We start from the raw sequence: 70,304 nt of genomic DNA, 5'->3' as shown, positions 1-70,304 counted from the left end.
GGAACTCAACACCCTCTTATAGCACAATGGCCTCACAGCCCTTCACTGCCCTTGAAAATGATGGATGTGCTCCTACCCCAGGCCCTTTGCACTGTCTTTCCTCTACCTGGAATCTTCCTAGACTTCTGGCATGGCTTATTCCTTTACCTACTGCCAGACTTTTTTAAATGTCACTTTCTTAATGAGGCCTTCCCTGACCAGTTAAAATTATACTTCTATACCCCTCCAGCCAGCTATTCCATCCTTACTCTTCACTAATGTCTTGTGCCCTCACTGCCAGGTCCCTGCAGCTCACTCTTTATTCTGTTGCTGCTGTGACCACCCCTTGCTTTTACAGCAAGGACTTTGTAAAAGCAAGGACATTTGTTGTGCCCTAATTTCCATGAGGGAGGCATCACAGGAAACACCTGTGAATGCTGATGGACTCCTCTTCCCCTTCTCCTGGAGCTGTGCCTGAGCAGGAGACCCCATGCATACCCCCAGACAGCATATAGGAGCTGAGAGCAGAGGGGTCCTGAGTAACTTTCCCCAGTGGCACCCCAGGGAGGGAAGTCAGATCCCAGAAAGGAGAGTGATGCTGGTAGTGTCCAAGGCAATGGCTCTTGTGGCCTCCCAGGTTCCCTGAACCCAGTGTGGTGGAAGAGACTGATGAGGGGCAGCTGAGGAAGCCTGGGTCATTGATCCATTCAGGTTTCAACTGGTGTGGTCAGGTCCTGGCATTACACACAACCCTGGGGAGAGATCACAGAAGGATGAGAAAACCAGCTGAATCTCTACTACTTCAGAATCTGTGGACTGAGGTTTGTACCTGCCACATGTGGGGTTCTCCACCCTCCTTCCCAGGGCCTAATTTCAGCACAGGGGGGCAGTGCAGGCTCAGGGCATGAACAATGCTTTTCACAATTTTTCTCCAAAAAAGGCAAATGATAGAGTGCAGCCCACATATGCTTTGGAGGTTGTAATCCAAAGCCCTCAGCCTAAAGCACTGTGATGGTTAATTTTATGTGTCAACTTGGCTGGACCACAGTGCCAACTATTTGCTGAAACAGTGTTCTGGATGCTTCTGTGAGCACCATGAGGGGGCTCCCACAGAAGCTTCAGACAACACAATCACACCCACAAAGATTCCAGATATCAGATTTGTTAGCCGTGAGCTATAAAAGAGTGTCTACTATAGATAATGCAATAAAAGAGAAATTTAATAATATGAGCAAAGAACCAGAGACTATAAAAATGACCAAGCAGATTTTAGAAAGAACAAGGAAAACAGCAGTTTAGAAGCAGTTAAGGAAAATATTACTGAACTGAAAGAGACTGTTCAAGAATTCAGTAGAGAAAGACAATGAGGTGATAAATATGGAGAAGCTCAGAGACAATGGGAGGGAGTGAGAAGATTGGATACATAATCCTACCAGGGTGCAGAAGAAGATAAGAGAGACATGAAAAAGAAGAAACACTTGAAGAAAATTATCCAGAATTGTTGGAAGACACAACTTTAATCAAAAAAAAATTTAATGAAAAAACATAAAAATAAAAAACATTAAATGGGCTAAATAAAAAAGAAATACACACACATATAGTAAAGCTTCAGAATATGAAGACAAAGAGAGAACATTTAAAACAGCAAGAAGAAAAAACAGACACCCATAAAGTAAACAGCTAACTTCTCAACAGTAAGGATGGAAACTAGAAAGACAGTGGAACACTATTTTCATGGACCGAGAAAAATTAACTGTCAACACAGAAGGCTAGCAAACCTTTTCAAGAAGGAGGGCAAAATAAAGACATTTTCAGACAAACAGAAACAAGAGTCCAGTATCAGAGGTAAAAGGAAAATTATCCCAGGTAGAGGCAAACTTGAAAGGACGTGAGTTTTGCAGAAGGAAAATGAGGTCCAGTGTAGGACAGAGAGATGAAAACTGCACGGTGAGGAAATATGCAGACAGCCACATGGGGAAATCTGTGCTAACACTGAAGGTACAAAACTGACTAACATCTAATTTGAGAGGTTAAAATAAAAAGGAGACAGATGACACAAACTTGTAACCCTAGCTACTCAGGAGGCAAAGGTAGGATTATAGCCCACGCCTGGCCTGGGCTAAAGCACAAGACCCTATCTGAAAAATAGACTAAAAAGCAAAGGGCTGGGAGCATGGCTCAAGTGGTAGAGAACTTGTATAACAAATACAAGACCCTGAGTTCAATCCTCAGTACCACCAATAATATTAGTAATCAAGAGATAATTAAAATACCTGACAAGAACCCCAGCTGAGTTGGGAGAAGGTGATCAGAGCAATCTAGGCCTCTTTGATTACTTGGGAAAGTGTAAAAATACCGACATTGTTAAAGTAAGGAGGCACCTCAAAGCAGCTCGGGTGACCACTAGAGAACCAACCAAATGAGTAAGGGCTCAGCCACATTCCTACATAACAGTACATGAAGTAAGCTCCATAAACGGCAAAGGATTGGCATCTGGTCTCAAATTACAAGTCATTAGGATAGAAATGAATAATAAACATGTGCCCATGTGTTTAGAAATTAAAACAGAGCTCTAAGTACTTCAAAACTAAAAATGAAATGATGGAAATTTTCAACATACAGAAACTGAATATGACACTACACTCTATAAAAACCCGCAGACTGTAGGAAACGCAGTGTTTGAAGGCAAGTAGCCATGAGCTTACACTGGAAAAGAAAAGCTCTCAGAATCAAGGAGCTAAGGATTCAGATTAAGGATTCAGAGAAAGAACAGGAGACTAAACCTCAAGAAATTTAAGAAAGTAAGAGATTATTAACAAAATAGAGATGAAAACAAACACTTATTGTGACAAGCACAATCCTAACACACTCCTGCACCCTACTTCACAAGAGACATGGAATGCAAACTGTTACTGCCCCTATTTTCATACATGGGGAAACCGAGGCACAGAGCAGGTAAAGCAAACAACGTAGAGGAGAAGGGATGGCCAATGCCAAAAGTTGGTTGTTGGAAAAGACTTTGAAAAGAGAGAAGACTTGGGAATGATGTTGGACTAGAGAAGGAAAAAGGAAACAGAAAGAAGGTGCAAGGAAAGAAATAGCATTAATTGTAGGATAGAAGCTACGGGATGAAATAGACAAGTATCAGGAACATCTTTATGATGTTGAATTCCGAAAGAGATGGCACAGACACTTTCCTGTAAACGAACAACTTTTGGAAAGTAACTCAGAGAGACATTTTTAAAGTTTCACAGTCAGATATCTATTTAAAAAGCCAGAGGAGGAATGCAAATTTTCCATCAAGACGCTGGACCCAGATGGTTTTATACTGAGCTCTCTCAAAACTTTCAGATCAAAATAAACCTAGTCCTTCAAAAACACCTCCAGTTTATGAGGCTAGTAAAACCTTGACACCAAAGCTAGACAAAAACAATATGAGAAAGAAAGATTACAGATCAACCTCATTCAGGAAAATGACAGGGGCTGGGGCGTAGCTCGAGTGGTAGAGCACTTGCCTGGCAAGTGTGAAGCCCTGGATTCAAGCCCCAGTAACTGCCAAAAGTGGTGAAAATGGTAAAACAATATAAATGCAAATTTTTTTTTTTTTTTGTATTACTAGGGTTTGAACTTAAGGCCTTATGCTTCCTAGGCAGATGTTCTATCACTTGAGCCATGGTCTCAGCCCTAAATGCAAAAGATCTTAAGCATCGTGTTAATATACAAAATCCAGCAGTGTAAATATATCAAGACCACGCTGGGTTAGCCCAAGAATGTAAGGTTGGCTTAATATGAGAAAATTAATGAATGTGAATCATCACACTGAGAGAGTGAAATAGAAAATCACATGAATATTTCAATAGGAACAAATACCTTTTAGAACCCTTCCATGAGTAAACTCCAAATGAGGAATAAAATGGACTTTCTTAGCCAGATGAAGAGCATCTATGAAAACATCCTAGGTTATGGCACAATGCTTAAAGCTGTCCCTCTAAAAACAGGAAAAAGGTGAGAAAACCTGCTACCTCCAATTTTAAGAAGTTAGAAAGAAAAGGACTAGAAGGTAGAAGGATGAGAAAGGAAGGAATAGAGCTTTCATTATTTGTAGTTGTGATTACCTGTGTGCAATCTATGGATAAAGAGATAGAAGTAATAGAGGAGCTTTGCAAGTTTATTGGACACAAAAACCAATAGATAGATGATAGACAGATACTAAATTACATTTCTACGCACCAGTAAATGAAAACAGATACTACTTACAAAAGGCAGGAAAAGAATAAAATACTTTGCAAATAAGACGAAGGAACATTGCGTTCTCTGGAGAAAATCAGCAGACTTAACTTGCTGAATACAGACCTCCCTCAGAACTCTGTAGCCCAGGATGTGCGTGACTTTCTTTTCCCCACCCTACAGTTCAGGTGTTGGGTCTTTTCAGACTAAGGCAGGTGGAATACATCTTGTCAGATCCATTTCTGTTTCTGGAATCTCGCTGCTATGTTACTTCAAAAATGAAAGCTTAGTATTGGCTGGTGAAGTAGCTCCTGTGGTAGAGCGCCTGCCTAGCAAGCATGAGGCCCTGAGGTTAAACCCAAGTGCCACCAAAAAAAAAAGAAGAAAGAAAGAAAGAAAGGAAGAAAGAAAAGAGAGCATAGCATTTGCTAACTGCTTTTGTGTGTTCCAAACAGTATACCTTCACTACAAACAAGTTTTCCTCAGATACATAAGGAAACTGAGGCCCAAACTTGCCAAAGGGTATAAGCCATGCAGGAAGGCTCTGGACCCAGGATTGTCTTGGTCCAGAGTGGAGCTGTTTGGCCCCACCCCATGCCTGATGAATTGGGGCTCACTCCACTATAGCGAACTGGTGATGTGAACTAACCGTCACAGAGCCTAGAGTCAATTGAAGGAAACAGATCACTAAACCCTGGGGCAGAAGAGCAGGAAGGCTTCCTGGAGAAAGAGGATATAAGTCATCCTGGTGAGGAATGGGGTGAGACTAAGGTAAGTGAGGGAAAAATATTCCAAGCTAAAAGAACAGCATGTGCAAAGGCCCGGAGGAGAGAAGGCAGAAGTCTGGGGTGACTAGAACCAAAGCTGTGGTCAGGGTGTGAGGGTGACAGGCAAGGGCCAATCCCCGTAGGGCCCAGATTACAGCAGTCTAAGATGTGGGCCTGATCCTAGGAAAATGGGGAGCCATTGAGGAGTTTCAAGAAAGAGAGTGAGTGTGTCATGTTCAATTTGGGTTTCAGAAGACAAAGTGAACTGAGTACAGGAAGAGATCATAAGCCAGGAAGCTGGGTCACAGGAGGCCCTTACACCTGACCTACCTGCTTTCCGCCCCTCTGGAGCCCTCAGGAGCCTGTTCCCAAACCTGTCAGACTCTGGGCCACAGTGACCCCAATGTAGCAGCTGAAGCCCTTAGAAAGAGGCTGAGCAGCCCCAGGGCTGGGGAAGAGGTTGGGAAGCAGTGGAACAGTAAAAAGAACAGCCAGAATCAGACTATGGTGCCCCCAAGAGTTTTTTCTCTACTCTTCTTCCATCTTTGTCTTGGCTTCTTTCTGCAAAGAGGCCTCAGTTTCTCCCACTGCATCTGCACATGCCCCATGAGGCCAGAGAAGGTGACCTCCATGACTCCAGAGGCAACTACAGCTGAAAATCCCAGGTGGGGCTTGGACTGACAGCTCATGTGACTTCCTGATTGGCCAGACCTGGGACACATGTGTCCATCTGTGTTATCTAAGTATGGTAGAGTGGGACTAAAGAACTGTAACTGACTGGAGAACCAAACCACAAAGTCCTACCATTATTAGATGGAGGGGTGGGAGGCTGGACTGGCAATCAGGCTAAAAACAAACATCCAATAATCAACTAGCAAACACGTAAAGAGCAAACAGATGTTCTGAGCAGTTACGCTCATTCATCCTTTGAGCCTTAGTCCACTTCTGACGGGAACTTTACTAGACTACCCTCTCCCAGACGCTGTCAGGAGCCCCTACTACATCCTGCACTTACTTGGGTCCAAGGTCTGGTCAGGTGGTACAAGTGTGTCCCACACCAGACCTCAAGTCCTGAGGACAGTGTCCTTTCTGACCCACTGGCTGGGGACAGAGGAGGGATAGGGAATGACTGGGAGTTGTATTAGTTAGCTTTTCATCACCGTGAACAAACACCTGGCAGAAACAACTTAAGAGAACAAGGATTTATTTTTGGCTCAAGGTTTCAGTCCACAATCCTTTGCTCCACTGATTCTGGGCCCTTGGTGAGGCAGACCAATCATGGTGGCCAGAGTGTTTAGAGGAGGGGCCTGCTCACCTCATGATAGACTGGAAGCAGAGAGAAAGGAGTAGACTGGGGCCCATGTATGACCTTCAAAGTCACGCCCCAGTGACCTACTTCCTCCAGCTAGGCCCCACCTCCTAAACTTTCCACCACCTCAGCCACCAGCTGAAGACCCAGCTTTTAGCACATGAGCCTATGGGGAGCATTTCCTATTCCAACCAGAACAGCAGCTGAACAATTTATGACACCTCTTCCCCCAAACTTTCCCAGGGCTAACTAGTAGAAACAGGCTAAACACCACCAAACTAGGTGGTCAATCGAGCTCAGTCTGCCCAACCACGAGTCGGTATAAGTTGGGAGAGGGAGGGAGTCAAACGCTGGGTGGGGCTGGCCCAACAGGTAACCCTGTGGTCCTTCTGAAAAGTCTACTCAAATAGCTGCACAGCCAAGAAATGGTACCCAGACTTGGCAGGGTCACCAGGAGTGTGACCTCAAGAGCGGACCGTTAGGCTGAGGTCAGATACTCCATCATGGCCTTCAACACGCGTTCAGCTCTGGGTGTCAATACAGAAGGCAAGCTCCAGCCCCCCGTGCTCAGAGCGAGGCGGGCACGGGATGGGGTGGGGGCTACTGTAGTACTTTTTACACAGAGAAGAAACACAAAGACTCTAAACGTTTGCAATAGGGAGGAGGTTTTAAAACAAAGTGACACATCCATGTCACGGGACACGATACGTGGCCTTGTTTTCTAAAATGAGGTAATTAATTCTACACGTACCGAGGTGGAAAGGCCTCTGAGATGTTACAGGTGGGAAAGAGCGAGATGCACGCATGCATACTGCATGGTACTGTTTGTGTTTTGAACATGCACGTGCAGGTCTGTAAGGATTATATGCCACCCCGATAGCCACGGTTATTACAGGGTAGGGATTCCAATGTGGTAGTTGGGTTGTGGGGGAGGCTAGCTCAACTCAATGACAAAGAGAAGAGATGTGTGAAGCACTTGCATAATCAAAATTAGGACTTCAGAAAAGCTGGAGGGTTATGTGCATTGCAGCTTTCCGGGAATAGCAGAAAACTCAAAATAAGCAAAAGATCACCTGAAAGGAACCAGCTAAACAAATGTTGGCACCTATGACAGAAGGCTACTGGGAAGTTGCTGAGAAAAAAAAATGGGATGGATCTGAACAGGAAAATGTTCTCGAATGGAAAACACAAGCTGCAAAATGACGGGTAGAGCGTCAGTCTCCATTTGTAAAAAAGTAGGTTATTATACACCTAGGAAAAAGGACGTGCAAAACCATTGAGAACACAAAGGGGGACTGAAGTTGCACAGATCTGGATTCAGTCTCTGCTCTGAAACCAGCTGAGTGGCCTTGGGGGGGGTCACCCCCATACTCGGAGTCCCTTCTGTCTGTCTTTCAAAGTGACAACGTGCTGATGAAAGATGGAGGGGCGAGTGAACGTGGAGGGGCGTCCCGGGTAGATACGATGCAGTTAAGTCACTGTGCTTAACAGAAGTGGGGTTCACATAAAATCCTTACCCACTTCTACATGTCTTGAATTTTGACAGTGAGCTCACATCACTTTTGCATTTTAAAAGCTAAAGGGGCTGGGGACGTGACTCAGTGGTCGCGTGCTTGCCTACCATACACCAGGCTCTGCCTTCCACCCCCAGCTCCGCAAAAGCCAATGAATAAGAAAGGTTTAAAGCTGACAAAAACTAAAAGCGGAAGTGCAGCTGAGCCCACCGCCACCTGTGCTGCGTCCACCCTGCTGGGCTCTCGGCCCGGCGCCATCCCGGCATGCACCCCCGGGCGGTCACCGGTGATGTCTATGAGAAGGCACGCACACCTGGCCATCGCCAGCTCTCACCCTGAGAACTCTGCTTCCACCTCCATGACTGCTACTGTGAGGTGCTCAGAAAATGGACCGGGCTCTCAGACACCATGATCCTTCCCTGCTGAGGGCTCCGAACCGGGGGACAAGACAGAGGTGGGTGACAAGCGTTCTCCTGTCACCTGCCTGCCTCCTTCAGTTTAATATCGTTTTGACATTTCTCCAGCTGAGTGGCGGCCAGAGCTCCAGTCGCACGAAATCAGGCAAGAAAAGCTGGAACAAAGGTCGCGCAGAGACCTTGACTCCCTGTCATTTGCCATCCGCTTTCCCAGGGACAAGCCAGTGTGTTAAGCTACTGAAGTCAATAATGAAGTGGATCAGGGCTGAAGGTAGAAAGAGAGACTGGGACCCCGCAGAACTGCTTCTTCCTTGAGAGTGAGGAGTTTCTGCTGCTGTGTCTGAGGGAGAAGGGGCATCAGGGAGGCTCCGTGCAGCTGTGCAGAGGAGACCCCAGGCTGCTGGTGGAGGAACCTGGGTGCTCCAGGCCTGTGGACTGAGCACCTACCATGTGCCAGACCGTTCCCCTGCAAGCTGGGTGCTGTGTAAGATTGGAGGTGAACAGAGGACAGCCAGACCAAGTCCCTGCTCTCACGGTCACCTTCTGGAGGATTCGGGGACTTCTGGGGAAATCAGGTCATTATCCCCCAGGTAACCAAGGCAAACCAAAGGGGCTGGTGTAGCTGTCCTGCCTCTCCTAGATCCGTCAGAGTGGCCATCTACAGGGACCTTTGCTAGTTTTGCGTGTGTGTGCGTGTGTGTGTGTGTGTGTGTGTCTTTTCTTAATTTATTTTATTAATATGCATTAACTATACTTATTAATGAGTTTCAGTGTGGTATTTCAATACCTGCACATACACTCTAACCAAATCCAATCTTCCTTTTCCCACTCCCCCTTCACCCCTTCCCAACCTCTAGTAATTCACTATTCTACATTCAGGTCCACTTTTGTTCTTTTTTCTTTTTTTTTTTAATTTCCACATATGACAGCAAGCATGCATTACTTATCTTCCTATGCATATTGTCCTCTAGTTCCATCCATTTTTTTTTACCAGTGACAGGATTGCATTCTTCTTTATGGCTGTATAATACTCCATTTTTTATATGTACCATACTCTGTTTAACCCTTCATCCACTGATGGGTGTCTAGGTCCATTCCATACCTTAGCTGTTGAAAATAATTCAACAATAAGCGCAGGCATGCAGGCATCTCTTTGATTTTCTAATTTGCTTTGTCATGCCCTTCCTAGGAGAGCAAGTGGACTGCCAGCAAGATCAGGTACGAAGCCTTCTCCATCCCTGCCAGCGCTGGGCCCTCCCCCTCCCTCTTGCACTATGAAGTAACCTCACAACAGTTTACCTCTAGAAAGTTCTAGGTCTCCATGACAGACCAAACATCAGGTCGAGTGAGACTTCCCCAGGTCAGGGTTGTTGCTCTGACGTTTTGTATTTCTCTTTCCATCACCTGTATGACATCACATCAACAGGATTTGAATTCAAGGGTGTAGCTCCTCCCTCCTATCGCCCCCTCCCCTCACCCACACATGGCTGCCCAGTTAGTCCGCTGGAGCCACACAGATTACCTGCCACTTGCCTACACCTGTGTTGGACCCTGAACAGCAGCCCAGGCTCCACTCTCACCCAGCATCCTTGACAAACAAACACAGCTTAACCCCACTGCTTCTGACCTCCTCCCCTCACTCCTTCCTCCCGGAGGACCCCACTGTGCCACAATAGGCAAGCCTCTGCTCCAGTATGGACCTCAGTTCCCCTGTGGTCCAGGCAGGGGATGACCCAAACACCATATTAGGTGCCTGCTCCCTGACTCATGGAGCCTCACAGGGCAGGACAGTGCGTCCTTCATCTCTGGAGACACAGCAGAGGGCCTGCACACAATAGGGCAGCATGGTGTGGGATTCTGGGTGTGGACCAGAGTCAGACGAGCTGGGCCTCAGGTCCCAGCTTCGCTCTTTGCGCCATGTGCCAGGGCACTTTGCTACTCAAGGTCCGGTCCTGTGTCTGTACAGTGTCCATCATTGTCACCTCCTCTGAAAATTGTCATGAGGGTCATAAGGCACTGTGACAAGGAAATCCAAGACAAACCAAGGCACTGTGAAAGAGAGTGACACTTTCTAACAAAGATCTTCCTACTACGTGAGAATAGAAACAAAACGAAAGAGACCCTAACATCAGGCAGGGGCCAACTCCCTATGACAGCTGGCTGTCCCCTCTTATCCTGGTACAGTAAAGACCCTGTGGCCCCCTCTCCACCCCAGCTCATCCCCAAGCTCCTGGTGGCCTCGCAGCACCCCGCTGTACAATGCCCCTTGTGGCCCTGTGCCTGCCAGCCCCTCTCTCCACAGGGCAGCCTGACTCTCACAGCTGACCCCAGGGATGGGCCCTGAAACTGTATTGGCACCTTGTGACCACTCCCCTGCCTGTAGCTGATTGGACAAGGAGAAAGGACACCTGACCCAAGGCAGACCAATCAGACATGGGGTAGGGCCTGCGATCCAGACCCTGCCCTCATCTGCCAGGTGGACCAGACAGAGAATGCTGGACCACCCAAGAGGGGCAAAGGGAGCGGGAGTGGCACTGGGATGGTGGTCTGTCTTCCCCAGGTCCTGTGGCCCCTCATCAATCAGCTCCCAACTTTGGCTACAGCCAGCCCTGTGGGTTTCAGTCTCTGCAGAGCAGAGCCCCAATTCACTCCCCTGCTCCCACCAGCCACAGCAGGGTGACCCTGCCCTGTAAACCTGCAGTCACCTGGGCACTGGTGCCCACCACTGTCTTGTCTGGGCCTCTACCAACCATGGCAGTGTGAGAGAAAGCCAGGAGTGAGGAGAACACCAAGGTTTTAACTTGAGCCTTAGGAAGGGTGGGGTTCCATTCACAGAGATGGGCCAACCATGGTAGGAGAGAGCAGGCTTGGGGACTGCAGGGGACAGTTTGAGAAGCCTGCTTACCTGGAGGTGTGGAGGAGGCAGCTGAGGCCAGCAATCTGGAATCCAGGCTAGAGAAACACATTTGAGTGTGTCTGTTCTTTTTCCATATTCTCTACTTGGCAAACTTCTATTGATCCAACAAAACCCATATTTGAGTCCTATACCTGTAGAGTAACCTGTGATCAGTCTTTGTGTCCTCCATCTGAAGGACAGGAGGACTTAAACATTGGGAGGAGACCAATGGGTACCTTCAGGGCTTGGGTGCTCAACAAACACTGGGACTTGGTGTCTTCATCCCTGGAAAGCTGGAGGACCTGGGAGCAGCCCCACCCAGGAAACGTAGGAACTTAACTTGAGCCTCATTGTCAGCACATGAGCAGCTCAGGGACGGGGCTGGGGGGGGGGGGAAGCCACCTCCCTGGAGCATGGTCTCCCACCCCTCTGGGGCACATCCAGGGGGCACCTCCAGGCCCCTCTAGAGGCTTCCACAGTGGAAATCAGTGACAGCTAAGACAACAGTGCAGCCTCCACCCAGTCAGTGACCATAGCTGATTTGGTTTGCAAGCCCACACAAGATGTCACAAGAACCCCCAGCCGCAGACTTTATAAGGGACAGCTGCTCTGCCCAGGGCAGGATCCTTAGGACTACCAGGGTCCCACTGACCCTGTGGCCTGCTGCCTTCAGCTGGGTACAACTGGTGAGACCCTTCAGCTACAGCAGCCAGTGCCTGGTCCCCACCTCTACGAGCCCCTGCAGCTCAGAGTTGGGGTCTACAGTCAGGAAGCAAGCCTGGCCCAAGTGGGGCACCTCCAGCCTTGGGGAGCCCCCCCAACTCCAGCCCTGCAGCCAGCAGAGCCTGCGTTGTCATCATGCCACAGCGGAGGATCCGGGACTGTTAACAGAGACGGCTGTACTTCCTGCCCAGATCTGTCCCCCAGGCACAGACAGCTCTCAGCACACTTGATCTTTCTCTTCTAACAAATCCGTGTGCTTTTGCCAGAGCTGAGCAGCATGAAACGCGGAATGTGTGCCGGCATCCGAGGTCTGAAACCTGACCTCCGACTCTACGCCATTTATTGGTCTCCCTGGATTGCTCACTGCCCAGCTCGGGGTCACCCAGGCACTGACTGTTGCTCTCAGAGCCGTGGGCTTCCATCTGCAGCACAGACAATGAGTCTCTCTCTCTCTCTCTCTCTCTCTCTCCTTTCTCTCCTTTCTCTCTCATCCTCCCTGGCTGCCTGTAATCTCAGTGAACAGAGAAGCAATCTGAGAACAGTACTGGCCTCCTTTAATCAGGACCTAATTCCTTTATCACGGAGCTCAGAGACAAGGCTTCCAAGGAGAAAGAGCGGAGATACTGACCATAATTAACACTCCTCTGCTCTGCAGGACACCGGACTTAGTCCCTCCTACGGATTTCTTTTTACAAGAGCTTTAGCATGTGCCACCCTGAGGACCTGGCCCGTGGATTAGCAGAGACCCCACCAAACAAAGCAAGAATTCAGAGGAAAGGAGGGCCGCCAAGCTGAGAGACAGCAGAAGCCCTGAGGCAGGACCAGGGAGACCCCTGGTCAGAGACGAGGCCAGCCTGGATCTCTACACCACACGAATAGATGCTCTGGGCCTGCGGGGGAGGGGATCCTAGTGAGATGCCTCCAGGGAAAAGGATTCCTCAATTATCTGGAATGAAGAGTCTTTGCTGGTTTGTGTTCTGACACCATAATCCACCTCCATCAAACCAGGCCTCTGCTCTCTGCAAACACACCAGAGCCCTCTCCTGGTCCAGAGCCATGGCTGCTCAGACCCCATCACCAGTGGTGAAAGGACTTCCCAGACAGGGCAATGGCACGTACCCTGGTACAGGTCCACCAGAAAAACCTCTGAGAAAGGAGGGCTTCCTCCAGATGAGTGGCTCTGGCCCATCCTCCGGGGCCCTCCCATTGACCCCTAGGCCCTGAGTGACAAGGGGGAAGTGGAGGTGGGGCAGAACTCTGGAGTTCCAGAGAACCTGAAGGCATTTGAGAGCCTTGCAGATACCAGCACCCTTAGGTGAGGTGAGAATAAGCACATATTTTGGGGAGATGTTGTTATTGGTGGTGGTGGGTGGTTGGGTGTGTTTGTTTTAGTTTTTGCAGTACTGGGCTTTGAACTCAGGACCTCCAGCTTGCTAGGCAAGTGCTCTACCACTTAAGTCACACCCCTATCCCTTAATTACTTTTTAGTTATTTTGGGAATCGGGTCTCTCCTTTTGCCATGCCAGCCTGGATCTCTGTCCTCCTGCTTACACAGGTGTGTACCATCACACCGAGCTTTTATTGGTTAAGATGGGGGTCTCATGAACTTTTTGTCCAGTCTGACTTTGAACTGTGATCCTCCTGATCTCTGTCTCCCAAGTAGCTAGGATTATAGGCATGAGCCACAGTACTTGGCCATGTTATCTTTTTCTTTATTTTTTTTTTTGTTCTGTTAGGGTAGAGTGGAACCCAGGGCTTCACACATGCTAAGAACACTCTACCACTGAGCTGCATCCTTATCCCTGAACCACGTTTTCCAAAATCCAAGGCCTGAGTCACTTCTGGGGCCTAATCTGTCTAATCACAAACCAGAGAAAGGCTGGACAGCTGGGCTAAGCAGGTCAGAACACACAAATGAATTCATGCTTGGAGGGTGATGGAGTGAGTAAACTGTTGCCTAAATGAATGAGTGAATGAACAGAAAATGGGTAAGAGCAAGAATGAGTGAATGCACTGAGCAAGGGACAGTGTGCATTACTGGATGGGAGGAAGCAAGACTGCCCAAGTGAACAAAGCTGAAGAGCAAACAAGACATTCTCTCATGATCCCTAACTTATAGGAGAGGAAACTGAAGCACAGAGAAGTTAAGAACATGCCACAGATCACACAGCAATAAGACAGAGCTAAGGTTACCCTAGGCAGTCTGACTACAGAGCCACTTTTCTAGCACTGCCTTGGGTCAGTGCCATGACCAAAGCTCTCAGAAGATTGAGCCTTTCCACCAACCCTACCCTGCCCCCAGATGACATTTTAAGCACCCATTCTTCCCTCCAGTGAAAATGGTACTCCACCCGGTCATCACATCTTTCCATCTTGTTGACTGGGACCTGGCTGGGAACTGAACCTGCTTCTTCCCTGATGGTTTATGGTGGTGTTTAGCTTGCTCACCTTCCTCCTTGATAAGGCTGGAAGGGCACCGGTCAGGCTGAGCAGGTTGCAAAGAGCTGGTCGTGCCTGGCCATGACTCAGGCAGACAGCAAGACAAGGGAGGAAGATCATCACCAGGAGGTGTCAAGGCCCACACCTTCCACAGCCCTGGCCCTGAGAGCCACTGTTCTGTCCAAGAGATGGCTGGTGCCCACTTTCTGTACATCCAGCTCTTCATGGCAGGTTGAGGATAGACACAGAGGGGGGCCAGGGAGATGGGATGGGGAGTCCTGTGGGGACAGACTTAGTCTCAGTGTCAGCATCCAGGTCCCAACAGTAAAACAGGTTGCCCCTTCTGGTGACAAGCTCCCTGCCCATAGAAGTGTTCAAGTTCTTCCAGAGCCATGGGCACAGGGAGGCCTGTCTCCACTGCCTGGACAGGCAGAGCTTGGACTACAGTCATTTCCTGTGCTATATCCTGATTCTGAGATTTCTATCTCAACTCTGAAGTTTCTCTGAGTGATCCTGTGCTGTTCCAGGTCTTTTGTAGAGATTCCAAGAGAGTTTGTACAGATGCTCAGATGCCACGGGCCTGTGCGGCCTGGAAGATGTTGGTGCCTGTGATTCAGGAATGCTGAGTAACCATGCTCACCGCCTGCCACTCAGAGATTCTATAAAAGCATCTTAGCACAGGAACAATGCTCCAATTCCCAGATCCTGAGCGTCTCAGCAGGCGCTAGGACTGATGCTGACGAAGGAAAACGCCCCAGCTGTGTGAGGGAGTGGAGGGTAGGGAGACTAGTCAGTGTCTCTAGAAGCAGGTTAGTCAGCCATTTTTCTTCAGGTGCCTCTCAGCCCTGGCAAGTGGAAAGCCTGGGAGGTCCCTATTTGGTTCTCCCCTCTCCTTTCTCATCCTCACCTGGCTCATCCCAGTCTTTCCCACCAAGTACTCAGAGCCCTCAGGGCTCAGAGAAACACCCCAGAAGCCCCCACTACCTTCTGAACCTAATCAGCCTGCCAGCAAGAGACTGGCTCTCAGGAAGGCCTGGGTCCTTAACACTAAGCTTCTACCTGCCTCGGGATTTGCCCACAACCTCCCCTGGGGACCTAGAGGAACAGGACTGGGGCACCTCTGCCTCCCTCCTCCTCCTGTCCTGGCCAAGCTTCCAGCCCCAGGCAGCAAATGGGGGCTATATCCCTGCTGCTATGGGATTCTCTCAGTGGGGTTTTCACATTTAAAAGCAGGTAAGGTTATCCCAGGGATTCTCATGCCCACCGCCGTGTGTCAAGTAGGGGCTTTTTTCAAAGCCTATTAGAAAAAAAGTCCTATTAGAAAAACCCCTGGGCAGATGTGATCCAGTGGAACACTCGGGGGGAGGGGGTCCCCTCCATATTCTTTGTGAGGACAGGGGACATAGTCTTTGGATGCCAATGGAACTTTTCTGGTGTGTGTCACTCAGAATGGACTGCTTAGGGAGCCAGGAGCAGCAGCCACTGTCATTCCGCACCTGTACTTCTCACGGACCCACCTACCCATCCAGGAGACCCCCACATCCACTGTCCAACCCACCGCACCCTCAGAGGCTCTAAGTGAAGTGTCCTGCCAGGTGCAATCAGGTGCATCTCAGGCAGATGGAGGGAAAAAGGACTGGATGGATGAATGGAGAGATGGATGGATGAAGGGAGGGAGAGAGAGATGAGTGGATAGATGAATGGAGAGATTGAGATAAATGGATGAAAGGAAGGATGGAAGGAGAGAAGAGGGAGGGATGGGGGGATGGATGGATGTGCAAAACAGCCAGGAGTCAGGAACCAGAGCATCAGTGGTAGGGAAGGCACCACAGCAGAGAGCTGGGATCCCAGCCAGCCTCAGTTTCTGCCTCAGCCCATGTTTGTTGATGGTAAATGTTGTGCCAGGCACACAGGTCTCATTTTAATCCTCCCATAATCCTTGGAGGGTGGCCATCCCTCTCATGCAGATGAGGAAATTGAGGCTGAGAATCCCAAGGCGACACATCTAGGGCGTGCAATACCATGGGTTGAGCCTCAGTTTCTCCACTCTTGGTCTAGGCCCATTCCCAGTGTCCTGTACCTCATGGGGCCTGTGCTGGTTGGTCACTTCATGTCTGCTGACTGAGGCTCAAGAAAATTCATGAGTGTGACAGTTCTGGATGAACTCATGGCCCTGCTACTAAACAGCTGGTGACTTCAGCACATAGCATACTTCAGACATGGGTTTCTCACCTGAAAATGGGAACATTAACAGAGGTTTCTAGAGCCATAGTGAGGATTAACCAGGGCAGGTAGAAGTACCTGCCACTGGACCTAGTGAGGAGAGGGCTCAGATGCAGCTTCCCCTCTGCTCACTTCTCTCCCAGAATGCCTCCCACAGGAGTCAAGGGTCCAGTTTCTCTCTCCAAGACCCCAAAGGCCCACAGGCTCTGGGGTCTGAGCTGACCCTTCAGCCTCCCTCGTTGCCTGTGCAGTTACCATAGCAGCCACTGCATCTTGGGCCAGGAGGTGGAAAACAGGCCAGGGTGTAATGAGGCCGCACAGCTCTGATCTACTCCCTGATGGCTCTGGCCTCACAGGGCCCCACATTGATGATATTGACCACTGTCTAGACCTTAAACCAAAGGCCTTTTCTGCCTTGACCAGAGGCAGGTGAGGGGCTACCCCTGTGCCTGTCCTGCCAGAAGCTTATTTTGAGAGACGTGGCGCCAGCTGGGCCCTGGGTGCCCTTGGCTTGGTCCTTAGTGACTCCTCTGTCCTCTCTAAGCAGCCCTGGGCATGTCACCCTCTCTAGGCAAGTAGGCAAATGGTGCTGGGGGTTCTGATGGGGCTGCACAGTGGATGGCTGTGGGTGTGCCTGTCCCTTTTGGGTGAGCATCAGACACCCCTGGTTCCCTCTCCCCCATCCCAGTCCAGTGGGCCCCTGGTGGCTGTGAACCACCTGTCTCTAAACCCAGCTGTCGCCTGCAGGGTCTGCCTGTAACTCAGGCTCAGGAGATTCCTTCTTACTCCTCCTACAGTGAGTCTTGCTGCCACTGGCACTATATCCTGCCTGGTTCCTGAAGGTGTTCCTCGATGACTGAACCTGGCAGTGAATCCAGGTCTCCAGAAGAGTCAGATGCTCCCACACGGGGGAGAGTGAGCAGGGAGAAGGCAGCCTGAAAGGAGGCAGGGCACTCCAAGAAGCCTTTGGTTCCAGGACAAAGAGGCTAGGGTTGATACCACAGGCAGTTGGGAGCCATGACAGATATTTGAGTTTGGACATGACAGGATAAAATTCACATATTAGAAAGCACCTTCTGGCAACAGTGAGCAGGAAGGGTTGAGGGAAATGGGATGGAGAGAACCAGCTGAGAAGCTGCTGCATCTCCTCAGCCCAGCATTTTAGGGTCCTCTTATGGCAGGCTTTCTGGTATACAGGGTTAGAGAACTCAGGTTCAAGCACCAGGTGGGGGCTAATCTCAGTGTCAGTCCATCCTAGAGGTCAGCTCATAACCCAACACAGAAGCACGCAAATCACACATACCCACAGCAGCTCAGCCTGCCCCTCCTCCCAGTCCCCAAGTCCTCACCAGGACATACTGCCCTGTTTCACATGTGGCAGGTCCCTATGGGGACGATTCCAGGCGTTCTCCCTTTCCTGAGGCCCCCCACTTTCCCATCCTTCTCAGCAGGCCACTTAATTTCCTAATGCACAGAGAAAATCCAAGCCTTGAAAAAGTCAAATATCCAAAATTCCTGGCACCCATCAGGCCATCCCTTCCTCTTCCTGAAGATGGAGGTTGTCTGGGGTCCCAACCTGCTCTGGCCAACCTCTCCCACCCTCACCCCAACCTGTCCAGGGAAAGGGAGGAACATGTTGAAGCCATCTAACTAGCTGGCTAGCTAGCTTTATCTTTACCTCTGTCCCCTCCCTTCCCTTCAGTGTTTAGCTGTATTCAAGTTCAGTTCCCCATGTAATAAAGCAAACTGAATCTGACGCCCTGCTCCATCTGTTACCTTCTTGCTTTCCCTTCCCAGCCAGTCTTCCTAAAGTGGACCGTCTGATTGTCTGTGCCTGCACACCTCTGCCTGCCACCGTCCCCATGCTGTGACACTGCTGTCATGGAGACTACACATATTCCCCCACTGGCTTAGCAGTGGCCCCTTTAACCCTGACCTAAACCACGTGCTGTTCCTCCTTTCCCCTCTCTGCTCCAGGCCCTGCTCTTCCTGCTCAGCTGCTCCCCTAGGGCCCTTCTCTCCTGATGCTGATGACTTCAAATTTCCACCTGCAACAGCTCAGGACCTGAGTCCACACCTCTGCACACAAATCCAGAGACACAGCCATGCTCTCTGTGTAGGAATCCTGACAAGGTTCCCTCAACCGTCATTCAAGTCAGAAGCCTGGGATCTCCCTTCCACAGCCCATCCCCACTTGGCTCTCTCCCCTCTGTGCTGACACTGAGACTCAAGTCCCCAGATATCTCCAAATCTACCCATTCCTCCAAGTCCACACCCACATGGTGGCCAAGGGACCTTTGGACACAAATCTGTTGTGTACCTTCCCAACGCATACCCGCCACAGTCAGAATGAACTTCTCTCTACATCACTCTTGCCACACCCCAACCCCAGTGATCAAGTTTCTGATTTTTCAGGCCTCCTACCACCCCACCTGCCCCTCCCAGGAGAAACTGAACAGTCTCCTCCCTCACACTCCCTTCACCCATGAACTTCTGGTCCTGCAGGATCCAGCTCCGGTACTCTTTCCATCAGTCAGGCTCCCCTAATTGTAGCAGCCTTTGTTCCCTTCCTTTGGCATCCTCACACTTCGTGATGATGTGTGCCCATCACCAGCTTTTCTGTTCTTCTAAAGCACCATGAAGGCTGGAACCTTGGGTGTCTTGTTCAGCACTGTCTGCACCACCATTTTCTAATACATAATAAGGAGTTCAATTCTTTAGTGGATGGACGGTTGGATAGGTGGATGGTGGGTATATTATTGATGGATGAGTTGGGTGATGGATAGATGGATGGATGGATGGATGATGGACGGTGGGTGTATGATGGATGGATAGTGAATGAATGGATGGTGGCTGTATTATAGATGGATGGATGAATGGATGGGTGGGTGAATGGATAGATAGACAGTGGATGGATGGATGGATGATGGGTGATGGGTGTATGATGGATTGATGGTGAATAAATGGATGGTGGATGAATGATGATGGATGGATTGTGGGTAGGTGGTGGATGGATTCATGGACAGATACGACTTGAGCTGCATATCAAATGCTTAGAGCTGCTTCAGACCCCAGCCCCACCAGAATTATACCTGTCCCCACCAGACCAGCAGATCTCTGCCCCACAAGAAGATAAAATCCTCACCCAGATCAAAGCCCCTGTGATGACAGTAACACTGATAATAACAGCAACATAGTCACAGCAGCCACAGCTGGGAGACCTTGTGCTGAACTCCCACCAGTGCTCCACCCTCATCTCATCTGACCATTGTCATACCCTGTGATCTGCTGTTGCCATTCCCTGAGGAAACTGAGGATCTTGGAGGTGCAGCAACCTGCCCAGGACCCTCAGTCATAGGCAGTCCCAGTTAGGCTGGACCCTGGGCACCTAATTCCAGGTCCCATGGGCCTCTTCAGTGTCCCCCAAGCTAAGTGACTTCTCCCGTCCTATCTCCACCCCCACTCATAGAGCCTCTCCTCCCCTGGTCCCTTTAAACTGGCCAGAAATGAGCTTTTTTTTTTTTTTTCAATTTCCTTCACACTGAGCCGTAATGTCCATGAAATCAAAGTCTCAATGTGCTAATTGCTCATGGGATTTTTCTCTAATACCCATTAAAATAGATACCTGACTGGTAAAACATAAAGTATGTCTGTCTATGCCTGACCTGTAGTCACCCTCACATCTGCAGTGAGCTGCCCCTCTCCCTCTGGAGGAGGAGGGAGGAGGAAGGGGTGGGGGCATCAGGCAGGTGAATATGGCCTGGACTCTCCCCCTCAGGGCAGCTCCGGCTCCTCTGCTCCTCTTTTTCCTGGGGAGACCCCACCCTGCCAGCTGCTCCCAGTCATGCCTTGGCACTGCATGGGACTTTGACTGATCACAGGTCATGTGAAGGAAGGTCTGGTGGGAAAGGGATTGAAGGTTGCGATGGCCTGGGTGGCCCCTGAGAATAGGATGCATTGTGGAGGGCTCTCCAGATGCACTTCCCAATTCTCCCAGCTCCTGGAGGAGGTCCAGGTAGGAGACAAGATTCCTACTTTTCTCCACCACAGGAGAGAAGCTGGGAGGCACTTGGTGTCCACAGATGCCTGCCAGGAAGAGAGACAAGAAACTGCAGGGGAAAATCTAACACCAAGGAGGCGGGAAAATCCTTCCTGATGATGGCCATTTGCACAGGCAGCAGCCAAGCCAGCCTGGGGGTGGGGGGCGGGGAGTAAGGCAGCAAGCAGAGAGGCCTTGGGGCAGGGAGTGGCCCATTGCAGCCTGTTTTATTGGGGACATGGCCAAGCTGGAGCAGGGCCAGCAGGGATGGGACCCCAGTTATAGCTACAAGAGTGCCGGGGCAACAGGAAATGGAGGCTCAGGGGCCATGCGTAGCAGACAAGCCTGGGTTCAAATCCTAGTGCTTCCTCTTCCCCTGAGCCTCTGCTCCACACAGTGAAACCAAAGAGGGTGAGAGGAAGGAACCAGGCTCACTCTTCCCAGAGCAATCTTCAGCTGGCAGAAAACATGAATAAATTGTACCTGTTTATAAATCTGTACTCACTAATTGCTATTTATAGAAATACAATGTAAGTATAGTGTTCTATAATACCATGCATATTTATTTCTATTTTGTCTTTATATTTACTTCTATTATTGATATTTATATAGTATCATTTTATATGTACACATTTAACATGTGGCAAATGTGTTGTTACATGCTATGAATCAGTCTTTATGAACCATTTATGACCACTGAAGAACTGTGGGAAACAGAGGCAGCAGATTTGCTCAAGATCTGTGTGTGTCCAGCCCAGAGAGCACAGTGGAGCTCAGTCTGTGGCCAAGTGAGCTCAACAGCACCACTCAGAGCTCCCCTGGCTGATCAGGAGTTTCCAGCTCCATCCCATGGATGAGGGGCTTCCCTTATGTCTTGCATGATCCCCAGTGCTGTCTGTAAGCTGAGGCTCAGAGAGGGGCAGGGAGTCACCAAGATCACACTGAGCCTAGTGGAGCCACGTCTCACACCTAGGTCTGGGCACAGGCAGGGCACCTCAGAATCCCTGGAAACTCCTAAAAATTCAAGTTCCCGGGCCCAGTGGCTCTGATGCTTGGATCTCTGTATTTTCAAGCTTCCTCCAGCAGCAGTCAGTATGGCAGCAGTCAGTACTGGAGAAACCATATCAGGAACTTGAATCCCCTGAGGGACCAGCTGGGTGACTACAACCCTCCAAGTCTCTGAAGATCAGGCACCAAGCCCGGGACACCAGGCCAGCAAGGTGGACAGCTGGCTCTTGGGCAATGAGCAACTAAGTGATGATCGACCTTCAACACCTCCCCAGTGCCCGCTGTGCACCAACTGTTGTCACATCCTCCAGGCCAGCCACCTTTACACTGCTTTCTAAAACAAGTCCCTTCAGGCTTCAGGATCCCATCACTGTCACTGTATAGGGTGGTTACCTGCCTTTCACCAGGAGGTGAAAGACAGAACAGAGACATGGGAGACCACGAACCCTGAAGTGCAATGGGAAGAGAGGTGTTTCCACTCGGTATAGGTTTTCTGCCAAGGAAAAAGGAAACTCATTGCTTGAAGGATGAGGTTGCGCTATGGCCAGCAGCCAGCAGGTACAGGTCCCATCCACCACACCTAGCCAGTGCTCACACATCACCTCATCCCATAGGCTCTACCAGCAACAGGGACTGTTCTCCCCAACTCCTAGGTGAGCCCCAAAGGCACCGTCCTGTGCCTGTAGCCTCGCAGCACTCCAGCCCACGCACCCCAAGGATTGGGACTACAATCCATTGTCCTCTGAAGCCCTTATTTTAGGGTCCTTATTTTAGGGTTCTACTTGGACATCTCTTAACACCCCATCCCTCCATTAAGCTGTAGGAAGTTTGGCTCTGATCAATAGCATCCTAATCTGGGGACAGAGGAGTGAGGGAAATCCCCAAAGGAACAAGGGAAGGTGGGGCACAACTATGACCTCCTTTGTTCCTGCTTGGGCCACCTCACCCTAGCCTTCAGGTCTGAGCTGTCAACCCCTGCAGTGCCTCTGAATAGGTCCTGGAACCAGACTCCTCAGAGGGGAGGAGCTCCTCCAGGGGTAGCCAGGGAGAGCGCAGCCAGGCTACAGTGTCTCTGGAAGACCCACATTCATGGTTCCATGGGAGAGGTCACCACCCCCTCAGGAGTGTGAGGCTTAAAAAGATTAGGTTAGGTGTTACCGGTGCCCCAAGTGACAGGAACTGACCGGCTAGTAGGAACCATGCTGAACCCTCCCTGTGGTGCTGGACCTCCTCATTTCTGAGCTGACGGTGCCACCTCGTGGTCATATCCCTCCAGGGCAGCCTGGGGCCTGCAGTTCAGGCTACTTTTAAGATCACAAAGTCCCACTACAGTGGCCCTTTCACGGGGTAAACATGTCACAGCACCTTATGTTACATACCTTAAATATAGAAAATTAAAAATAAATAACTTAAAATTTTTTAATTCCAAGTTCGGAGGCGATTACTGCCATGGCCCTGCTCCTGCAAGAGTACATTTCACAGGTGGAACACAGCGCAGGTGTAGGAGAGGAGCTGCTTTGGAATCTGATGGGCCTGGCTCCACCCCAGCTCACTACAGCTCTGGGGAGCCCTTCCCACCTGTAAAATGGGTACAATAGCCACAGCAAGTCCACACGGTGCTGGTAAACTGGTAAGTGGCAAGTTATATTACCTGCCATTGTCACGTAGTGTGACCCCACCCACGCACACACTGTGCACAAACTCAGCAGCCAGTCTGAAATGGCCCACCTGGGTCACGTCCACACTGGACTCCCCCACCCCCCCCCACCCCCCCCACCCCCGCCACCCACCCCGTGCTCCGCTCCACTCAGTGTGTCTCAGCACTTCCTGATTGAAATGCTTCAGCACCCGCTTTACATCCCCCTCCCTTTGTTGTCAGGCTCCCACTTCCTCATTGTCATCGCTGTGGCCTCAGGACCTGGGCCAGCGCAGCTCAGTCTGTCACAGCTGGAGATAGAGCAGTGGCTGGATGAACGCAACCTTTGTCCCCACATCTCATTGCCCGCGGGCCGAGCACCTTGACTTGATCAACACTTTCTAACATCGCACCTGCCCTCTTATCAAAACCCAGTGCTGTAGGAGCAAGCACTTGACACACGAGTCAAAAAACAGCTATAGCACCAGCTCCGTGGCTGGTTGGCAGGAGTACACTGATCATGCTGTCTCCGCCTCAGTTTCCTCTTCTGTAAAATGGAAGGATGAAAGGCAAACATCTCCTAGGACCGTGGTAAGAAACAATCACAGTGAGGCTAGTCCACAAAAAGTTCCCAAAACAGTGTCTGGCACAAAGTAAGTGCTCAACCAACAAAGGCCCTTATTGTGGGCAGCTGCATTTTGGCCTCAACATTTCCATTCCTTTCCCATTAAATTCCTGCCTTTCCACCCTGCTCCTGCCTCCCATATTCTGGCCCATCCTCCACCGTAGTCACAGAAAAGAAGGAGCCCACCAGAAGATAGCATTCAGACTCTAATGAGCAGCCCAGGTAAAGAAAAAAAGAACAGAAATAAAAAAACAAACAGTAACAAATCTGACTCCCACCCCAAACACTCAAAGATACCACACTTCTATCCACTTCTCACATCAAAACACCTGATGTGAACAGAGCACCCAGCTTCCAAGCCACCAGGCAACTCTGGAGTGGGGCAGCCCATCCTCGGTTACCAGGAAGCCCCAGCCAGTTCCTGTTCTCCAAGTTAATTACACACACATCTGGAACAGATGGAGTATGGGGACTCTCCACCCACCTCCTTTTTTCACAGTGTATTGGTCTGGGAGAAAAATCGGGAAATTATGAGAGGAAAAATGCAAAACAATCCCCTTTGAGGACCCCCACCACCCTCCCTCCCTTGTAAATCCATTAATGAACTGTGATTATAAAAACAAGCTCTTCATTGAATCCTTGTGACCAATCCACCATGGAGCCAAGACATCCCATTGTAGCCCCAAGCCTAAGAAAAGAAAGATTTTTTTTAAATCTAATTGGTTTAGTCCTGTTTATACAAAAATTCAAAGGACACAAAATTATAGGTTACAAAGTAACTTACCACCTGCCACTAGACTGTGACTTCCTGGGGCAACACTGGTTTTCTTTATTTCTGAGAGTTGTTTATGCCCTTCTGTTATCAAACCTAGAGTGGGGAGAGACGTGAAAATTATATGGAAAGGACTGATTCCACGAGGACTGGAGTTGACGTGGGAAGAATCAGGACCTGTGTAAGGGGGCACACAGTCAGCGCAGGAGGTTGGGGCTGCCTGCCCTGCCCTCATAACCTGGAGGTGGGGTCCTATAAGAGCCAGCTCATCCTTGCAGTGAGGAGGGGCATGACGACCCTGCCCAGCAGGGAAATTTGTGGCTTTCTGCCCCCCACACATACCCTACTCCCCAGCTTCCTGCCCCTGGCATCTGATAGCAGCCCTTCCTCTGTGGGGAGGCACTGCCCAGCCTTCTGAGTCCTGGGGGGTCTTGCACTGCTGGTCCCCTACCTGTCTTCACCTTAAGGATGGGCAGAGCCCAGGCTTGGCTAGTCAGAGCCTTGCACCACCCTGCCACAGTGCTAGTTTGTGGACAGGCACAATGCCCAGTCCGAGTGAACTTGGAGTTTGGAGGGGGTAAGTGCAGAGCTCTAGGGCATCTCAGGCCGGCCTGGCCATGAGGCCATGGTGGTGAAGACCAGAGGCAAGAGTGGAGAGACTAAGGCCTGACGACATTGCTGAGCTCAGGACATTTGGTCATGGGGCCCCCTCATTTCTTTCTTGACTGCAGTTTCTGTCAACTGCAATTCTGGCCCTAACATGCACACTCCACAGCTCTCGCCTGTGCCTGGGGTCCAGGCTCCTGGGAGGTCAAGCTTGCAGCTCTCCAAGATGCACCTCACACTCTCCCTCCTGCCACAGAATTCCTCAGGAGGCAATGGAGGAGACAGGAAGCACCTCCACCCTCCATGTGCCAAAGGCTGTCCTCAGCACACACAGCCCACTTGTTGATTTGTGAAGAATACTGGGCCTCAGCTCCAGGGGCCCCAGATTCCCAGCCCACCTCAGCTCAGCCTACACTAGACCCCAAGATATGCCTGACCAGGTGGAGTCACAACACCCAGAGCACTCGGGCCTGCCAAGTGAACACTTTTGTGCTGTGGCCTCTCCTGGCCTTGGTCCTGGGGGCCTCTTCCTGGCACTAGGCTCTGATCGGTTTCCCTGCCCCACACCTCTCCATAGCCAACCTGCTTAGCAGGGGCTCTCTACCACCAGCCTCTATCCCCTCTGCCCTCAGGCACCAGGCCCAACTCCTAGCCAGATGGCCTTCCAGGTGCAGGTCTACACTGTGCCCAGCCACAGCCCGCTGACTGCCGGTGGGCAGAGGGGCAGCACACTGGGTCTGCTGAGCACCCCTTGGGCACCCAGTGCTGACATGAATGTCACAAGTGAATTACTACAAGTTAAGCAGGGCTAGTGTCAGATAAATTTGCACTCACTTGGACAAGTCCCATGGCTTATAGAATGAGAAACACTAAACCATCTCCTAAGGTCACTCGCCTCTGTGGGCAATGGTCCAAAGCCAGCTCAAGGGTCTCTCTGTCCTCTGCCAACAGGTCTCACAGCCCTGCACATGATCCAGCAAGGCCAGTCAAAGTCACCACACCTGCCAGAAATGTGATGTGCATGCTGGGTTCCTACCCAGCCCTGCTATGGCCTCTTCGCAGCTAGCCTCCCATCCTACCTAGCATTTGGGGCAAACACAGCAAGTCCTATTTGTACTGGGAAGATCTGGCCACATTGCCTCCTTACTCACAACCCTTCACAGGCTTCATGCTACCCTCTGAATCAAGCCCACAGTCTTTAATAAGCCAAAGGCCAAGGCCAGCACACAGTCCCTCGGAATCTGGTCTTAGGCCTCCTCCCTGCTCCTGGCTGCTGCTCCCAGGCCACATGGAGCTGAGTCCAGGCTTCCCCAGCTGCAAGCCCCTGCCATATAGCACCCCCCGATCCTGCTCTCCCAGCTCTAATGTCTGTCATCCTCCTGTACCATGGGCACCACAAGGCTAGAGACCATGCCACACTTTCTACTTTATTTCAGCACCTGGTTCTTCCTCACCTTCTGTTGATGCTTAATAAATGTGGACTGAATGTGTGAATGAATGAGTGAATGAATGTAGAAATAAGACCAAATGGCCCTGGAGCTGCCTGGCCCGGACATCACTGCCACACTCTCCTTCCTCCCATCCCTGTGCCCCTTTTTGGCTTCCACTCTCCCCACACACTTCCTGGTCCAAAAAAGAGTTTTGCCCAACCTCCTGCCCTCTCCTTAAGAATCCCCCTGTGCCATCTTCCCAGGGAGTTAAGTAGGACCAGCCCCATGTTCACTCAGCCCTGGCTCTTGGGAAGCTATGTCCTGCTCTATGAAAAGGACATATTGCCACAATGTCCAGTTGGGAAAGCTGAGATCCAAGTGCACAAGAGTCTTTACAAGTAAGGAGGTCCTGGGGACTCACACCCAGGACTGTGTGACCCCCAAAGAGTGCCCCTAACCTCCCCATGGGATGTTTTCTGGAAACTAGGAGCCTGGAAGCCACTCTGTGCCAGGCCCAGGCAGGTGCTCCCGGGCACTTCTCTGTGTTTACTTTGTTTACCTTAGGAAAGAAGCATAGACAATTTAGGGTCCTTGAGAAGGTACCCTGGTCCCTTTGGAGAGTTCTCCTCCCCTCTAGATCATCTCCTCCATTTACTGGAGGAAGAACGGAGGCCCATGGGAGATAAGATGGTGACAGGTCTGGGCTTGTGAGGCTGGAGTGTCAGAACATGAAGACAGAGCCATTTGTGTCTTTGTTTTCCATTCTATCCCTCATGCTTACACTGACATAGATGAGCTCCAAACGTTTGTCATACAACCGCATGATGGAGACAGCCACTGTCCCCTTGGAAGCTTGTGCACTCACATCACCCTCCTGCCTGAGCACCAGTGTTCAGGCTGGTGCTACTTGGAGCAGAGACTGGCTGTCCTCGCCTTCACTCCATCGAGGATCTGGATATTCAAATTCATCCATAAGTCCCTGGCCCCCCATCTCTGCTAAGGAGCCAGACTTGCAAGGAGCTGTAGTGTACACTCTGGTGGGGGGGGGTCTCCCAGCCAGTAACAGGTGTCCTAGGTGTCCCAGTCACTTAGGTCAGTGACCAGAGCATCTCAAGGGGGCTGGTGGGGAGCTGACACGTGTGGATGTGTCGGGGAGGTAGGGAAACTCATAATGCAGCAGTAGGGTGCTTCCTTTCTAGGCCAGGAGGAAGCGCTCCTGTTTCCTTACCACAGCTGAATCCTTTGTGACTGAGAGATGATGGGCCTTGCCAGGTAGCAGAGTAGCATAGGGACTGGAGCCCAAGACACACTGATCACTTCCTAGAACTGAAGAAATACAGGACACCAAGGCCACCACATGGATATAAGGAAATGGAGGAGAAAGAGGACAGCTGAGTTGGCCCTCTCACGTTGCACAAAACAGAAACTCTGTCAGCCTAGTTCAGTCTGCTGAGAAGGCTTCCTGGCTGCTAGGGTTTGGATATAGGTTGGGGTGTCCCCAGAGTGGCACTACTGGGAGATAGTGGAAACTTTAGGAGGCAGGGCTTGGTGAGAGGTCCTTGTCATCAGTGGTAGGCCCTCAAAGGAGATTGTGGGATCTCTCTTCTCCCTCCTTTCCTCCCTCTGCCCACCCCTCTCTCGCTCTCTCTCTCTGGTTTGAAGAGTGACTCTGCTCCTCCTTGTACTCCAGTCACTACGTGCTGCCTGGAGCCCAAACCAACCATCAATCAGACTTGAACATCCAAAGCTGTGAGCTAAATAAACCTTACCTCTTTATAAAGTTGGTTGCTGCCTCAGGGATTTTCTTGTGGTGACACAAAGCTGCTTAATACATGGAGTGTATTAAGGCAGGAGACCACTGAATGACCCCATGTGGTGGATTAAAAGTGGCCAGAAGTTCTTTGTCACTTCCTTGAGTTTGCACTGGCCTGCAACTGCTGTGACCAACAGAATGAAGTGAAAGCGAGATCCTGCCAGTTTGGGGCCTCAGCCCTGAGTTCCTTTCAGAAATCCCGAGCTACCACGTAAGAAGTCCCATTCTCCTGCTGAGGAGCCCATGTGAGGAACGTAATGCCCTGAGGCTTCAGAGAGGGAGTAGCCTCCCAGCCATCTCTTCCAGGGCAGATAAGTGAGCTGGACTGGATGTCTGCAGTCCTAGCCAGCCCCACCCAGAGCAGAAGACCTACCCCTCTGAGGCCAGTGAACCCACTGGTTGTTCTGAGCCACTATGTTTTGGGGCTGTTTGTTACACAGCAATAACTAACTGAAATATCCTCGGTCTGGAATGCTATCAACAACCCAGCAAATGTTGCTTTTCCCTTTCCATGGGACAGTGGCCTCCAACCTCTTCCTTTTAGGGCACCTAGAGGATAAAGGTCTTCCACCCCAGCACCACCAGCCAGGTGATTAGGGTTCCCTCTATTGGCTTTCTAGAAGAGGGATTCTAATTAGCCCAGTTTGAGTCAGGCATCCACCAACTGACCAATCAGCTGAGACCAAGAAGCAGTCACACAGCACCAGCAGGCTGCTGCCCTGCCCCCAGGGCCATTCATCTCAGAGTTATCACCTGAGCTGTCCCCACAGGGAAGCTTGACAAGGAATCTCTTGAGGCCACAGGAAGACCCCTAACCCAGACCTGCACAGAGAGAAGGTTCTGTGAGTGACATGCAGCAGCCAGGTCTCAGGGCTAGCAGTGGCCAGTCACAGTTAAACTGCTCTGGTGTGGTTGTGCTACAGTGTTGGAGTGACACTTGAGTGTGGCTAGTGTTGTTGTCCTGTCTTCTTAAACTGCTTGCAAGGATCGTTTGGGATGGTCTGAACTTCTTGTAAAAGCCGTTTACCTGCTCTGAGTGCAGGTGTACTAGTGACCCTAAAAATGTTCTATTAAACAGGACTGCGATAAGAAAATCAGGAAGGCTCCTGTCTGAGAGGCACGGATGGAGGGTCTGAGGGACATTGCTCCAGAGGGCGGGGCAGAGGGCTGACAGAGCCCAGGAAGGACTGGGGGAGGGGAGCATGGGTCAGGAGGCTTTCCCATACCTTCCCCACAGCAGGCTGCTGCTGCCTGTGTTGGAGGTGGGCAAAGCCCCCAATGTCACAGGAAAACAGAGCAGTGGGGGAGGGAAGCCCACCATGTCATTCATGTGCACACTCACCCTGGAACTCCCAGGAACCAAGAGTAGGCAAGCCTAGGAACCACCTAACCCCACTCTTTTCTCCAGCTAGAGTGAGGGTGACATGAGGACCCTGCTCCACTGCGAGGCCCTTGTGGGAAGGGACTCTGTCTATCTCATATGATACCTCTCCCCCTGCCTGACATGAGAGCTCTATAAGCATGTGATGCCTGAATGAATGAGTCCTATCTGCTACGCTTGCCCTTTATCTGGAAAGTCTTTTTTTTTTTTATATCCTGCAGTTCTGGATTCAAGGTCTATCTCTCCAATTGACCCATTGCTGGACAACCATTCATCATTCAGATGCCCCTCTTCTCATCTATGAAATGGGGATGATTCCAGTCTGTTCTGGATTACTGAGTTTTGGATGGGTCCCTGGGAATATGAAATGAGATCATGTAAATGAGACCATGTAAATGAGGCGGAGCAGACATGAGCTGATCTTGGTGTGGCCACTGTCATCACCATCCCTACAAGCCCCATCACCTCCCACCTCCATCAGTCCTTCCTCCTGATCACCCAGTAACCACACCACCTCTAGCTCCATTCAGTGCTTAAGTTAAATCACATTTAATTGTTTTTCCTTGAGGAATGGAAAAATCAGAAGAGATTCACAGCACTTGAAGTCAAGAAAGGGTTAACTAAACAAAAAATAGGAATACATTAGGCTTTTGATTGGGGAAAAAATGCATACGCAGTCTGTCATGCACCCATTCTGTGTCCTCACCATGCACAAGCATTCTGCTCACAGATACACACACTCAGGCTCACATACATGCTCCAGACATTGTCACACACTCCCCTCAGGCACTCGGAGACATCTCCTATGGGGTATCCCAACTCCCCAGCGCCCTCACTAAGATGGCAGAGCTAGACTAACTTGGGCTACAGGGGACAGACACAGGACTCTCTGAGCCACACAAGGGGTGGGAGATAGAGAGGCCATGGTGGGACAGGCGACCTTAGATGATTCTGTTCTCCAGGATGGCCAGCCGCTTGCTCACAGCTTCCAGTGGACTGGGAGTTAAGGAGAGACACTGGGTGGCCAGAGCAGAGAGGGATGGGGCAGCCCTAAAGCCTCAGTCCTGAGGAGCCCCCACCATGGCAAGCTGAGCTATTTGGAGCCAACCCCACCTCTGAGTGGGGGGCTGGTGCTCAGGTGCCTGAGAAATGAGAAATCCACAGGGTACCACATTTTCCTGACCATATCCAAAACTGTGTGCATTCAGTTCCTAGAGCTTGGCTTCTACCTCAGTTTCTCTGTTTGCCCTCTAGGAGCCTGTACCAGGGCTGGAGCCAGTCTATCTGACCAGAACCCAGGAAGCAGCAAGCAAGGAGAAACCTTGCCACAGTATCATGCCTTTCTTCTGGTGCCCCCGCAGTGTCCCTCCTGCCCTCCCCCTCCCCTGCCCACAACAACTGCTAGGAAAGGATATGTTTCCTGGTCAGAGCCTGCAGCAGCTCCTCCACTTTGGCCTCGAATTTCACTATGGACTCGCAGGCACATGGATCTTCCTCTGCAGTGGACAAAGGGGAAGGAGGGAAAGAGAAGGGAGCTGCTGAGTGGTAGCCTGGAGGAGGGGGACAGTCAGTGCTAGGGAGACATGGGGAAGCAAGGGGATTAGGAGATCTGAGAAGCCGGACAGAAAGAGAAGAATGGCAGAAAGACAGTAGAGTCCTGAAGACAGGGCTTCCAGCAGTGGTGGAAGGCAACCCCTGAACATCTTCTGGGTCCTTAGAGCCCTGACAGGGAGCCATGCTGACCACCTACCACATGCAGGACACTATCAGGGACTCTGTGCCATCTTGGTGAATTTCATCCCAACGCTTTAGGCTTGAAGTCATTAATCTCATTGATGACTCAGAATGAAGCCACTTGGCCAGAGCCATCAGTGACAGAGCTGGGAGGCAACCTAGTCATGTCTGCCTCTAGAGCCCAAATTCCTCACCAGAAGACGGAGAAGGCAGCAGGGGCCCACTATTAGCTCTTCAGTGATTAACAGTGGTTCCAGCTGTCTGGCCTCTATTTCCCTGTCTATAAATGGGGACAGTGATCTTCCTACCAAACAGGCGTGAGTACTTAGGATTTGGAGAGCACCAGGCAGAGCACTGTTCATGTAAGCCTCCTTATGTCCACTATGGTACCACCTACAGTCAGTTCCAGGTGACTCTGTCCCCCACAGAACCCCACCCACCCCTCCCATCCACACCCTCCTGGCTCACTCACCCACGCAGATCTTCTGCTGCAACTTCTTGCCAATCTGGTTGATGGTCTTGAAGTCGGCTGTGTAGAAGTAGTGCTCTGCCACAGGCTCTGAGGCAATTTCCCTCAGCTCGTCCTCCACAGCATTACCCACACCTACTGCAAACATCTTAAAGCCTGCCAAAGGAAGAAGACAATGAGGCTGGCCTTCCGCGGGAATGCCTTGGGCACCAACACCAGACCACCTGGTGGCAGCTACTGGAATTGCAGGCACAACACCTGGGACAAGAATAACGATTGAAGTCTGCTACGTGTCAGACCTGCACTAACTCCCCGTGTTGGGGGTTCTGTGTTGGGAGCTCATTTAACACTTATAACCATCTGGAAGTTATTATTTTCTTTATTTAATAGGTGATGAAACTGAGGGTCAAGCTTGTCCCAAAGTGGGGTTGCCTGCCAACAGATGGTATGTTCTCAGGAACAAATGTCCAGCTGGAAAAGTGCCAGGCCTCACCTACGAAAGGACCATGGAGAGAAGCACTTGCTTTGCTGAGTCTCAGTTTTGTTATCAGTAAAAGACAATTGGACTAACAAACCCCATCCCATTCAAATTCACCAAGCTGTACCCATGTGAGTCCCTGCCCGTCAGTGGTGTCCGGGGTCCAAGCAGGCATCACCTACCAAGCTCCTTGGCCTTCCTGGCAGCATCATTAATGTAGTCCTGGCTCCGGCCATCTGTGAAGACAATGCCCACCTTCTGGGCCCCAGGCCTAGCCCCACTGGACACGGTGAAGGAGTTGTCAATGAGATACTTAAGAGCAGCCCCGGTCATGGTGCCCTTCTCCATGTAGGACATATTCCGCACAGCCGCCTTGATGTCCTTCTTGGTGTGGAAGCGCCCCAGCGGGAACTCCTGGCGCACTGAGCTTGAGTACTGCACCAGCCCAACCTGGGCCAGCCTGTCTGACACGTCCAGCGTGTCCACGATCTGGTTGATAAACTTCTTTACCAGCTCAAAATTCTCTGGCCGCACACTCTTGGACCCATCGATGAGGAACACCAGGTCAGTGGCCGAGCTGCCGCCACCACCACTGCAGACTGGGGTGGGCACAAAGGCAAGGGGATGAAGCTAGGGACAGAGCCATGCATCCTGGCTATGGGCTGGGTACCTGCCATGCACAATCATCTTTCTTCACCCTCAGAACTCCCAGGATGTTAAGCCAGGGTTGGTGGTCCCCTTTGACACGGGAAAACAGCTGATAAATCACACAGCTCAGAAGTGGTGGCACAAAGCTTCGAACTCAATACTCCGTCGCCTTCCACCACACTAACCCCAACGCGCATCATGATAACAGAGGGACAGAGCTTTCTGCAGACACTAGACTCTAGAAGGCATCTGTCTCCTTCGAAGACTGGTCCAGAGGCAAAGCTTGGGGAAGCTTGGGTGGGTTTCCTGGGAGCCGTCAAGGCCCACCACCTCCTTCCTGCCCTCCCCAGGGATCGCCAATGTCCAGCCACTGACCATTGCAGGTCTTGCCATCACTGTTCAGGGTGAAACCCTCATGGCAGGCACAGGTGTAGGATCCTGGGGAGCTGATGCACACCTGCTCACAGTCGTGATCCCCTGTAGCACACAGGTCTGACACCACTAGGGAGGGACAAGAAGAGGCTTAGCTCACAATCACAAAGACATCCTGGCCATCTCAGCCAGAATGTCCCCCTACCATGTTGACCAGGGCATCTCTCACAATCAGGAAAACTGAGACCTCCCCCAACTGGGGGGCTCCAGGCCCCAGACCCTCAGCATAGGGAAAGAATCACTGTGCCAAGGCCAAGACCCCTGAAAGTGATAATGCTGGTGACAGAAATAGAAGTCCTCTAAAAGGGTAAAGGGCCACAGGAGCAAGACCTTTAATCGGTCTTGTTCACTCCTGTGAACAAGTGTTAGAACAGCTCACACAGCAATGAACACTGCAATACAGAACTTGCTCAATAAAATTGTGTTAAGAACCATGTTCTGAGCATTACACACTGTATCACCTCACTGGATCCTCCCAATAAAGTTTAAGCTCTTCTTAGACCCATTTCACAAGTGGAAAAAGTTCAGGCCTGAGACCCCAAGCCTTTAGCTGATCCCATCCCTAAGATCTCCCACATACACACAGGGCTACATCCCTTCTTGGAAGGACTCTGAATCTTCCCAGGCTCCTCAGATCCTCCTGCATCATGGAAAACCTTGATGCCAAAACCCACGATGTAGAAACACCCATAGGCTTTTGACATGCTCCCCTAACTGGGTTCCAGCCCTTCCTGAGTTCCTGTGAGAATTCACCATATAAAAGGGCTCTTAACATCATTACCCTCAACAACTTGAACCTGGGGTGGGGGACCACCTGAATCAGGCACCCCCTAGCTATGGCCCCATCCTGGGTGCTTGCCTACCTCAGTCTGATCTAGGTTCCATCCCCAAGTCATATAGGCTCTACTCTAAGCCCTGGTCCCAACCCTGAGGCTCATAGTCACTATCCCGACTAAGCCCCACCCTCCGAACCGGCCCCGCCCCTACTCTGACTCTTGATCCCAATTCAGCCCCTCCTAGTCCCGCCCCCAGCACTATCCCCTCCCTGATGCTCACTCTGTCTCAGTCCCCATTGTGGCCCCGCCCCTGCCCTGGTCCTGGCCCCGCCCCCAGGCCAGGCCCCGCCCCACTGGTTCGGCGCACCGCAGAAAGCCTCCTGGAACTTCCTGGACAGCTTCTCGATGACGCTGTAGCTCTCCACGTAGTCCACGTGCTCGTCCTGCGGCTCGCTGGCGATCTGCCGCAGCGTGGCCTTGTCCACGCGCCCCACGCCGATGGCGAACAGCTCGATGCCGCTGGCCCGAGCCCGCGCAGACACGTCCCGCACGCTGTCCTGGGGCCTCCCGTCGGTCACCACGATGACCACCTGGGACATGCGGAGGCCTGTGAGGGTCAGCCCTCCCCTCGCCATGCTGCGCCCTCCAGGAAGCCTCCAAGACTGCTGACCGAAGAGGAGAAGGAGGCCTGAGAGGCAGAGCGATTGGGCCAGGGTCACACAGACTGGTCGAAGCAGTTGATCGATCTTTCCCTTGCAGGACTTGGCCCCAGGAAGGAGAACCCGCTAGCCAGGGAGCGGACAGGTTTCCTCTGACTGAAAGAGACGTGGCTGAGGTGTCCTTCCTCTGCCTCCGGCCTCTGCTGTCTCTTTCCTCAAGCAGGCAGCTCTGTGGTCACAGGGCAGAGCCATTTCTCCCCCTTGGATGCGGATCTCTGCAGACAGGACCCCTACGACCCCTAGGACCGGACTAGCTGAGGCCCCAGGCTGCTAAGAGCCCCGCTCTAGTGAGCGGAGCTGAACTCTGCTCTCCGTGAGGTCCCTGTGACCAGGCGCTCAGAGTGAATGGAATCTCCCGGACCCTGGTTGGGGCCAAGCAAAGGCGCCCGACAAGGTGAAGTTCTACGAAGTGGCCAGTAGAGGGCGGCCGAGGCTGAGGAATGGGTTACTGCTTCCAGGCTGGACCAGTGTCCCCGTTCTGCGCCTGGGAGGGAGGGCCGATCTGAAGACCAGATCAACCCAGGGAAGAAAAATGCCACCCCCCCTGTCTTGCTCTATTTCCCTGTATGACATCTGCACCTTCCAGAGAGGTGGAGACTGTCTGCCTCCCTCCCACAGGTTCCTCTGTCCTGTACCCTGGAAAGAGGGGCCCTGGTCTGAACCAGGGTCCTCACAGCATTGCCAGGCCTGGGGTCAGTCTTCAGAGACCTTTGCTGTGTCTCTGACTCCTGAGTCCCCACCCTTAGGTCCTGGCCTGCCCCTCTTCTAATGCCCTGCCATAGAGTGTGTAGGACCAGCCTGGATGAAAAATGTGGCCTCCTGGCACAGGTCACCTAAACGTGGAGGGTTCCCTCACCTGTGGGATAGGGTGCGGATTGAGATGATTCATGAGGAGAAGAAGGCAGGAAGGGGCAGCTGGCATTTTTAGTAGCATTCTGCTGGGCCCCTGGGGACTGATCTTGCACCATCTCTTTTGGGGGGCCCTGGGATCTTGACACTGAAACCTAGCTATGACTATTCACTGTCACTTGCTGTCACATTCCCCTGGGGCACCCACCTAGTCTTGAGACGTTCCATCTACCTTGGGTCCTCCAGTGGGTGAGTTCCAGGCTGAACGCCTGCTCTCTGGTGCCAGCTTCCCTCAGTCTTTCTGTCACCCACTGAAGGAGCACTGCCCCCACTTGCCCACCCCAGGCCACTGGTCTGATCTGTGGGGAACCAGTTAACTTCAGAGATGGGCCAGCCACAGGTGTCACCACCATCACTCTATCACCCCTCTCCATTAGCACCGCCTAAGGCTGTGATGCCATGGCCATCGGGTGCAGTTATGTCCCCTCGTGCTGAAACTTGTAAGTGGCCCCACAATGTAATCTCCAGAGTTAACTGGTTCCCACAGAGCAGACCAGTGGCCTAGAGTGGGCAAGCGGGGGCAGTGCTCCTTTAGTGGGTGACAGAAAGACCTGTGTAACGCCTCAGGCCAGTGAGGGCTGTAATGACATTGCGAAGATGCCTGTGGGGACCACCAGGGAGGAGACACCTGAGCCAGCTCTCAGGTCCTGTGCTGAGCCCTGGAAAAGGAACACTGTGGGTTCACAGCCCTGTGAACAGCTCACCACGTTCCTAAGGCCCTCCCTGACTATGACTTTGGGCACACACTTCACTTTCCTGAGCCCCGCCCTCAAGAATCATCAAATAAACAAGCTGGTGGTGACATGGTGTTTACCAAGTGTCAGGCACACTATTCTGAGCACTTTATGAGTCCTCAGAATTCCCACAGGCTCCGCCCTGTCACTCCAGTACGTGGCTGGCCTTGCTCTGCTCTACTCTTCGAGGAACTCAGACTGACTAGGTGGCCAAGGTCAAGTGGACTGAAGTAACAGTACTCACCAGACTGTGATCTCCTGGGGCAGGCAGGTGGGTGAAAGATAGTCACAACCCCAGCTCTGACACTTACAACTGGTAACCTTTGTTAATGATCTCCTTTGACCCTCCGTGTCCCCATCTTTGAAGCTGTCACCTCACTTGAATGTAGACAACACTCTTAGCACAGAGAAGCCTGTAGAATTTTTTGGTTTCAGCCCAGACTTGCTGCCAGAAACAGCCACAGGGCAGGGCACACCACATACCTTGCTGATGTCAGGGAACCTGGCACGACCACCTTCAGCATCATTGAAGGCCTTGGTGATGGCAAACTGCAGGGCCAAGCCAGTCATGGTGCCCGTGGACAGCGGCTGGATACGGCGCACCGCCTGCACCAGTGCGGCCTTGGAGCCATGGGCCCGAAGGGGGAACTCCTGCTTGACTGCACTGGCATAGTTGATCACACCCACCCGGGTGGCATTGGGCCCCACATCCAACGACTCAATGACCTGGGACAGGAACACCTTCACCTTCTCAAACTCCACAGGCCGCACGCTGCGAGAACTGTCAACAACAAACACCAGGTCCGTGGGCCGCGTCCGACAGAGGTGCCCTGGGTGGGAAGGGGAGAGAAGGCAAAGAATGGGAGCAACGGTCAGAGGAGAGGGCATTGGGTCTGCTGTGACCCAGACAGTGGCCTCAGTGTTGCTAAGCAAGGTCCTTTGCTCAGGCTGTGGACACCCAATCAGCCACTTGAAAGGCCCTAGAGTCAGCCTGTGGGCAGGTCAGAGTATACTTCCAATCCTGGGCTACTCACTTCACCTCCTGAGCCTTAGTTTCCTCTTCCATGCAGGAAGCTGACCCCCTTCCTTGCAGGATTCTTCAAGAGTGAGAAAAAGTACGCAGAGGAGGCACCACACAGCATTCCGGGGCAGCCCAAGGCATCACAGCCTTTATAACACACTTTTCAGGTTTCAGCCCAGATTTGCTGTCAGAAACCAGGGCAGCTATTTCTCCTAGCTGATCAGGAGGGCACTGAGGATGGGCCTCCAGGAGTGGGCACAGCCTTAAGGGCCGACGTGATAACCAGCAGCATAGCCCCTTTCATCTGAGCGTCAAACAGAATAGAGCTGACTTCTCCCCTGGGGCAGGGTAAGGGCTGCTGACTCAGGTCTCCAAGGACAGGGAAAGAGCAGGAATTCTTGGTGGTCACCTTGGCAGCCTGACCAGGTGGGCTCCAAGACCCTATAACCTTCCAGATATCAAGGAAGACCACAGCCCATGCTGGGAGATGATCAGAGGTGGAGTGAGACAGGCCTGGATCCAGATTCCTGCTCAGCCACTCTGTGGCCGTGGGCAGGTAGTGACACCATTCTGGGCCTCAGTTTTCTCATTTGTCCAATGGGAAGAATGAGCTCACTGCAGATGCAGTCTCTGGCTGGGCACGCAGCCAGATGGGGGCTCTGAACAAAGGCTGTGCTTCCCCCACCCCACACTGAGCCCATCCAAAACGAGGATGCAGGAGAACCAGGAAAAGGAAGATACCTAGGACTGTCCTGCACCCAAGCCCTGGGGCCCTAGAATGGAAGACCCTCAGAAGACCTTAGAAGCCACCCTGCAACTGACTCCCTGGCTAAGGCTACAAATGGGTAAACTGAGGTCCAGAGAAAGAGAGGGAGCTAGCCTCTACTGGCTCTGGGCTATCTCACTGTGTGATCTTAGGCAGGTTTTCTCCCTCAGTTTCCCCATCTGTACAGGAAGAGCCAAGCATTCTAGGCTTAGTGCCCAAGGCTGAAACTCTTGGTGATGCAGCCCCTAAAAGGCCAAAGCTGGAAGGACTGGCAGAGGAGAGAGGGGCTTTTGGTCTCCCAGATCTGCATTCATCAAAGAACCCGGAGCTCAGCTGTGGACCTGGTACAGCTCTAGATGCCTGCCAGCCTCTGTCAGCCTGTGATGCCAAGATCCCCAAAGCATGCATGGTCCCTGAGTCACCATTGTCACCATTTCCCTATCCCACCACATCCTGGCGCCCATTTAGCCTCTGCCCATCTCCATGCCCAGTCCCCCCGGGCTATTCATCAGTGTCCCCATCTTGCATGGGCTCCCTCACCTCTGGACCGGGGTGCAAGGCCAAGGCTCTGTGGCACCTGGACCAGCAACAGCAGGCTGCAGAGTGCAAGGCTGGTGCCAAAGATGAGCCTCATGGTTGTGGCAGCGCAGGCAGCAGCAGGCAGGGTGGTGGGGGCCAGCAAGCCCTCTTATCAACCTCGCTGACGTGGGGACAGTGCCCCTGCCCCAGCCCCCCAGGGGCGGGGCAAGGCTGAATGGAGGTGTGTGTGCTGTGTGCCTGGAGAGGGAGGGAGTGCCTGGCCACAAGGGCGCCTTTGCCTACAGAAGCAACCAGAGCCTCAGCTGGAATTCAGGAAATCTTAGGTGGTGGGGGCAGCTCCGTCAAGGGTTTGGCAGGGCGCGGAGGCGGGTGCTGCAGTCCGTGCTGACCTGAAGCTGCCACCCAGGGACACTTGAGTCCAACAGTCTCAGCCCTGCCCAGCACCTTCATCCCACATCCAAATCCCTCCCCACCTACATTTCCAACCCCAGTTTCCTCATTAAACACACTTCCCTGTCTCCAGCCTCACTGTCCACCTTTCCACACACCCCCTCCTCTCCAGCTTCCTGGATTCGCCTCAAAGGACACAGGGCCTTTGCACATGTGGGGCCATCTGCCCGGCATGCCCTTTCTTCCTTTTAGCTCTACCTGGCAGAATCCTTAGAGATCCCAATTGCAACCAACATGGACCTGCACTCCTGTGCAGGGCAGACAGGAGCAGATAGGAGAGCCAGTTCACCAGTTCATGAGAGCCATACAGAACCTGTGTGGCCACGGGCAGGTTGCTTTGCCTCTCTGTGCCTTGGATTCCTCATCTGGAGACTAAGGATGACGTTGGTGCCTCCCTCCTAGGGCTGATTTGAGAGGCAGAGAGTCTCAGTCCTCATGACAACCCTGGGAGCCACCACTATTAGTACCTCCATTCCCAGGAGAGGAACCGAAGAACAGAGAGCTGAAAAGTATGATTGCCGGGAAAGAGTCCCCAGCCTGTGTGCGCAGCCCTGCTGCTCGCTCTGCAAAGCTTGGTGGAGGGCCTCCTCCCTGCCCACCTCCCTCCCAAGCCCCTTCCCCGTGCTTCCCTGCATTGCCCTGTGAGCCAGTAAACACGGATGTATTCACTCCACCCAGGCCCAGTACCAAGAAGGGAGGGACAAAGGCTGGCGCCATGTTAGATATGGTTTGAGCATGCCCCCAAAAGTTCATTATAGAAATTTGACACCCATCGTGAGATGTTAAACTTAATCCAACTTCAGCATTCATAGGCAGAACCTTCAAGGTGACTAGGGTCAGATCAGACCACCAGCTGCAGCTCCACAGTTGAATCCTGGTGGCTTTGTAAGAAGAGGGAGAGGGATGGGGTGTAGCTCAGAGATTGCATGGTTCCATCCCAGCACTGCAGAGAGAGAGAGAGAGAGATTGAGAGAGAAAGGAGACACACTCCCCATCCCTTGCCATGTGATGCCCTGCACCATACCGGACTACCAGCAAGGCCTTTGACAAATGCTGGAACCTTAACTATCCAGAACTGTGAGCTTATAAAGTTATTCAACCTCAGGTATTTCATTGTAGTAATGAAAAACAGACTAATACAGCTTATAAATGAAGGGACACAACTAAGAATGGTCCCATTCACTCCTCCACTCTCATGGATAGACAGAATAGAGCAGAGAGCACAGGCTTGGCCACCTGAGAGATACAGGTTCATTGACACTGCTGCTGTGGCCCAACTGTGTGACCTGGAGGTGGTGACTTAACCTCTCTGAGCCCCCACTTGTCATTGTGCAGGGGGAGCGGTTGGCTCTTGGCTGGCCTGCTTTGTGGGACCATGTGAGGAGGGACTGAGAGACAGAAGTAGAGTTGGGGTCAAAGGATTTCCATCCTTCTGGGGACAGAATGGAATCCTTTAGGCCCTGGGCACTTACTCTGGAAATGACAACTCACTAGAGGAAAGTGCACAGATGGGTTTTAGAGAGATCTCCATCCAGGCACCCATGGTTCCCACCTATAATCCTAGCTACTCAGGAGACAGAGATTAGGAGGATGGTGGTTTGAAGCCAGCCTGGGCAAATAGTTTATGAGATCCTAGCTTGAAAAAAACCCATTACAAAAAAGGGCAGGTGGAGTGGCTCAAGTGGTAGAGCACCTGCCTAGCAAGAGTGAGACCCTGAGTTCAAGCCCCAGTACTGCCAAAGAAGAAAGAGAGAAAGAGAGGGAAAGAAAGAAAGAGAGAAAGAGAGAGAGAGAGAGAGAAAGCTCTCCAGGTGCTGGTGCAGCAGACTCACCAGTAGCGCTCAGCATTCAACAATGAGATGACCTCTCAACAGTTGGTGTAGCAGTCACTGTCATTCTGTCTCCTGTGTTCTCCCAACAGATGTGGGAGCCCAACAGATCAGACAATATTTAGCCCATTACTCAGATGGGAAAACTGAGGCCTGGAGAGGTTCCCTGATTAGCTTGAAACTACCTGGCCTTCTCCCATTTAGGCCTCCTCTGTCCCTAACTCGTCACCCTCCCCAAACCCAGAAGCATGTAGGGCTTCCCCTACAACTCCGATGTCCAGCTCTCTTCTCCAGAGTCACTGCAGGGTGTCCAGAGACCATGGTGCACCTCTTTCCCAAGACTGTGTGCTATCAATGTGTCACCTGCCTCATCCGGGGCCTCGCCTATCTCAGTCCTCTCTTCACCCCTGGGGCCCGGCGAGGTGCTTGGCACAGAGAATCTGCTGAGCAGATGAAGAAATGAATTAAAAGAAGGCAGAAATGATAAATGGGTTCCATTTCCCTGTAAGCCATCACGGGTCACACGAGGGGCACAATGGTGACCATCACTAAGAGACACAGCTCTCCCAGGCCTCAGGAAGGCAGACAGGGAGATCAAGAGCCAGGTCTCCTGGCCAACTGCCCCTCCCTAACTGACAGCCAGGGCTGTGCCCACAGTTTGGGGTTCAGAGCCCTGTTGGCCAGGCCCAGCTGGGCCCATGAAATCCCTCTTTCAGGTCCTCTCTGAATGGCAGTTCTGTGGCCTCCGCGGGGAACACAGGCGCCTTTTCTGTGTCGCTTCCCACGTTATAGAGCCCAGAAATAGACCACAGGTAGGAACAGAGGCAGGTTCCAAAGAGAAGGGCGGTTTTCACATTCCACTGTGGGGCCCGGGCTGGGGGACACCCAGAAGTTCAGCGTATACATTGAGGAGAGAAAATAAATATTTGCGTTTTTAAAATGTGAAACGTTTTCTCAAAATCAGGAACAGTGTGTCCGGTACTGACTGGAGAAAATCATGCCTGAGGGGCCTTCTTCGTGGCTGTCCCCAGGGCAGGCTGGCAGAGAGAGGGGCCTCCCACTGCTCCCTCTTCCCGTGTCCTACACCTCGGCTTTCCAGAAACCTAAAGCCTGCAGTGTTCTGTGCACAACCAGCTTTTGCATGGCCAAGAGGCCCCTGGGCAGTGTGGCTCACTGGAAAGCACAGGGGCTCTCTCTCCAGTGCTCCCAGGCCCAGGCCTTCTCTCAAAGAACAAACCTGCCACCCCCACCACTGTGACAGGACACAAGACCTCTCCCTCAGCAGTATACCCTCTTCACCCTTTGCCCATTGTTGGCACGGTTTTCCTGATCCCACACAGACCTTAAAATTATTATTTATTTAATCTTTAATCTGAACCACCTCACTTTTTAAAATTGCTCCTTTTACTAACTAATAGCCATGAAATCACTGGTTTGAGGTACAGTTTATATATTTATTTCAATATGCATTCGAATGAATCCAAACTAATTAAATTTAACTTCTTCACTCACATAGCACCAAAAATGGTCTTGCACTCTGCCCAGGGCTGGCAGTGCAGACGTGGAGGAATCCTAAGAAGCACAAAAACTTTAATCACACAGAGTTGGCTTGGTTCCCTGTTCTGTCACCTGCCAGCCATGGCGACGGCAAGTAAATTCTTCCTTTCCTGCTCTTCTGTTTAGTTGAGATCCCTGAGTTAATGCCACCAGCTGGTTGTGAGAAAAAAATGGCAGTGAATGCTACATGGATGCTTATTGTTTTTACAAGGCCTTCTTGTATCAGTCAGGAGAGGAGAAGTTGCAGTAACAAACAGGCCCAAGTCATAATACCTTAGCACGGGCTTTGTTTCTCTCTCATAGCAAAGCCCAGAGGCAGGCAGGTGCCTCCCTGCATCAGCCTTCTCCAAGCTGCCTCCATCCAACCTATCACTGTTTCCAAGTCCTCTGTCTCTAGATATCTGGGTGACAGAGACAACAGAGTCTCTTCTACCTGCCTCAGACAAGGAACATATGTCACCAGCCTCTCCTTAGATGCCCAGGGATAGAACATGGGTACCTAGTGGGGAGGGACCCTTCCCGGGTGAGAAAGGCTACATCACCTCCAGGTCAGAAGTGGGCACATGATAGACACCTGTGGTCACCACCACTCGGGAGGCTGAAGTGGGAGGATCTCTCTGACTTACCTGGGCACTAAGACTTCTCCTGATGCTCCCAGCCACCTTTTCAAGGTCACTGTTAGTCTCCCTGTCCCTCATCTTTCCTCCCTGTGTCTCTTCGGTGCTGTAGGGCCAGCCCCTACCCCTCGGGCTTTCCCAGCACAGTTTTTCTTGATTGCAGCAGGTGCTACATCAGATCTTGTTGGATTCAATGACTCTGGTCCTGCTTCAAAGACAGACCCCATTCATGAACTGGCCCATTGTCACAGTGTGTGCTCAGTACATGGTGCCGAGGCAACCGGGGATCTAAGGTCCCCATAGCAGCCCTCAACCTACAGGGATGGGAGCTGTGGGTGAACACCAGCCCTCCCCACCTGCACTGGCCAGCCCTGAGATGGGCTCCTAAGTGGTTGTCAGAGGGTCTCCAGGAAGAGGGAGCCTCCACTCCTTCCCTGCCTCCTTCCTCCCTCAATTTATGTCCTGGGATCACCTCCCAAAAAAACTATGTGCACACACGTCCTCATCTAGGGACTGCTCAGCCAAAGCTTGCTCCGTCTCTTCCTCCCCTGTCCAAGACAAGGGGATACTTGGGACCCTGTGCAGAGGAGAGGGAGAACGGGCAAGGAGGGGGAGGCCCAGAGGAGCCTGCACAAGACCATGGGCCAGCAGGGACCTTGGGCTCTGAGCAGGACCCTCCTCTAGATGGGTTCACAAATTACCTGTGCTTTATACTTTCTGCCCTATGCCCACACCGTTGATGAAGGTGTTTGAAAAGAAAAACCGGCTCTGAGGCTCATTCCAGGCCCAGCACAAGTCTGTATTTCTGAACTCTCCAAGTGGCTCTTCATCCAGCCCCATATGTTACATCCAGCCTAGAGGGGAGCAGCCTGAGAACTCCCTGCCTCTCAGAGTATTCCATCCAGCTCTGAGTGTGGTATACCACGTTCAGTAACATCATGGTCCCACTCCACCGACTCAATTCTTCCCAAATGAAAAACACCCTCATTTCCTACACCCGTCCTCTATGACACATGCACTTCCCCATCCCACCCTGGCACCTGCCCCCAACAGCATTCCAACTCATCTCCTACCCTTTCTAAAAGTTTGAGCACTGAGCTGGGAATAGAGTGGCACACACTTGCAATCCCAGCGCTTGGGAGGTTGAGGCAGGAGGATCATGAGTTCAAGACCACCAGCTTGAGCTATATAGTGACACCTTGTCTCAAAATCAAAAAAAAAAAAGAAGAAGAAGAAGAAAACAGGATTATGATTATGAGCTGGAAATGTAACATGATCCTCCAGCTAGCAGGATAAAACATCTTTTCTTCCTATCTTCCAAGGCTTCCTGAAATCCCTACTGTGTCACCCCCTCAAACCCCCCACAGGCTCAAACCAGAGTCTCTGGACACCTGAGAAGAGGCATGAAGACAGCCCAACAGTGGTTTCTTTTCCCTCCTTCAAATTCAACACTCTTGCTCTATGCTAACCGAGATTTCAAACATTCGAGAAGGTAGCAGCTGCCACCGGAAGTTTAATAAGGGAAAAATAAAACTCTCTCCCCATTGGGGATCAGGGGATATTCGTGTTCTGCTGCTGAGTAACCAGTGACCACAGCTGAACACCTAAAATCAGTGAGAAAGTAGCCTTTGGCTCCTGTGGGCAAGAGGTCGGACTTGGCTGAACAGGGCTCTCTGCTCCAAGCCTCCCAAAGTGAACCCGGATGGGATGTCAGCTGGTCCAGAAAGCACCTCAAGGTCACATGGCTCGTGTGGTGACTGCCAGAATCCAGTCCTCGGAGGTTGCAGGACTGAGCCCCAGTATCTGTTCTCTTACTGACTGGAGATTGAGGGTCACTCAAGCAACTGAGTTTCCCTGCAAGGAGGCCCCCAAGGTCCTCTTATGCCTTAAGTCCCCTCTTCAGGAACAGCCTTAACTGTGCCATGTCAGGTCACCTAATTACAGGAGCAATGTCCTGTCACTCACACTCAAGGGGAGGCAATCACACAAGGGCACATGTCACTGGGGCCTGGAGTACCTAAAGGAATACATGAGAGCAGAGTGAGAGATGGGGTAAGGACAGGTCACTGACAGGAAATACAGTGTGTCTGAGTTTGGGGAAGTTACCTCAGTATGTATAAACCCAGGTGTTGACAAAAAATACCAGACAAGTGCCCTGTGCAGCGGTGGGGGGGAGGGGAAGCCTGGTGGAGTTTGGAGACTTGCTAGCAATTCTGACCTCACAGGTCAGGGCCACACGGGATCAGGGAGTGTCACACTGTCAAAGCCTTCATTAACAGGTCCAGCCCAGCACAGTTTGTGTCCTCCCTCCTAACGTTCTCTGGAGATGCCTGATGTTGTCTCTCAGATGGAGGGGCTGGGAAAGGGTCTTCAGCCCTCCCCGCCACTACCATTTCTTTCTCCCTGCTCTTTCCCCCTGAGAATGCCTCTTCTTCTCCCAAAGTCTCCACAGGAATCCAGCTCCACCCATGTGTCAAGGTCAAGGTGGAATGCATCTGGGTATCCTGATCGTGGCTATCACAGGCAAGGTTGTGCAGATCCCACACTGGTCCTCTTCTGACCCCAGGTCACTTCCTCAAGCCTTTGCCTTCCAGGCTGTTTGCCTACTTGGGATGTCCTCCAACACGTGGGGCAGAGGAAGCTGCGAGTGAGTGTCTGGTTCTACTGTCTGGACCACTGGGGTGGCAACAAAACCAGTTGGGCTACCAGTGCTGACATCTCTCTGCTGAGCCCCCTGCCCATCAAGACGCTCCTAGTGTCTAATTAGAGAGACTTCCTGCTGGATCCCAGGGAGAGACTGGACCCTGGGTACCCAGTGAGCCCATCGTGCTGAACACAGGGGTCAGCATGTAGGGGTGTGGTGGAGGGGAGCTTCTAGGTAGGGGCAGATTAGAGAGGCCACTGAGGGGCATAGGGAGCAGAGGTGTCCTTTGCAGGCCTCAAAGTCAGCAAAGTTCAGGCCAAACGCTAGAACCCACTTTCCACAGACTTCAGCAGAAACATTTGCTGATGGATGCTGCCACCCCAGGATGGAAAGGGCAGCTTTGGAGGAGGGGACTCTTTACGGAAGCAGGGGTGCAAGCCCTGGCAGGAGCCTGCTCCTAGAATGAGAGATCTGCAGCTTCCCGGGCCCCTTGTAGTCCAGAATCCTACTGGTCAGTGGGCAGCTCTATGGCCTATAACCCAAAGGCCTCCCCAGGGCTTCAAGAGTTACATAAGGGCCTATGAGGAGGGGGCTCCCAAGAGGAAGAGCACCAAAAGCCAGAAAGAAGCAGAGGTACAAGTGCAGGTCCAGTAAGGCTGGTGGAGTTAAACCCAGCTCTGCTCTTGACAGGTGCAGGACTTGGGCACGTGCCTTCCTGCCTGGGCCCCAGGAAGGATCTTCACATAGCACGTGCCTCAAGAGGCCCAGGAGATCCATGGAGATGACGCACAGAAGGGCTGGAGTGATCATGGGACTGTTCTTCCACTAGCTCAGCTCCCAAGAAACCTGCAGTTCTTGTGCTCAGCATCCTGTTTAAATTTGGCAGCTCTTCTTCCCTCCACAGCCACCAGTCCTGCACTGCCCAGGCCTGCAGAGCCGCTCCTGGGGCCATTGCCCTTCCGGGCAGCGCTCAAGCAGCCCCTCTGCAGGACTGTCAAAGGGCCCCTGTCTGAGCCTCAAGCAGGGCATTGATGAGCCCTCAAGGGCTGTCCAAGTGATCCCTGCTTGCTTGGCTTGGCCGGCCATGTGGACTTCCCCAAACCCAGCTATTTCCTGTCCCTCAGCCACCCCCTCCCTGCTGCCTGGCTACAGGGCACAATCCTACTACTCTGCTCAGTTGGTGCTCGGCTCCAGGGCCAGGGATGAGGGTGGGGTTGGTGGAGGGAGAAGAACTAGGCAGCTGCATGGGCTCCGGGTCCTCTGAGCACACAGCCATGGCTCCTTGGTCCCCTCTTGACAGAATGTAAAGCTGGGGACAAGGCCAACCCTGCTTCTCCCATGACACCCCCTCACTTGATAGGGACCCCTGCAAGGTGCTCTTCATATGGATCTTTTTGAGACTAAAGAGCTCACACACACTGCGATCCTGGTCCATCACCACAATCTTCACTTGGGATATGAAAAGAAGGCACTGGTTAATCACTGACTGCTGTGTGGCCTTGGGAAAGTTGCTTAATATCTCTGGGCAATGAACTGTAGTTCATTTTCCACCTGTTAGTGACACTGCATTGGCTGCTTGGGGATCTGATAAACAGCAAATAAAATCCTCAGAGAAATGTACCCTCTCCGAGGATAGCACCCAAAGTACACTGACCCCTCTCTGACACCCTACGGGACCACTTCACCAGCCCTCTTGCAGGTCTCTGCACTTCTCTCTTCCCTCCTAAAACCCATCTCAACCCTGTAACTCCCCACCCAAAACCCTGCAAAGATTCTCCTGCCCCAGAACTCAGACTTGTTCTCCTCCACACAACATTCAAAGCACTGGGAGACAGAGAAAGAGGCATGACTGAAACACTTAGCCCTGGATCCAGCCATGCCTGAAGTCCAAAGTCCCTGGACTTTTCATTTATGGGGAGATTCACTTTGGGGGACTGAAAGGTAATAAACACAGTTCACTGAGGTTTCTTTACTTGCACCCATCTTCTTCCTGGGGCTGCCCTTTGAGATGCAGTTGACCAGGGTGAGCTAGCAACAAAGAACCCAGCTGCATGCAAACACTCTTCCTGTCTGGGCCAGGATGCCTGTCTGCCTCCTGTCTGCTGGCAGTACTGTTCTCCCCTCTCCCTCCCCACAGACCTTGCACAACCTTCCACTGGCCTGGAGCATCCTTGTTCCCACTGCCTGCTCTCCCAGACTCAGCTCGGTGAGGCCTCTTCCAAGATGCTCTCTGCCCTCACTGAGCCTAAAGTAGCTCCAGTTTTCCCCATGGTGGAGTTGGCCACCAGCTGTTATAATTGTTTTTGGGTCTGTCCCAGGCCATAAGTAATTACGGGCAAGTCACCCCAGCGCCCAGAACAGGCCCTGTCTCCAGGTGGAGGTGCTCGCCAGGTGAGCAAAGTTCAAGCCTGACTTGGGAGACATCAGGCCACTTATGTGGTCAGTAATCCATGATTAGAAACAGTGCCAGGTCATGGCACGCACAAGCTGCACCTGGTCCCTAGGAGTTTCTGAACAGGCATGTGTGTGCGTATGTGTGTGTGTGTCAGGGCTACCGAAGTAGGAGGCACTGCCTTGCTACACCATCTGTCAGGAACCACACAAGCCAGAGCGAAGCTTGCCACTTTATTGAAACCTCTTTTGAGTCACATGAAGCAATGACATGGGGTGAGACAGGAACCTCCTGTGCAGCCCTGCCTGTGCCCCGACAGACTCGGAGGCTCTGTCCCCACCACAAAAGCAGCTCACTCAGGATCCCCAGCCCACAGGGGAGCAGACAAAAGAGGGACGTGGGGCTGAGCCTCCCAACCACCACCACCGAACACCAGCCTCCTGGGCAGGGGCTGGGGCCACAGAGGGTCTACCTGTTCCGACTGAATAGCCCTGTGGATTTGGTCCAACACACGGCCTGCCTGAGTTCAGGGGGGTTTGCTCGACTGGGTGGGATCAGACCAGCCTGGCCAGCAGGATGGACTGACAGCTGAGTCCTAAAGGAGACTGGCCCAGGTAACCTGTCAAGGAGCCTTCTGCCATGTGACTACCCTGGGCACAGGGCCAGCATTTGACTGTGGGTAAGAACAGCTCTTTAGCAAACAATCTTGTGTGTGAAATGACTGTTTACAGTGGAAACAACTGTTATTTCCTGCAGCTAGCTAAGCTGAAGGGGAAGTTTGAATTTTCCCTTGAATTAACCATCATCCTCAGCTCAGAGACACTGAGCTGGCCAGAGCAGGCAGCCATGGCTGGTTAGTTTTGCTGAATGGTTTGAAGGCTACCTTTGTATTTATTTTTATTGAACTGTATCACAATTCTAAGTGACAGATGGTTGGTTGAGTTGCTAACTATTTTAGCAAGGTATTTGAAGAAACCGATTTTATATCATGTGGGGTCAGATCTATCCGTGAACTGACAACTACTTACAAACCAACCATGCACCGTCATTCCACATTTTACTGATCTGACTATGTGGTTTTGGTTGTCAGTCACTTTGTTATATATTGATTAATTAAACTGATGGCTACTTAAGCAAACTTGCCAAAATTTAAAATGACCAGTCATCTAAACAAGTATCATTGTTGATGAAAATAAGTCAAGTTGTTGGACTGAATTTTTGAGTGACTCAAAGAGGAGGACCCAGTGGTGAGCAGGCCAGTAAGGGGGACACAAGCAGATTGTCCTGAAGTCAGCTGAGTAGTCCCTCTAGGCCACAGGGCCACCAAAGCAAAGAAGCAGATACAGAGGCAGCTCCACCCCTCCCAGTGCTAAGACTGGGGCCTGGCGAGGTCACACCTCTGAGTATGGGGGCGGCGCAGGGCCCCCCTCGGGAGACTTGCAGGGCAGAGACAGGGCTTCCTCATAGGATGGCAGGACCACCTGGGGGAGAGAGAGAAAAGGCTGAGCATTATCAGGAAGGACCCACAAGTCCAACCTGAGGTCCAGGGACCCAAGCCCCCACCTCTGATGACAGTGACTCACACATCCTGGGCACTCACTACATGCCAGTGACTGTGAGGCAAGTGGGCTTTCCATCTCAGCAAGGGACATTTGCCTCCACCTGTTCAGTCTCAAGGTCCCCACTGCACCAGTTTCCTTAGGGGAAACTTCTCAGTCCATGTGCTCTTGAAGGAACTGGTGGACATGTGACTTGGGCTGGGCCACTCAACGTAGAATTCCATCCCCTGGTATAGTCATTGGTATAGTGAAAGGTATGGGACCCACGTGGTCCAGTCACATATATTCCTATTTCTGTTGGGCTTACCAAAAAGGTGTGATGTCAGCCTAAAAGTTTGGGCAGCCATTTTGCCACCATAGGGAAGGATGGCCTGAAAGTGGAGCTAACATTGTCAAGAGACGGAGAGGATGCTATCATATCCTGACGTCAGGAGTCACCAGGCTGGAGCCAGACCTACGTTGGCCTTTCAAGTTCTGTGAGCTGGTAAATTCCCTTTTTGACTTAAGTACAGTTGAATTAGGTTTCTGACACTTGCAACCGGAAGCATGTAAACCCACTTTTCAGATGAAGAAAGGGGGCTCTCTCCATCACTGCCCTCTCCATCACTTCTCAATGAAGAGCTTTCAAGTGCTCCCTGTCCTCTCTGCCTGGGAAGCCCTGCTTCCACTTCCCAGCAATCTCATACCATACCCACTGACCACCCAAGACTAGGCTAAGGTCTCCTCTCCCAGGAAGCCTTCCTGGATGTCCCAGAGGTGACACCTCTGTGATCACTGCCCCTGTGCTTCACACCGAGCTACAGGTATATTTCTGTAGCTGGGTTCACTCTAGTCTGTGTGTATCCCTGGGGCAGAGGTAGCAGTGCAGTTTTCTGTTCACCCCAGAATGGATACAAAGTCAAAAGAGTGAGACTGGGCTGGCTGGCTGGCTGGCTGAATGGATGGATGGGTGAACGGATGGATGAATGGGTGAATGAATAAATGAATGAGTAGAATCGTAGAGCTGAGAGCATTCACATTTCTTCTAATCCAACCCTCATCTTACAAATGGAGAAACTAAGGCCCAGAGAAAGAAAGGACCTGGCCCAAGTGGCCCAGCAAGAGAGTGGGAGCTGGGACTTGACCCAGTCAGCCTCACCTTCGGGAGCATCTTGGAGTTGCCCTTCTCAGCGGCTGAGTTTGTGTACCTCATGAATTTATAGCATCGCCACACACACTTGAACATGTAGACCTGGAAGAGAACCTGGGTCAGTCTGGGCTTTGCCACCTCCTGCTTACTGCCCCTGAGGCTTGGGACCAATGCTAGGTACCTCAAGGGGAGCCACCCCTTACCCCAGAAGCAGCATCCAGCCACAGCTGCTCCAACCCCACATTGCAGTCCTGGGAGGTTTCACCTGCCTGCTGGGTATAGTTCAGGGTTGTCCCTCCATTGTCCATGACCACTGTACAGCAAGGGTTTTGCAGGGCATTGGTCCCTGTCCAATCTCCCTAACCATCATCCTATAGATCCTTCCTGGCACTACCTGAGGGACCCCCATCATGAGACAGAGTGGATGGTGGGAAAGGACCTCCCCAAAATGGCCTGTGTTGCATTGTTTTTGAAAGCAGATTACAAAAGTGTGCTCAGCATTAACCCATGTTTACATGGGAAGGAAAGGCATGTGTGCAAGTGTGTGATGTCAGCTAGTGTGAGAACTTTCTCTCAGCAGTGGAAGCAAGAATGGGAGAGGTTCCAGGGTGGGGCCTAAAGTCCCAGGGGACCATGCTCAAAGAACAACAGATGGCCCAGCTATATCCTGAGGAGGAGGAGAGGGTGCTGTCATCTGGAAACTCTCCTGTTTTAGGAAGTCCTTTGGTGGAACTTAGATGGGACAGAATGAAATACAGAGATCACGAGTAGTGAGGGTGAGGCAGGAAGGCCCAGGTTAATCAAGCAGGTGGGGGGCAGCCAGGGAGGCAAGATGAGGGGGGAGAGAGACCTGTCCCAACGATGGTGAGAAGGGACTGCAGAGAAGGAGCTGGGTTGGGCCTGGGGGGGTCTCCCCCAGGAGGCCTTCAGGAAAGTCCCATTGCTCGCTTACCATCCTTCCCATCACTAAACTTCCATTCATGTGACCATAGGTCCCTGAGTCATATAAGGTTGTGACATGAACCAAGCAAGGCTTCTAACACCCCTATGGCAGATGAGACAAGAGAGATGGGACCCGTCAAAGACCCAGGGCACAGATAGTGCGAGTGGGGCAAGGACTCAAACCCAGGTCTGCCAGAATCGAACCCCAGACAGTGCAACTGAACCAGTGCTGCCCTGAGTTACATGTTGAACCCCTAACACCTGAATACACTTGGCCCTTGCAGACCCACATCCCCTAAGCAGAATGTCCCCAAGGGTCTCAAGTGGACTCTCAGAGGAGCTGGCATGAGGAGGGTAAGAGAAAGGAGCTAAAATCGGGTAAGAGCAGGGACGTTGTATGTGGGGGGGCCTGGGACCACAGCACAACCTGAGTCTCCCTTCACAGAGCCACAGGGCAGGCACCACTCACCTTCAGGACAAGGACGGTGACAAAGGCGACAGAGAAGATGACCATCATCTTGGTGAATTGACTGTGAGCCATACCCTCCTGGCTCGGGAGGTAATTCTGCAACAGATGGGCCACATCAACACCTCTGTCCCCAAGGACCACTAGCCATGCCCTCCAAGAAGGTGTGACCATCAGCCTCGTCAGGCAGGTGGACAACTCCTATGTCCTAACTAGAGGATAGTCTTGGCTGATAGGAGCCACCTAACCCTATAATACCTAATAGGTCATGTCCCTGCCCTCCATGGAGCAAAACAAGCTCCTGTCATGAAGACACTCAAGTCGCACTGTCAAAGGTCCCCATGTGAGGAACTGGGGCAAAGAGTAAGCAGCCATGAAGGAGTCCTGGAGGAGCAGACTCTGGATCCAGCTCAGCAGCCATCTTGACCCTGAGTCAGAAAGACCTAGCAAGACACTCCCAAATTTCGGGCCCTCAGAAACTGTGAAATAGATGGTGGATGCTCATGGCTCACACCTGTAATCCCAGCAACTTGGGAGAAGGAGGTAGAAGGATCTTGGCCCCAGCCCAGGCAAAAGCAAGAGCTCCTATTTGAAAAATAGTTATTCTTTTCAGATAGGAAAGTTATTTTTTTCAGACAGCCCTTTCACCCACAGAAAGGGCTGCAGGTGTGGGTCAAGTGATAGAAGGGCCTAGGAATGTCAAGGCCCTGAGTTCAAATCCCAGTACCACCATAAAAAATTGAAATAGTATTTATTGACTTAAACCATGATGCTTGGGGTTATTTGTTAGGCAGCAATTGAAAAACCAGTCATATCTCTGCAGGGTGAACCCAGTCCAGGGCTCCCTCTGGGGTCAAGCAGGGATGCTCTAACACCCACATCACCATCTTCCTTTCTAGAACTGTTTCCCTGGCTCCCAAGCATCTTCTGGAGAATATTCTTCCCAGCCAAGCCAACTTGAAGCCCTGAGGCACAGAGAGGTGGAGAAATAGCTGGGGAGCCAGCCTGGACCTCTGCCCCAGACTTACCATGTGGTTCATGGACCTGAAGTTGAGATAAGTGGGCACTTCCATGTAGGAGCTGCAGAGGGTCAGGATACTCAGGCAGAAGTCCAGCAGCTGTAGGGTCATCAGGGGGACCCTGGAGCGGCCCTTTGAAGGACAAGGAAGAGGAGGGATGAAGACCAAAACACAGAAACCCAGTTGCTGTGAGGCTCATGGAGCCCCTCCCTTGAAAGACTTGGCTCTAGTACACTGTGCATAGAGAAAGAGGGGACACTGAGCTGTCCACACCAGGGCTGGACCAGGCCCAGGACCAGAACCAAGGTCTTCTGACTCCTGGGTCAGAGTCCTTCCATGATACAGAACTCCAGTTTCTTCAAGGACAACAGTCAGGGGTCTGTGAAAAGCAACTTCAAGCTGGGCTCAGTGCCTCACCCCTGTAAATCCTAGCTACTCTGAGGCAGAGATGGGTAGGATCATGTTTCACCCAGGACCAAAGATTCACAAGACCTCATCTCAACCAATAAGCTGAGTAAGGTAGTACATGCCTGTCATCCCAGTTATGTGGAAAGCATAAATAGGAGAATTGCAGCCAGGTCAGCCTGGGCATAAACATGAGACCCTGTTTAAAAGATAGCTAAAGCAAAAAGGGCGGAGGGTGTGGCTCAAGCAGTAAAGCAAGTGTAGGGCCCTGAGTTCAACTCCCCAGTAACCACCCCCCCAAAAAAAGCAACTTTGGCCAGACTGCATCACTGGCCAGCAACAGCCAGGACAGCTTTACCACCTTGACTGCTTGCCATTCATTGGCATTGACCAGTGACGTCATCCTTCTCTTTCTTGAACTTGGTTCCAAAGGAGAGGCAAGGCTGGGCTGGGACCTGGCAAGGCACTGTGCCCTTTCTTGTGGTGTGCGTCATTGCACCACCTCACCATGCGCTGAGCGCCTCCTGAACACACTTCCTGCATCTGCTCCCCTAAGCACGGGTGGCTTACAGAGGAAGAGGCTGTGCAGTATGGAGGGGTTCGTGAACCTGCTCAAGGACACCACCAAGGAAGAGGACCCTGCTCTCAACAGCCTGAGCCCCTCCCTGCTCCCCGGGCCAGGCTGGAGCTAGGGACTCACCGGCCGGGTCCGGGAGGTGAACTTGAGGTAGGCAGGCAGCTCGATGTAGGAGCCCAGCAGGGTGAGCAGACACAGCAGGAAGTCCATGACTTGCAGGGACAGAAAGGGCACTAGGTACTTCTCCCGGTTCTGGAAGACAGGCCCTGCACTGTCAAGGCGACCCCAGCATGCAGCCAGAGCTCCCCCATGCAGCCAGTGTCACATGTCCCCTGCCCTCCCTGGATAGTTAAGCCCACCTAGATTCACACACTTTCCTGTCTTCCTCAAGTGACACTCTGGGGAACAGGAGAGAGGTGCCTGGTGTCTCCGGAACCATCCCCATCTCCAGAGGCTCAAACAGTACCTGGTTCAATTTAGTCCCAAGACCCCAACAAAGGAGGATTTTACAGAGAAGGGTCTGAGAAGGTATCCTGGGCAGCCACCCCAGCTAGATCCAGACAGGTGACTGGGGCAGAGGATGGGGCAGCAGAAACTCCAATGTGAGCAAAGGCCTGGGGGGAAGGAGCCTGTCCTGTGTGGACAGCCGGCCTTCTTGAAGCCACTGTCAGGTATGTGAAGTCATGGAAGAGACCCTGAGAGGCAAGGCCGAAGTCCCTCTCCTTCCATTGAAATCAAGTGACTCTATGACAGTACCCATGCATAAGCAACACAGCTGGAGATAGGGTCACAGGAAGGTGGGGTCCTGCGGTCTCCTGTGAGTGACTGAAGTTGCCCAGTAGACAACCCTGACTGAGCTTGAGTCTGGGGATGACCTGGTCTGCTTTTCCAGTTGGGATCAGTGGCAAGGAGTGAGACATTCCAGATGGGCACCAAGACTGCCCCTCTGCCTTGCACCATCAGTGCCCAGGAGGGTCCTCTTCTGCAGGAGGTGAGGACAGAGCCTGTCTGTCTCTTTCAGTGTCTCCTTGAGCTACCTGGCTCTTTGTGAATTTGTCACTCCAGGGGGACCAAGAGGTCCCAGGGATTTCCAGAGTATGGATCCCACTTGGGCCCAAGCATGCTGGCTGGATCTGTACTTTCTACCACTTTGGCCCCTGATTACAAAACCCAGAATAGCCTCCTGTCCCCAAGCCTCAAAGCAACCCTTCCCCTTCTCTCTCACAAACCCACCTCCCCTTGTGGGCTAACAGGATGGGGTCATCAGAAAGCCACCCCCACCCGCGCCAAGTGTCAGTTATTCCACAGCCCACTGCATGTGGCCACCAGGAGGCCATGTTTTACAGAGAACTGAGGCTACCAGCCCGGGGAGTCCCATGAAGAGAGGGGGCTCCCCAAAAAGTAGATGCGAGGTGCAGATGGTGGCTCCTGCCCGCCCAGCAGGAGGCCCCTGGGTCTCCCTGCCCCGCCACAGGCCTCACCTTGACCACACCGATCAGCAGGCTCAAGCTGATGAGGAACAGCATGAAAATGAGCAGGAAGCTGGAGATCAGGTCAGCTGGAAGCAAGGAAAGGGGTGAGGGGGAGCGGTGAGGGTCCGGGTGCCCTGGAACCCCAGCCAGGTTCTAAGGACCACACTTTGGGAACCTCTAGCATAGGGACTTGAAAGTGAGCAAGAGAGTCCAGGCCCTGCCCTAGTGAAGTCCCCAGTCTTGAGTGAGGACAAGGACCACCAACAGGGCATTTCAGATATGAACAGAGAGTGTGGCTGGGACTCAGCTTGAGTCTACCTTAGCCAGGGCAAGGAATGTCCTGTGAGGACCAGGAGCCTGAGGGAAGGGTGCTGGGGAAGGGAACAAATAGCTGGGTGTGTCCAGTGCACAGGACAAGAGGGGAGCCCCAGGCAGCTGCAGTCAGAGCACCCTCAGGGCCTAGGGCCTGGGGCCTGGTAAAGTTTCACTTTTACATGAGCAAGCGAGTTGGCGGCCATGGCAGGTTTGGCAGGCCAGTGGGGCTGGCACCTTTAGAAGCTGTAATGGTTAAGTGCCAACCATGGCTCTCACCCCTGGAGATGTGGAGGGGACAGAGGGGCAGGGGTGTGCCTAGGGTCATCATCAGTGAAGCCAGGACCTCAGTCCCCAGTGCATCTGACCTGGGTAGGATCTTCCCATACTGTTCCCCTCCCAACCTTGCCCAGGGTGTGCCAGGGCTATCCTGGACCTACCGATCCTGAGGTAAAGTGTCTTAGAGAACCTGCAGGACGCCTTGCCCTGGGTGACCTCCACCGTGTGCTCAATGAACAGCAGGACACTCATGATCTGAGGAGAAAACAACACCAGTCAGTGGGCCTCCCAGCCCAACAGCATGAGGGGGAGAGGGGAGGGGAACATGGCACATGTGGTCCACAAACATCCTGAATAAACTTGTGGCCTTTCCAGATGGGCAGTTCTGGCTCACCATCCTGGTCTTCCTCTTCCCAGCTGTGCAACAGTGAGTAGGTGACTAGATATCTCTGGGCCTCGGTTTCCCATCTGCAAAATGGGCTCATACTGATATTTCTCTTAGGTTCTCCTAGGAGGGACTGCTGAGGCTGCCCAGAAGAGACTCAGATCCATGCTAAGCTCTCAGGAAGTGCTGCCTATTACCCCTGAAGGACAGGCTTGGGGACCAAGGGCTCTTGCTGCTGGTTGCTCCCCTCCCCTACCCTCACTTGGGTGGCAACAGCTTCTAGGTTTCAAACACACAGGCTCTGAGCATCATAGACCTTCCAGTTCTTGGAGCCTTCAACGTGAGCCTGGGACAGCCCTGGGGACACCTGACCCTGAGTCACTGAACAACTGAAGTCCTGCCACAGAGCTGCACTTGGAAAGAACCTTGGAGGTCACCTTTTGTCCACCCCATCCCCCAATCTGGTGCATGATTCCTGTGCCATGCAGCCTCTACTTGAGTGCTTCCAGCCACGGGGACCTCACAACATTCCCTGTGTCTGTGTCCTTGCAGCAGGCTGTCCACTCCCCCTATGTCAGGACACACAATTCTCCAGGAAGGATCTCTCCTCACTGATATCAATGTTATTGCCCCCCTTGTAGTGGGTGTTCTACCTCTATTAATACGGCTAAGCTTACATAGGCTTTTTAGGTAGCCCTACACTGCAACTCATTCTTGGCTGACAGTCCACCAGACACCCACCATCTGTTTCCCCTTGCTGACTGTGTGGGTTGTTTTGTTTTTTTTTTTAGCTCAAACGCAGGTCTTAACTTGTCTTCCTGTCATGTTACATCCTATTCAGAGAGTCAGAATGGAACAGCACAGAAGTGATGAAGAGCTGGCTCTGGAGTTCGTCTAAGATGGATTCAAAGCCAGATGGCTATGTGACTTTGGGCAAGTCACTGTACCTCTCTGAATCTTCTCACTTAGAAAATGGCTTTCGCTGGTTACAGCGTTCCATTCTCGAAACCCTGAGTGTGTGGCTCACAGAGGCGCTCAGTGAACACAATCTGCCTTGGGCTGGTGCAAGTTTTCGCCAAGCAGCACCAGCAGCAGTGCCGGGTTGGACAGGGCTTGCTCTAGCTGCCCCTCTTCATGGAGCAGAGGGGACCAAGAAAGCTCTGCTCCACAGGAAGCCTGAGACCAGAGCAAAAGGCAGGTGTGAGGGGCGGTGGTGGGCCTGCAGGAAACAGCCCTGAGGCACCTCCCCTCCTAATCTCATCTTTAAAAAGAGAAAGGGAAATGGAGCAGGTGACAGTTCAGTGCAGGTGAGGAGTGGGAGCCCTGTGAGGTGCTGAGCTCCCCAGGCCTGGGATGTGACACATGTGAGTAACAGTCCGGCTTAGAAAGGGCACAGGAGCATCCGCCAGGGATGGCAATGGGGGACTTTTGGAGTCCAGAGAATCCAGGATTAGCTGAGATCTGAAGAGAAGCTCTGAATCAAATGGTCTCCAAGAGGCCTCTGCTGACTTGATTGACAAACTCCCTCTGCTCGTGTTATAAGCTCAGAGAGGTTAGGTGTCTTGACTGAGGATTCACAGCAAGTTGGAGCAGAGTGGAGATAAATGTCCAAGCTGCACAGTGATGTCTTGGCACCTCCCTGCCTCCAAAACCCCCAGAGCACTGCTGGAGGGGACCCCAGAGGCTCAGTGCTTTGGTCATGCACCTGTGTCAGGAAACCTTCTGAACACCCAACTCCCCATTACTTCGTTTCTAGATTCTGAGCATTGTTACTGCCCAGGTGTGTCACAAACATGGTAAGTCAGACACCAGTTTAGAAATTCTAAGTTTGCCACCCTGAGGCCCTGAGGTCACTTTGGACATCCCCGCACTTTGGAGACCTCGACTCCCACAGACCCCCACCCCCACCCCTGCTGACTCCTCAAGTCTGGCCCTGAGCCCCACTCACTCCTCGCAGGGCACAGTCCTGCCATTAGTCCCCAGTGACCCCTGTAAATGGCCAGTGACGCTGGGAAAGGGAAGCAGGAGGACTTTGTGCAGCTCAGCTCCACAGCCAGGCAAGGGGCTCTTCTTGTGCTCTCACTCCCATTTCACAGTCCAAGGCCTCCCAGATGGGCCCCTGGAGGGACAGGCCAGTGGTCTTTCCCCCTCTGCTGCCTGCCCAGCACCTCTGGCCCTCTAAGGGAGCCTCCAGAAGTCAGTCATTTTCCCTCTCCCCTCCTGCACCTTGCAGCTTGAGCGAGCAGCAGCCCCAAAGCATTTCTGCTGTTGTAAAAGCCACCACAGCTCAACACCGCACTCCCCTTGCCTCCTTTGCCCTTCTCAGTGACTAGGGGCAGGGACAGGTGGGGGTCCTGGTTCCCAGGTGAGAACCTGAAGCTCAGAAAGGGCAGAAACCACCCCAAGGTCACACAGCAAGGCAGCCTACCAGCTGGTTCAGACCCTCTGCCAGCCCCACTACCCTGCCCCATCAATGGAAGATACTCCAGGAAGAAGAGAGGAACCCCAGCTCCCACACCCAGTACTCCCAGGAGGGGGACAGAGAACAGCTGACTTTTATCTGCCTCTTCTGTGTGCTCAGACCTGCACACAGAGGTGGGCCCTGCCATTGCACAAAGGCCTGAAGGACAGGCCACACAGCTCCATTTTACAGCTGGGGAAATGAGGCTCAGAGCAGACATGGCTGTATCGCGTGGCAGTGGGAAGTGAGCCCTGTTGCCTCTGCTCCTGGCTCTGGGGCTCCTCACAGTGCTGGGCTGGTGGCATTGGATGTAGCCCCCTCCTGGAAGTCACTGCCAGCCTCAAACACACAGAGCTCACTCAGGAGACAGCAGCTAGGCCTGGGTGACACAAGTGAGGAGGGCCTCCTCCATTTGTACCTGGGGTCCTGGGGACCATTAAGCTGCTCAGGTTCGAGGACGAAGTGTAGCCCCGTGCAGGCTGCCCAGGGCCTTCGGTCCCACCCACTGGATGACTCAATGCTCCAGCCGAGACCTGTGGCTCCAGCCACCACGGGTTTGTGGTACCCAGGAAGCACCTGGCTCCCCTGCAGCAAAGCCGGGAGAGGCCCAGAAACCCCAGGGGCTGGATTTCCAGGTTGGCCCTCACTCTTCCCTGCCTCTAGTTTCCACCTGGACACAGTACTGTACTGTCCTGGTCCTGGGAGGCTGGCCAGGTCACGTCCTGGGAACCTGTGTCATCCTGGGATGGGCTCCAGGCTTCTGAACACGACAGCACAGGAGCCAGCCTCTGTTCGCCATTACAGCTGCATCCACCCTCTGGCCATTAGCTCTGTGCATGTGGGATATCACAGTCAAGAGCCGAGGCATCACATAGTCCTGCCCAGCCCCACGCTGTGCATACTGAGAGCGCGTCTGACCTCTCTGAGCCTTGGCTCCTCATTCAGGGAATGGGGAGCACTGCAGACTGGCCTTCCAGGGCTGGTGTGAGGTCACAGGGCCTGCAGATGGGGACTGAAGGGCAGTGGTCATCACTGCACCGCCCTCATCACCCCCTACACATACCGCTGAGCACCTACCGCTTCCCACTCTGTCTGCATAACCTCTCACTTGGGCCTGCAGATGTCCTGGTCTTCAGAAGAACCCAAGAAGTGAAAAGTGAGGGACACACAAATCACTGCTTTCAGAGAGGGTTTCACCACCAGGAAACCCTTGAGCAAGGCTAAGGGTTTGAAGGATAAGTAGGAGTTTTCCGATTAAGAGAGAGAGAGAGAAGACAGTGTATTAAGAAGAATATCATGCCCGAAGGCCTAGGAGTCCAGCAGTGCAGCTGTGTTTGGATTCCTCCTAAGGGGATGTGTCTTTCCTAAGAAAGAGGTTGTTACCAGTAGGGAAAGGAGGCCCAGAGAGAGACAACAACCAGCTGAAAGTCACACAGCAAGACTGTTGTGATCAGAATCAGCTCAGCCTGCCTGACTCCAGGTTGGGTCTCGGGCCCCACTCAACCCATTTCTGCTCATTTCATTCTCTGTTCCCCTTTTCCACTTCTTCCCTCTGCCACTCCTTGTTTCAGTTCCTGCTCCCTCACTGCCTCCCTGAGCTGAGCAGTGAGGAAGTGAGGCAGAAGAAGTTCTGTTTCTTTCCTGTGGCTCTGGGGAGCAGCCTGCAGCCTGCAAGCTGCACCAAAGGACGGAGTGGGGCTGGGCGTGAAGAAGGAGGGGATGGGAGAAGGTAGAAGAGGATGGGACGTCAACCCATGGTAGAGGAAGTTTTAGGCAGGTGGACTGCCGATAGTGACCGATAGTAACCGTGCTGGGTGGTCACCTAGGTGTTGATGAAGGGGACATGGGGTGGCAGTGTGTGGTGGGGATGGGGGTAACGCCAGCGGGTATCCTCAGGTGGTCACAGGGCAGACGCTGATGATGAGTAGATGCTTCTGATGGGTGATGAGGATGGGGACGTCAGATCCTTCCACCTGGGCTTCAAAGACCAACTCTCTCTTGGAGAAGACCACCCCACTGTGTCTACCTTCTTGGGCTGGAGACTCAGGGTCTCAGGGGACACAGGCAGAGCCCCCGGTCTCTGTGATTCCAGGGTAAAGCCTTCACAGGGGAGAGCCAACCAATGCAGGCAGAAACACTTCTCTCTCCGCTAACCAAGATGGCGCCCCACTTTCCACGTGAGAACAATGGGGCTCTGTGTGGCTTGGCAGAAGTTGCACAAGGACTGGTGCAGAGCCTGTCCTCCCTCTTTCCCCAACAGATAACAGTTTGTGAAGTTGGTCCCCAGTGCCACACCCCTTCCTGCTACCCTCTCAGGAAGGCTCCACCCTGGCCCTGTGTCCCCTCCAGAGTCGGGGGTTGGGGAACTGGGCCTTCAAGGGCAGCCGTTGTGATTATTATCATCACCCTTGCTGGACCTCAACTGCCCCCCCATTTCCCTAGGGCCCTGGGTCGGCCTCTGGGAGGAGGACAAGAAAGGAGGCAGCAGCAGTTGGAAGAAACCCTCTCCCCTACCTGAGCTTCCTGTCACAGCTTATTAGGGTGGCAGGGTAGGGACCGTTCCCTCAGAGCTCTATCTCCCCAGGCAGCCCAGATACCATCCAACACTCCCATCCCAGGTGATCCACTCGGCTGCAGCCCAGCCAGCTCCCTCACCACAACTGGCTTCTCTCTCGTCTGCCCCGTGGTTCCCCACTCCCCCTTCTGCGTGACTATCTGTCCCCTCTTCTCCACCTGGACTCTGGGGCTCACTGACCTTGCTAGAAACTCCCCAGCGAGATCACCTGATGGCCTGGGTGGCCCTCACTGGACTTTACTTCCTGTGCCTCGGTTTCCCCACCTGCACAAGAAAGAAGAATCCGCCCACCTCAGAGAGTGGAGTAAAGGAAGTGCCATCTGTCTGCCGGGAAGATAGAAGACAGTGATTCTGAAGGATAGGCTGAGCAGCCTGCGTATGGACACCAACTATGGGTCCCCATGACATCAAGACTCCCTTTGTCATAGCTGCAAACGGAAACAACCCAAGCATCCTTCTGCAGGGAAACAGCCAAGTGCATGCTGGTAGAGTCACCCATGGAGCACCACACAGCTCAGGAGTACAGGGCTGGGAGAGACATCGTCTCCGTGGGGCTCTGGGACACACAGGTTCCAAGAGCTGCCAGTGTGGGTGAAAGCCATGGAGTAGGGCAGTCTAGGAGGGGACTCAAAGACCCCTGGGGCTGGTCTTGTTGGATTTCTTGATCTGAGTGTAAGCACCAGGGCGTGCTCTCTTTGTGAGAGTTTGTCACGATCCACACAGGTAAATTACACATTAATAAGCAGTTTAGAAAAAAAAGCCTAGAAATTAGTGGTACTGCCTACATGCCAGGCCCTGGGGGTTATGAAGATGACTCGGGCCAGGTCAAGTCCTGGAACAGCCTACAAGCCAGAGGACAGACACACAGGGACCCGCACACGGCCTTCCTGGGCACACTGGAAGCTCAGGATCCAGAGTGGGGCTCAGGGAAGCCTGTCAGAAGAAACAAGTCTCACAGGAGAGTTCTCCCAGCATGCAGTGGGAGAGGCACTCCAGGCCTCCAAGCGAGGACAGGGTAAGCGAAGGCCTGAGAGCATGAGGCACATCTGGGAAACAGCACTCTGACTCGGCATCACGCCGTGCCTGACCACAGTAGGCCCCTGGTAAATGGCAGCAGTTGTGTAGCCGGTGGGGAGGTGTAGACATGACTGGGAAGCAGAGGGGTGCGCTGACAGGGCTGTCGAGGGCCCTCCTGCAGCAGTAACAGTGCCTGCAAAGACCCTGAGAGCAATGGAGCATGAAGGTGCCAATGACGCTTGCAGTTTATCACCTGTGGAACAGGAAGTGCTGTGCCTGACGGTCCTGAGAGCCAGTGCAGCATCTGTGAACCCCCTCCCCAGACCCTAGCAAGGCTGCCCACAGAAAAGAAGACAGGGAGACAATGGTACCTCCCTGATGCCAGGAGGGACTCCCTGGCTCAGGGGAGGCAGAGATATTCTGCCCTAAGTACTTCATCAAATCTGCCTTTAGGGGCAACCCCTAACCCTTTAGGCTCTGAACCCTTTAGGCTCGGAGCCGGTCTCCAGGCTTGGCCTACCTACTAGTTATCCTCTACTTCCTCAATAGCCACCCCCAAGCAACTCCCCAAACCTCCACTTCCTGTTTATTTTCAGAGCACAGATCCCCAAGAATGACAAACTGTTTACTGTGGTTACTGAGCGTTCACGAGCTGCCAGGCCCTCCTCCGAACACTTAGGTCCACTATCTCGTTGTACCCTCACCTCAGACTTCGGAGACCAGTCTGTTCCCAGTTCTACTACTTCACATCTGACCATGAAGTCTTCCCATGCAGATCCTGTGTCTAAGAACAGACAGTGGGCCCCAGCCCGTGGCTGCCGAGTACACAGCAGCTCCCCATCTCCACCTAGAACAGGACCCAACATTCTTATTCCTTATCTAACCACAAACTTGCCTGGCCTCCCTAACCTCAGTCTCCTCTTCTGTAAGATGGCGGCTCCGATGGCAGCTGCTATTTGGGTGTGGCTGGGTGGGGGGAGGCTCACAAATGGAGGCATGGAGGCATCAACCCCCAACACCCCTGTCCCAAGCATCCCAGAGCTTCTCACTCTGCGGGCTGCCCCCTTTGGGGTAGATCCCCTGGGAGACCAATGCAGGCCTCACAGCGAGCTCAGAGCGAAGTCCCGCTTCTAGGCCGATGTTCTGTGCTCAAAATAAAAGCCTCACTTCCTGGGGAGCTGGGGCCAGGGTGAGGATGGAGAAGCCTCAGTCCCCCTGACCTCTGCCCTCCAATCCAGTCTAAGTTGGGCTCTGGCCCCTCCATCACAGAGGACCCCTCACCTGGTGGCTTCCTGACCTGTGCCTCTCTGATAGCAACTGAGGCCACTGTCACAAGAGAAGAGCCATGACACTCAACCTCTCCCACTCCCCCCCACCACCACCCTCCGATAAATGGCACGGAACAAGGGAAGCAAAGAACAAAGTGTCTCTGTCCAGACTGGGGCACCAGGCATGAAGGTGGCATATTCTCACAGACCCTCACCCGGGACGTGGGGACTTTCCCCACCTGACTGTTGGGTCAATTTTTAGGGCCCTGTTAAACAGGTAAGTTTTCAAAAAGTGAGTGGCCTCTGCAGTCAGCTACCACAGCCCCCCAGGGGCACTTGCCTGCCAGCTCCCTAGGTCACCAAGGCCATATCAGCTCAACACCTCCATGGGGCAGGAACCACTGACCTCATTTAACAGACAAAGATACTGAAACTCAGCCTGCCTGTCAAGGTCAAAAGGCCTGCCTGTCAGGGTCACTCCCCAGTGAGTGACAGAGGCCACAAATCACTGCCCCCAAATTGGAACTAAGGAAGGAACCCCAGGAGTTCTGAGGAAAACACATCAGAGAGCCTCCCAGAGGAGGATAGTGGAAAGAAACGAATCATGAAGTCCTGCCAGACAGGTCACCATCACCTCATGGCTACTCAAGGAATCCTTTCATCCCCTCTCTGCTCATTCTGAAGTTGGGGGCACACCAATCCTCTCTGAGTGTGGCCTGCAGCAGGTCTGGGATCCTACAGGACCTTTACCTATAAACTGGGCCAATGGGTCACGCAGAGAGCCCACCTTCTAGCTGTGACACTAGTCTCTGCCTCCTCCCCCACACCACTGTGCATCCCTCCTATGACAGCCTGAGTGACCTTGGCTTCTTCAAAACCCCACCTTGTCCTCCCAGCCTTTGCTCATCCCACCCCCTCCACCTGCATGCCTTCTTTCCCAGCATACCCAAGCCCACCTGGGACTCTGCTCTCCTGAGCCCCACCTCCACCCATCTGTGCTCCACCAGCCAGCAATATCACCCATCATCACTCACACAGCCTGTTTGTGGCACACTGGAACCCCAGGCAGAGACCAAGGAAGAGTAGAGCCCCAGGACAAGCACAGAAGGCAGTCTGAGAATGGACCTGCATCCTGGACAAAGCACGAGACTCCTTCTGTAAATAATGCAGTATGCTTGGCTGTCCTTTCTAAGATCAGGAGCAGTGCACTTGTGCACCCAAATAAACAGACTGGATTATTACCTACTGGATAAAATGAATAGCACTGATTTACGTGAGAAATGGAGAGAACAGACAAAGTTCCCAGGAGGGATCCCCAATAATTTATGTGGCTGCTCCACTCCCAGTGAGGCAGAGTCTCTATCCCCACTCTTCAAGTGGGCTGTGCAAAGTAGCTTCCCTCCAAAGAGTGCAGCGTGGGAAGAATGAGAAAGGATAACTTTGCAGGGCGGAGACACCTGATCAACGCCTCCCCAGCCAGGGAGTCAAGGTCACCACCATCAATGATAGCACCGTCCCTTGCCACAATGTACTGAGGGTGGCACTTCACATCTCAAATATCCTTCCCACAGGCATGGTGAGAAAACCAGTAGACAAATTCCAGTTAAGAAATAGTCAACAAAATGCCCAGGCAGAATTCCAAAAGGCCAAGGTCATCAGAACCAAGTGGAATTTGAGGAACTTGTCACAGCCCAGAGGAGCCTAGGAAGGCAGCACAGCTAAATGTAAAGTCTCCGGGGGCCCTGGATGCGATCCTGGAGCAGAAAACGGGTATTAGGAGAAGCTGGGGAAATGGTAAAACACAGACTCTGGTTAACAACAGCATGTCAGTATTGACGCCAACTGGGACAGATGTCCCATGCTAATGTCAGGCATCAGCGATAGCGATCCAGGTGTGACAAACACAGGAACTCTGGACTATGTTCTCGATTTTTCTGTAAATTGAAAATTGCTCTAAAAGTTAAAAGTATACTTTAAAAAGTAGCTCATGCTCATGGTGGCCACTATGGAAAACACAGGTCGTAATCCACTGGCCTTGGCCTCGTTCCCTTCTAGCCATGTTTTGACATCTCCTGCTTCTTCACAGTTGAAATCTGTGTAAGATTTTAAATCCCAGCAGCTGTTAATTTTTTACCCCATGTATTTTTTTTTTGGTAGTACTGGGTTTTGAACTCAGGACTTGCTAGGCAGGTGCTATAGCACTTGAGCCATACACCCAATCCTTTTGCTTTGGTTTTTGGGTTTTTTTAATAGGGTCTCGAGTTTAAGCCTAAGCCAGCCTGGACCTTCATCCCATATTTATGTTTCTCATGTAGCTGGGATGGCAGGTGCGTGCCAACACAACCAGCTTTTATTGATTGAGATGGAGTCTAGAGAGCCCCCCATCCCTGGGGTTGACCTCAAACCTCAATCCTCCAGATCTCCCCTCCTGTGTAGCTAGGATTACAGGCATGAGCCATTGCACCTGGCTTGGACAGTGCATTTCTAATAATGGAATTCTAGGAACTTGAGAGGAGCAGTCAGGAAGGAAGAGAGTTGCAGGCAAAGGGTCTTCTGGAGATCCCCCTCCTGCCACTGGCTAGGACAGGGACAAACCAGGACCCAAGGGGTCAACTTAAGAAACTTCTCTTGCTTCCCTATGTGTATGAGCACGGGTGCCCAGAGAATCCTCTACACAAACCCAGCTGAATCCCAAGGAAGGAGCTCCCTGAAGGCAAGCCCAGGACCTGACTCTCCTGTTAAGCACAAAAGAATCTTCCCATAATAACACAGCCATGACTTGATGATTGGTACAGCAAGGTGCTGTCTCAGAACGTCAATGGCCCAATTTAACCTCCCCAGAGAGACCAATCCACAAATAGCCCACAACGTACAGAGTCTGTCACTCATGGCTGACTCCAGATGACACCAACACGGGCAATTGGCACATCTGGATGACGGCTTCTCTTTCTCATCCAGATGTTCGAGGTCCTGTCAACACACCTGGCCCCCATCTGCTGGGCCACAGGAAATCCCACAGTCCTGCCCTTTCTGAGAAACTGGGGCCTGGCAGATAGGCTGGCCAGGTGTCCAGTTTCCAGGCTACTCAGCTGCTGTACACCTCCTGTGATCTAGAACATCCCATGGCTACCTATGACTCACATAAGAGACAGTGGTTCTCCAGCAGGCATGATTGTGCCCCATGTCTGGGAACATGGCTGGCATGGGAGGAGGGGGTGGCTGTCGGCATCTGGTAGGAAGAGGCCTGAGATAGTGTTCACACGATGCAGCTTCTCCCCCCACTGCAAAGGACTATTCAGCCCCAAATATCAGTAGTGCACTAGAGGAAATTTCCAAATTCTTGGTTTGTCATTCAAAACCCTTGTCACCTCCTCCACCAACTCCCCAACCTCCAGGTTGGTCTCAGTAGTCCCCTGCACCAGATGTACACACACATACACCTTTGCACACCTGTTTCTCCTCCCTCTGCCCATACTGCCCACGGCCAAGCCCTGAAACTCCTGCCAATGGCACTGCCTCCAGGAAGCCTTCCCTGATCACTCAGCTCATACAGTCTCCAGTTCTTTGCATGGGGACTGGACATCAGGGAACCATTTGCAGGCAAAACTCCTCAGATGGCATGATAGAGAAGAAACGCCCAGAGTCACTGGTCCAGGCCTTCAAGGGGATTTTTTTTTTCTTATCGGTCACCAACTTTAAAACATCAGAAGATGCAACAGAGAAACCTGCTTCCTGAAAGACCAGAGAGTCACTGCCAGACCCAAATTCCTTCATGGTGACAATCAGCAGAAACAGCAGCCGGCAGAGTAGATAGAGCAAGTGCTCCCTGTCTCTGGTGGCAGGTGTGGTGTCTGAAGCACCACTTCCAAGAAAGCACTCAGCTGTGTCAGGCACAGTCCTATGTGTTCTGTCCTCATAGCAGCCCTGTCACACAGCTATTGTCACGCCCATTTTTAGATGAGGAAACAGACTCAGAGAGGGTAGTAAGTTGTAGAAGGCTACACAGCCAAGAAGCAGAGATGCCAGAATTTGTACACAGGAGTCTGGATCCAGAGGCTACCCACTGTGAGGCATCCTCCTCCTCCCCCAATCCCCCCATGGCTGGCTCTTGCTACAGCCCTGCCAGACCGGAAGCAGATGCAGCCAGGTCTCTGCAGTTTGCAGCAGCCTGACACAGCCTGCAGACTTGGGCTGATTTTGAGGAAGTCCTTCCAAGCCATCAGACAACTGTCAACCGCAGGACCTAAGTCACTGAAGCAGGAGAACACTTGGGCCTGGGGGACCTGGGTGTGGCCAGGAGTTGGGGGTTGGGCATGGATCTGACAGAACAAGGACCTGACCCTCAGCCAGCCCAGACCCCAGGGGGAGCCTCGACCCCAGTGCCAGAGTCGCACTGTAACATGACAGGAGACGCAAGCTTCAAGTTAGGCTGTGCACAGCAGCCTCCAAAAAGGAGCCACTGAGCTATTACCTTCCCCTTCAGTTTTCCACAGAGCCTGGCCAGGCAAGTCACTCACAGAACAGTACACCACCCTCAGAGGGAGAAGGCAGTAGTCTGACTTAGCTGGGAGTTAAGAGGACTCAGCCCCCTGACTCCTACTGGATGCACAAAAAGGAGACATTGACTTACAGCCCCAGCAGAAGCCCAGGCCCAGGGAAAGAATCAGAGCTGAGCCTCCCCGATCCAGGCTCCACAGCTCCTCCACTTACACTTCTTCTGAACATGGGTCACCTTGAGGCTGCTAGTTTGCCCCATTTGACATGGGGAAAACTGAGGCCCAGAACAGGAAAGAGTTTGTACAAGGTCCCAGAGAGAGGCTGGAGGCTCAGTCAAACAGAGGTCCCTGCACACACATGTGCACACACACCCTTTCCACCAGCCTCCCTTATACTCACCACATGGTAGATGGCCAGGGCTGTGGTGGCAATCCGGACATTGAAACAACAGCAGGTCTGGGGGATGGAGACCGCGCGGGGGGCCATGGTGCACTGTCCCCTCCTGTGAGGCACTTGATGGGGAAAGAGCCCAGGGCCTGGAGCAGGAGAGAAAAGGGAAGCTGTGGGCTGCCCTCCTCACTTCCGTCCTGCCCCCAGACAGCAGGGGCAGGGTCGTCATGACAGGGCGGGGCAGCTGTGACGGAAGGGGAGGGGAGGGCCACAGTCTGGCTCAGAGAGCCTGGCCAATCATCCACCACTCCCAGGGGGCTCAGGAGAGGGCATACCCGACACCCTCAGTACCCACCCTGTGCCAGGGCTGGGCTAAATGGTTTCATACATCCTGCTTCCTGAATGCTCATCACCACCCTCAGAAGCCAAGACAGTGACAAAGCCCATTTCTAGATGAAGAAGCAGAAGTCCAGAGAGGTCAAGGCATTTGCCCAAAATCACATGGCAATTAGTGCTGTTAGTAGGGTTCAAACCCAGATCTGTCAGTTGCAAAATAGCAAGTGCTAACCCCCATGTCCTAAGCACGAGTCTGAGTTAGTCCCTTTACTCCTCGTCCACACCCTGGGAGGAAGTGCCCACTTCACAGATGAAGAAACTGAGGCGCAGAGAAATGATTTGCCCACAGTCACCCAGCTGTTCAAAGACAGAGTGGGGATTTGAAGGGAGGCTGACCGGCTCTAGAGGTGGCAAATGTTTCCATGCTTGCAAAGTGAGGCGAAGGAGTTCGCCCACGGTGAGGTTGTCTGATCTCCCTGCCCTCCACCCCCCGCTTTAGGGAGAAGGTTTCTCCCTGAGTGCTGAAGAGGCTTCCAAACCAGGACAGAAGAATCACTACTAAGCACAGCCATCCCAGCCACGTGCCAGGCCCTGGGCCAGGCTCTTCCTGTCACTGCTCTGCAACTCCTAGGAGTTGCATTGCGTCTGCCACGGGGACACGCATGGTTAACCCCTCCACCTTTACTCTGGGATTTTT

The 70,304-nt window shown here is 52.4% G+C and overlaps 2 protein-coding genes across 2 annotated transcripts; both read right to left on the bottom strand.

Moving 5' to 3' along the window:
- Positions 1–31,204: 31,204 nt before the first annotated feature.
- On the bottom strand, positions 31,205–39,261 carry Matn1 (matrilin 1). Its single transcript, XM_020156576.2, has 7 exons — positions 39,030–39,261; positions 37,186–37,532; positions 34,708–34,930; positions 33,508–33,633; positions 32,667–33,083; positions 32,010–32,162; positions 31,205–31,299 (listed from the first exon to the last, which is right to left on the bottom strand). Exons 1-7 carry the CDS (start codon positions 39,121–39,123, stop codon positions 31,205–31,207), a joined length of 1,455 nt encoding a protein of 484 aa, XP_020012165.2. The 5' UTR covers positions 39,124–39,261.
- A 9,477-nt stretch (positions 39,262–48,738) lies between these two features.
- Positions 48,739–69,480, bottom strand: Laptm5 (lysosomal protein transmembrane 5). The gene is made up of 8 exons (XM_020156589.2): positions 69,281–69,480; positions 56,840–56,933; positions 56,097–56,173; positions 54,739–54,867; positions 53,643–53,765; positions 52,618–52,713; positions 51,216–51,308; positions 48,739–49,999 (listed from the first exon to the last, which is right to left on the bottom strand). Exons 1-8 carry the CDS (start codon positions 69,365–69,367, stop codon positions 49,910–49,912), a joined length of 789 nt encoding a protein of 262 aa, XP_020012178.2. The 5' UTR covers positions 69,368–69,480; the 3' UTR covers positions 48,739–49,909.
- Positions 69,481–70,304: the final 824 nt, after the last annotated feature.

The sequence above is a fragment of the Castor canadensis genome, chromosome 7, assembly GCF_047511655.1.
Source record: "Castor canadensis chromosome 7, mCasCan1.hap1v2, whole genome shotgun sequence".
NCBI lineage: Eukaryota > Metazoa > Chordata > Mammalia > Rodentia > Castoridae > Castor > Castor canadensis.
This window is presented reverse-complemented; position numbering and strand designations above follow the sequence as displayed.

What these genes read in the sequence shown, in the direction of transcription:
- Matn1 (XM_020156576.2), bottom strand. Translation starts at nt 39,123, where the DNA reads ATGAGGCTCATCTTTGGCACCAGCCTTGCACTCTGCAGCCTGCTGTTG. An exon ending in GGTTCCCTGACATCAGCAAG is followed by an intron (nt 34,931 to 37,185) that starts GTATGTGGTGTG and finishes CGCATGTCCCAG; the next exon opens with GTGGTCATCGTGGTGACCGA. An exon ending in TGATGGCAAGACCTGCAATG is followed by an intron (nt 33,084 to 33,507) that starts GTCAGTGGCTGG and finishes TGCCCACCCCAG; the next exon opens with TCTGCAGTGGTGGTGGCGGC.
- Laptm5 (XM_020156589.2), bottom strand. Translation starts at nt 69,367, where the DNA reads ATGGCCCCCCGCGCGGTCTCCATCCCCCAGACCTGCTGTTGTTTCAAT. An exon ending in GACACTTTACCTCAGGATCG is followed by an intron (nt 56,174 to 56,839) that starts GTAGGTCCAGGA and finishes CCTTGCTTCCAG; the next exon opens with CTGACCTGATCTCCAGCTTC. An exon ending in ACTCCAAGATGCTCCCGAAG is followed by an intron (nt 50,000 to 51,215) that starts GTGAGGCTGACT and finishes TCTCTCCCCCAG; the next exon opens with GTGGTCCTGCCATCCTATGA.